The sequence below is a fragment of the Ammospiza caudacuta genome, chromosome 2, assembly GCF_027887145.1.
Source record: "Ammospiza caudacuta isolate bAmmCau1 chromosome 2, bAmmCau1.pri, whole genome shotgun sequence".
Taxonomy (NCBI): Eukaryota; Metazoa; Chordata; class Aves; order Passeriformes; family Passerellidae; genus Ammospiza; species Ammospiza caudacuta.
This window is the reverse complement of record NC_080594.1, coordinates 84,640,646-84,712,734: the sequence shown is the minus strand read 5'-3', so window position 1 is coordinate 84,712,734 and position 72,089 is coordinate 84,640,646. Positions and strand designations below refer to the sequence as shown.

The following is a 72,089-nucleotide window of genomic DNA, read 5'->3' as shown; positions in this document are numbered from 1 at the left end:
ACAGTATAACTAAATAGTCTGGTTACAATCGTAACCGGCATGTTAAGTGAAACTCTCATTCATCCAAAAATTTGCACTATTTCTTTTATAATTGACAATACAGAAGTGCTTTACTTCAGTAAGGAAAAACTTTGATTTCAAACCTGTTTATATATAAATAGTTATTTATATATATATAGTTATATATATATAGTTATATATTAATGTAATGTTTTACTACATATTTTATTTAATTTAGAATAAGATATCATTATTGAGAAGTCATAATGAAGGTAAATTTTATAGTAAGTGTCATGGTGGGTATAATATCATGAGGAAAATTATGGGTTCAATACTCTCATGGAAGCAAAAATGGCACTGTTCACCTCTGATATCTGAAATATAATAGTTTATAAGCCTTTTTTCTCCATGTTTTGTCTTTTAAAACTCACACTCATTCTTCAAAAGAAGAAATAGGTAGAATTTTCTGCAGAAATAAAGATATCTAGTTTTCTAAATTTTTTTCATATTTTAGACTTCAAATCTTCCTTCTTTACTCTAAAACTAAAAAATAATGAATTCTCCTGACTAATTTTAAATTCAGCCATTTTTTGAAAGTACTGCAGTGAGCAAATGCAGGTAAACTGTAGCTATAGCTTTTTCCTCCCCTTTCCACCATTCCTCAATGTCATTTTCATCACTCTTTGTCTCAGAATGAAATTAGCAGATAGTTTGCAGCTATACAGTGCTAGTGAGAGAACAGGTAATCCTGCTCTGCTGTGTCCCTAAGTGAAAATTCTTTTTGATGACTTTGTAACATGTCATTTAAAAAGGGGCTTGCATCATTAAGAAAATTACAGAAGGGGACTTAGGATCCATTAATGTATACTTTGCTGTTGTTTTTCATGTTTGAATACTTTTTTTTTCTTCGGCAGCAGCCTCTAAGACAATTTTCTTAGTTGGCAGCTGAAAGCTTTATTCCAAGTAATGATTTTACATTATTAGTTTACATATTTGGTTTAATGATTCTATGATTTTGTACAAGAAATTTAAAATAAGATTCATGTATATCCTTACATTAAAAAAGAATTAAATGTCAAATGGCAAAAAAATCCAATACTCTTTAATCACATGGTTAGCATAAAAAAAAGAGTAATATAAACTATTTTTTATTAAGTTTCATATTTTTTCTTTCTTTACAGATTTGAAAAATGACTTCAAATATTTTTCTGATCTTTACTGCAATCTGTTGTCACAACCATAGAGGAGGGTAGAAGTCAATGTTACTTTTTAAATCTAAATACATAATAACTAGGCAAATATAATCCTATTTTGAAATGTATTAATTGTGCAAACATTTGAAATAGCCACATGGTTAGGAGAAAGTTTGTTGCAATATTTTAAAGTCCTAGAGTCTTCCTCATTTTACACCATCTTTTACACATAGTCCCCTTTGTTTGGTTATCTTCTCAATGTCATACAAAACACAAGTGTAATTATATTTATTTACACTCTTCAGGAAGATAAGTGTACTACATGTATTACATGTATTTTAATGTGGTTCAGCCACATAGGTAGTCATGTTTTGAGAAGGAGTTACTGTTCTGAAGAGATCCCAAAGTTTTTCCTTGCTGAGTTATTAATACTGTTCTTTCCTTTAGTTCTTGCCCTCTATCCAAAGGTTAAGAATATAAAAAGTTTCCATTTGCTTGAAATGCCATTTCTTTATTTAAATGCTGCTGGTTATTTGTCTTTAATTCATTCCTTTTGGCTTATTGTGCTTTTCTCTTTCTATGCTTCCGCTCTTCAGCTAAATTACTTCTTTGTGTTTTAATAATTAGTTCTAGTTCTTTAGCTGATATCAATTTTCATTACAAAGCTCTACCTTCTTTGATTCTTTCTCTCATCTTATTTTTGTCACTCATTTCTGAGGTAAGAAGGTGACCATTAAATCCTAATCTCCACAGTAAGTATTTGAGGGCAGACTGAGGCATATATTTGATCAAATATTTTAATATAATTTGCATTTTAGCAAGGGCCATTTCAACTTTTTTCTGTTTCTGTTCGTCTTTGGACCCTTTGCCATCATATAACAGCATTAAAATTATTAATATTCTTTCATTCACAAGGCAAATATTTGATAAGTGATTAAGGAACCTGGGATTTCAGGCTTTTCCACAGAGTGAATATTGTAACATGAATTACATTTCTGGATTGGGTTCTTGCTGTGTTTTGCACAGAATATGCAAAAAAGAATTTATTTTTTTTTTTTAAATAAACTGTCTATAAACTTCCTTTACTTCTCTACTACTGAAAAAAAACCATGCTCCTCCTTCACCTCACAGTTGTAGGATAATTTAGACACACCTCAGAAGAACAAAGCAAGCCAGATGAAAAAGGAATGTGGGCAAAAAATCACTACGGATTTCAACTGATATTTAAGAAAAGATTAATGTATTTCCCTGTTACCTTTTATTTTTAGAACTTCTGTACCTAAGAGCTGATTCTTTAGGATACCCTGTGGGTATAGCCTGATGAGATTAAATATGTCATCCAGCTGCCTCCATCCAAGCCTTGTCCATGGAACTACAGTTTATTGTCAATTTTTAGGTTTCACCTTTTAGCCAATGTAAACTACACCTTAAATTTGTTATCTTGCAGTCTTGGATAACTTTGTCCCATGCACATTTCTATCTTGGGTATTCTTAATACATCCTGAATATTGCCTTCCTGTTACCTCTGAAGAAATTGAAGCATTAGAAATATTTTCTGACAATGTGGGGTTATTCTCTGCTCTTATTTCACAGGTGTTACATTTCCCATCTGTTTTCGAGAGCATGTGGTGCTTCAAGCATTTGCTTTGACCCCTTGTGGCTCTACCTAACCCAAGTTTCACCCTAATGCCTCCTGGGTTGATTGGCACTTTCCTGCACACCACACAGAGGAAGTTGAGCTAGAGTAACAGATCTCACACCTTTTTTATTTTTTAAATAAAAATACTGGCTCTGCAGAAGAAACATTTTGTACTCCTGTGTGACCTGTGATAAGGTCACTCTTAGCAATATTGGTGCATTGAGGACCAAGTGGCATTAAAAGCCATGATGGCCTACAACTTACAGCTGAATTTATTTCAGTATGATTCTTTGTTTCTGCTTACTCTTTACTGGGGAAAAAAAAGAATAAATGTATGTAGATACAAAAATGAATCACAATTGCTTAAAAAACATGAAATTACATCCAAGTACTAGTCATGTTTCAAATAAGCAATGCTTGAAATCAAAAATTCTTAATATGTGTATGTCAATTTGTGTAACCTTTCTAATGACATCATTTAAAGGCTTGCAGTTTTCATTGCTATCTGTCAGAAACAGGAAAATACAAAGAATTTAGTCTTCCTAGGTTTCTTGGAACAATTTTTTTTCACTAGGAGTGCTAACAAAAGAGTGAAAATAGTGTAATTACTGATGTAAAATTAACAGTGTCAGTAAATCACCGAAGAAGCTGAACAATACAACTTCTCCTTTATTTTAATCTCTGGATTTATTCTCTCAGAATGTTTCTTTGGATCCTCTGATTGTATCACCTAGGAAGTGTTTGTCTCTTGATAGCTATAAATAGATTAATTGATTTCACTAGGCCACTCAAACTCAAATGTTCCTGTATCATTATCTTAAATAAATATCTGCACCCATTCCAACAGTTTTGCTGTAACAAGCACACAGCAACAGTGATCATTATAATCATCTTCAAAATCTTCTATTTTTTATTTTAGTGTATCAGTACTTTACTCTTTTATTGGCAAATTATGTCAGATTAATTTTTCTACTTTCTTTTCAACTCCAAAAATGTTTTCATTTTCAGGTTCAACATTTAATCTGAGGAAAACTGCAACAACAAAATATTCAATAAAGTCATCACCTTTCTGCTTTCCAGTACTGCTTTCAAAAATGCTGTAATTTGATCCCACTTAGGCAAGTGCATTTCTTGATGCTTCTCTTCTCACCTTTTCCCAAATATATATTTTTTACTTAAAAAAACCCCAGTGTTGTACTGACTGTAAAGGTTCACATATTCAGGTCAAAGTGAAGCGTTTTCAAGAGAGCAAGAATAATTTTCAATTTTTCCTTGCAATATTTTTTTCTAAAGTTGTTATTTTATTTTTAAATTATTATAAGTTAAAATTAAAAACTGAAAAGAAATATTTTTCATTTTATTTCATTTAAATATATCAGGTAGAACTGAGTGTTGAGTGTTTTTATTCCAAAGGTTGTCAATTGGAAAACAGAACTTGATCATTCAATCAGATAAATATTTTACTGGTATTGGTTTTTCCCAGAGCTGACTGCTTAGGTACTCTATTTAACTGTGCTATTGTTTTTGCTGGGTTTGTTCACAATCTTATCTATTCTGTCCAGCTTCTTCCATTTACTAGTCTGTTCTGCCCAGCTATTCTAGCCTCTATTCTTTGGAGAAGAATCTTATTCTCTTTATATCTCTGATGTGTACAAAATAAGAGACATAACCTAGCTGATTCTAGTATATTGTGTGTGTCAACAATAGTTCTTTCTTCTTTGTCACAGATCTCATTATTTATTGTATCATGTCATTCATACTTGTCCTATATCCCACTGAAAAGAGTTCAAGAGTATTCTTAGTAGTGCAAACAGCTTTCTTCAGTAGAATTTAGGTCTGTGAATTGTCCTTTTTTTAAGGAAAACCTCAGATCTTATTGACAGCCTCCCAATACTTCGAAATGTCGCTCATACCTGCAGCACAATGTTAACAGAAAAAGAATTCAGTGGACTGTGACAGAGATCTATATTTTTTCAGACTGTCTGAATGGGGATTTAATTTTAGCATAACTAAAAAAAAGTACCAGCTCCAAAGATGATGATTTGGGCCACCAAGGCATCACATATAATCTGGAGAACTGAATGAGTGCAATGTGCATGACACCAATGCACATGAGATGGGCTTTGAGAAAAGAGGTGCTGAGCCTGTTGTTGTCAGCTGCTTTAGGAATCAGAGCTGCTGCTTATGCTGAGCTGGGCAGCTCTGCTGAGTTGGGCTGGACATGCTAAGAACCACAACTGAAGTCAGCTGTCCATATTATCCACAACCAACCAAAATATGAACCTTCTTACCTTCCCAGTCATGTCCACTCACATTTCACAAAATGGAAGATTTTTCCAGACTTGTAAACCTCCACTCAGATCTCACATTTTATCAGGCACCCATGTCAATCATCCAGAAAACACATCTACAGAGACCCAAACTCCATTAGTTCTGCCAGTTGTTTTTCCTCCCAAATTTTTAATTTCCTACTCTCTCCAGAACACTACTAAAGGAAGAATGGAGAAAGTACTGCAGCTTAGATTAAATTCTAAGCTTTAAATCTCTTTTTTCCAGTACTTCTTTTTTTTAAAATTATTTTTTAATATTAAATATCAAGAAACATAATCCTTTAAGATATATATTGAATTAGGCATCCTGTCTATAAAGTTCACTAAAATTAATTAAGTTCACATTAGTAAGTTATCAAAAACATTCCTGTAAAGTTCTGAGCCAGAAGTGCATTGGCAGGTGTGGCACAGCGACTGAAAGCTGACAGCTGTAATGTTTTTCTGGTACTGCAGTAACAGATTGCAGAGAAAGGCAGTAGCTCCAGGAACACTGCCATGCCTCTCATCATCTACTGTGGGTTTCTCTGGAAATACTACATGCCATATCAACCTTGCTACATGTCATGTGAATGTTACCCAAATAAAAATTACAGACCAAAGTATTACAATGCCTTATTTATACACCCAGGTAACTAGGGAGATAATTTTCAGCCTTGAAAGAACAAACGAATTCACAGAGTATTTTGTGATGAGTGAGGCAATCGGTCATTAGAAGGAAAACACCAAAAAAGTCCCATTAGAGCTTGGAAATTAGCATGAGTATCAGCTGTCCAAACACAAATAACACTGACAAACAGCTGAAATTATAATAGGAGTAACTTCACATGCACCAATGTCCCATCAATCAATACCATAGAGACTGTAGCATTAATATCACTATATTGTCTTCTTGTGATAATGGCAAAAGCTAGGCAACATGCTGAAAGGATTCCAGAATCATCCCTGCAGTCAGCGGATATAAAACTCTTTGGTCTGAATTTAAAAATGTGATTAACATGAATATTTTCTAACTCAGACTGAATTTGTACATATCTGGAAATAACATTAAAAAAGTTGTTGTCCTTTGTGTTTCAGAAATAAAACCTGGCATAAATTCCTCTTCTTTCAGTCATGGACTTTATTCTGTAAAATTAGGGTAAATTCCATGTCATTTTAACAGCTCTTGAGGCAAGACAAATTTCTGAAGAAAATTGTAAACACGCATTTTTGAGAAAATCTCTGCATCACCTGTTTCCATTCTATATGTTATGACTATTATTATTCCAGTAAGGTATGATAAATTTTCCTGTATAATTCTGTAAATGTGTTAATTCTTACAATATTTAACAGGTAAAGAAATAGCAGAGTGGTTGAGATTTTTATATCTGTCTCACCAAGATATGTCAGATATCACTTCATGTCAAAAGTCAAAATGATAAAGAGAAAAAAATAGGTTTGTCCTGTTTGTTGGCAAAACTCAGTAATATGAAAGTGCAAAGAGTCATTAAGGTTCAAATCTAATTTATTTATACAAAGAAAATTTTGAATATAGTGTATAATGGCTTATAAAGGGAAACTACATAGCAAAGCACCAATTTAAATTTGGCTTTTAATATTCCTGTGTTGTTGTATATTGCTTATTCCCTAAATATCATTAAGGCCCCCGTCCTGCAAACTGTAAAAATTATGAGCACATACAGAGTTACTTTGGAGTTTTATTGACCCCAAAATCTTCTGGTGCCTGAAGTTCTGCTCTAGGTATAGGCAGAAGTTCTTCAGCTTCAGTCAAGCAGAACATTTTGGTGCCTGCAGCCCATTAAAAGCTTTCATTAAACCAAGACAAGAGGTGTCCTGTGCCTATGGCTCATGTCAGCTATAACCTTGCAGTTTCTTGATCAGGTCCTTGGCAATCAACAAAATCAGTATTTTGTCAACTTTTCCTTATAGAAAATAGAGTCCTATGTCAATTAGACTTGATCACTCTAACTCATCTGCACATCTCTAATATATTTAAAAAATAGCTAGTGTAGAGTAAAAAGAAATTGAATGAGTATATGGGAAAAATGAAAAGAAAAATGAGCAATAGTATAAAAATTAGCAGTATTTGTGGAAATATTTTGAACTTATTCCTTTGTTACTAACAAGAGGAACAAAGGAATAAGTTCATAATACATATATATGTAATATAAGGAGGTGTTTCTGATTAATTTTACCCTCAGAGAAAATAAAATGTTGTGAAAAATACTAATTGACCTTTGAAATTTTTCTATGTAATACTTTTCCTGGGTAATTAATGGCAGATATTTGAAAGATTACTGTAGTATAATTAAAATTAAAACTCTGTTTTTTAAAAAAAAACATTAAAAATAACAAAGCAGAATAAAAATTGTTCAATTAATTTGAGTGAATTTAAAAAGGTGCTCTATGAATTTTCTCATAATAAGGAATATAACTTGTATGAATTCTATTTTATCTCCTCATCTAAATTCCTAAAAATTGCTTACCCTAAAAAAGTGAAAAGTTAGAAGTTATTTTGGGCACCACATTGTAGATACAGAAAGTGAAGTTCATCTTTAAAATGTCTGCAAAATTCCTTTTAAGGCTTTTATTTGCTTTCGTATATGATTTTTCTTGAACTTTTATTCTTTTTTAGACCCGACACTGTCACCACTGTGATTATTTTACTTTAATTATAGATATAGAGTCACTTTAAAAAGATATGAGCATGAAAGAAATAGTATAGCTTTAAAACTTTTATTCATCAACTGTATTTGCTCTGTCCTAACCCCACTTAAATTTTTGTGAAGGAAGAAGGAAGCTATGTGGCAACATTTGCCACTACTTTTTTTCAAATTGATTGTTATAAAGTTCCATTAATAACACTGTGGTATCCACTTCAAAAGCAGCATCTCTGCATGAGTAAGCAATTACATGTAAAGTGGATAATATTTAATTATTAGATATTGCTTCTTCTTCTTTGCCTTTTTTTTTTAATAGAGGAAAGACAGAAAAAAGGATTTGATTATAGCTTCTATGACAACTGTTCTTAGATTTCTTCTCTCTAGTCCTTGATAAAATTTTTTGAAACTTTCATTTTGAATCAGTAAGAATTAATAGTCCTCTGAAATTTAATTTTCTTGTGTTTTTCTTCTCCCTGTCATAAAGTCATGGAGATGTTCAAAGTGAATATGTCATTTGACCTCATGGAGTTGACCATTAGCTAAGAGATGAAACATAATTCTCAGATCGGTTTTATTCAAAATTTTAAAGGTTGTTTTTCATTTCTTTTCCTTTGCATTACTAAATTTGATGACAATCAAGGAAAAAAAAGGTGAAAAATTACTGGTTTTCTTTGTTTCTCTGTTATTCTATTGTAATATGCTTTCCAAAATATACTGTTCTAAGCAATAGGAGATTACAAAAAGTTTAAGTGATGTCTTTATTTTCAGGGATATGCAACACAAGACTAAGTAATCCTATCACTCAAACTCCCTTTCCAGTTCTTTACTGCTAATCAAACTTACTTATGGAGAGTTGATTTCATAAAACTAATAAGGAGCCCAACCATGCTATTCATACCAAGTACTAAATTTTCTTTTGATTTCAGGTCCAGTGCTCTAAATGTTGATTAATGAAAGCATGCAAGTTTTTGTGAAAGGTAGGTAATTCCAAAGCATGGGAAAACTTTGATCCATCTGGTAGTGTAATTCTCTATTTTATTACATTTTCTGTGGACTTCTGAATGCCCTACCACTCAATAGTAGTCATAACATGCCAGAGAATAGTCTGGCTTATGTAGCTACAACTGAAGTTGAATTTGAGAGTTCAGTTTCCTATTTCTTTTTGACATTTTTAATGTGAACACATCCTTTACTTTTCTAAAGTATTTTTTAAATGTTGAACACTCGTCGTTTCACTGTAGTGAGGTGTTTTCATTATTTTCTTTAACATTTGAAGTCACCTTGCCTAATCCTAAGGTTGTCTTGCTAGGCAGATGTCTTGATTAGTCCTCTGAAATTTAAAAAAATAAAAGATCTTTAAGCACATGCACCTGGGAGATGACATATGTTGATTTAGATACATCAGGAATACACTTGGCAGAACATCCTTCCCACTGTAAGTTAAAGTAATTCTGAAACAGGATAACTCAGATTCTGCTAGTGCTTTAGCAGATGTTAAATTATATAGGGGAAAATTTGAACATTATAAGGAAAGATTGATAGGACTATATCCCAGATACCATACAGCTTAGTTGAGAGCCAGCACATTGAATAATTGGAACAAGAGTGGTATTTCCAGTGTCAGCAAAGACATCCAAGTGCCATTGCCATAGTTACCACTGCAACCCAGAACGAGCGCTCTTTGTCCACCGCATTGCCTAGAGGAACCATTCAGCCACTTTAAGGAGCAGTGAGAAAGGTGAATGACAGATGCCAGCAAGATTCACTGCAGCTCTGGATAGAACATGGGTATGAGGTGGCAGATTTGAGTTCTCATCTTTTGTATTTGACTAGGGAAATTATGTCCAAGGTGAATATCCTGGCTACAGTGGAGACTGAAGGTGGATCTGACAATTTTTCTTTTCAATAAATGCATAATTCATTCTCCCTTCCCTTTTTTAACTCAGGTAGAGAGAATTAAAAAGCTGAAATTATGGATTCATCCCAGATAAGTGTAGGCACTTAACTGAGGATCCTATGTTAAGATCCTAATCATTCTAGGCTTGTGTTAAAGTTAATGGAAAGAAAGTTGCCTCCTGAGAGCAATTAAGACCTTAGTTGACTGGAATAACCAGATGTAAAAGCCCTTCACTCTTCATAATACATCTCTAAAGCTTTTGGGATAATTCCGGACCAAATATTTAACTTAAGGTTTAACAAGTCTGTCATATTGAATGGATCACTTTACTAAGGAATAAAAAGAACCAAGAAGAAATATTTCAAGCCACATATTTTTGGGTTAAAAAAAGAACATTTCTCCTTAAAAAATTACTTAAGCAGTACTATAAATAGTCACCTTACTATATATAATAACTCTTGTATTTATATTAGTCCTAAAAAATTATTTTTAATTGTCTAAGTTCCTCCTAGTTTATTTAAAGTAAGGATACCTTTGATCCCAAGTGTTAAATTGTTGTGTACTTTTTACTTCAAATTGAGAAATGAGCCAATGGAAGTTATGTAGGATAAAATGTGATATTGCATCAAAAGCAAGCCTTTTGTCTTTTGTTTAAATGCCTAATTTCTTCTCACTTTTTCAAAAGGATTTTCAGAAAGGATTTAAAACAAAATTGTTTTGTTAAACTGCCAGTAATTTTCCATGTTTCTGTTAGCATCTGGTATTTTCAGATTCCTTCTTTTCATGTCATTAATTTATATCCACCTGAATACCAGCAAAAAACATGTCTGTTTTTTTCTCCAAAGCGTAGACAAGATCTATCACATTAAGTTGTAGGCCTGCTATTTATAAGAATCAATGTTATTGTTAATTAATTAACACAACAAGGCCGTTCTAAATTAAGAAAATAAAAAAATATTTTTGCTCTGTGTTAATGTTAATTTATATACCAGATATTAAGCATAAAATCTCCTAGTAAAGGTGTATAAAAACTGCATAATTTCCATATTTGAAAAATACTTCCATAAAATATCTAATATTTTATTTTCCATAAACATGGCTTTCTCACACTGATTTTCACTTCTAATATTAATACAATGCAATATATGTAATATAAATAGTGGAAAAATCTCACAAAATGCTTACAGATTCTGTTCCTTCAAAACTTGATTACCACTTAAACTACATTGTTTTTGAATTATAAACTTTGTGAAGCATTTCAGAAGTGTGGCAGTGCCTTGAAGATAAAGGCACTGCTGCTTAAAGAAGAATTATGGGCTATCACATTAAAGTGAAACAAAGTGTTAAAATAAAATTAAAATGTTTAAGACAAATTCTATCCACAGTAAGATAAATTTTAATATTTAAATTTTAATTTTTTTGCATTTTAACAGTTAAATTTTAAATTTTTAATTTTTAATTTGTTTAAAACAGTAAGGTAAAATGTTTAAAATAACTTTCTATCAACATTTACTACTGTTTCATTAATTTGTTTTGTGACCTTGGGTTGTTCCTCCCCTACTGCTCTCATTTACAATATACACTCTTCTCCTACCAACTCAATCCAGTGCTTAGTTCTTCCAAGAACCTACAAGCATCTCATATCCAGGTTTTTTCTGACTTCCAAAGACTACTCCCTGCAATATCAGTTCATCACCATGTTTTCTACCCTTCCAGGTTTTCCATGATGTTCCTTATGTCCTTGCATCATCACACTCTCAGCTTTTTCCATGTCTTTCATAAGTGCTATTTTGCCTGGAAGTTAAAGTAGATGTATCAAATGTTGCAATTGTTCTGCAGCTATACTTTTACCCATGCTTATGCTCATTGGCTTTCTAGGTGCTATCACTCAGTTGATGTTTGACTAAATGAATTTCTCATTGGAATGCTCGTGAGTGCTCTCTTTTATCAATTTATATTCTTTCAAATACTTATTTTAGAAATATCGCTGGCTGGTGATACCCTTGAAAAATTCCTTCTTCAAATCTGATTGAAGGTGAATATTGCAGTCAGGAGTTACCTTCATGAAAAAGAGGAGCTCCAGAAAAACAGGGTTAGACATGCATTAGCATCAGATAATCTGGATATTCAGATAACGGTAGATAATTTGCCTTACAGCACATACAACTTGTGCATTATGTTATCTGTGATTGAAACATAATTCTTCAAAGCTGGACTTAATAAAATTGGGTTTTAACAAGACACTTCTGTTGCCAGAAGAAAATGTGAGGACCCATTGTGAAAAATCCTTTTAGTTCTTTTAAGAGGCCACAGAAGATTCTAATTTACGTAGAAAAACACTTCCCACTTACTAAAGGATGTATTTATATTTTAAAACCTAATTCCAGTGGAGCTCTATAAGAGCACTCAGAACTCATTGTAGACTAAAAGATCAATTTCACTAGCATCACTTACACTCAATGCCATGGTAAAATATTACAGTTTTTAAAAACTTCAATAGTATTTATAAGGTTTAATATGCAGCTCAAGATTGAAGGCAATGCCATATTTTGAAAAATTATTTTAAAAGCATTTTGTTTATTGGCTAACAGAAATAGTCTGTTTTGTTTCAGTTTTGATGGAAAGCTTCTGTGCAGAAAAATAAGATGATGGTTGCTCTAGCATCTTATCAAAAAAACACCCAAAACCAAGTTCTGTCTACAAGAGATAAGCTGCACCTGAAGCTTTAAAAATAAAAACCAAACCAGAAAACCCCAATGCAATTTCGATGACAGACTGTCCATCAAACATTAAACTGCAAAGCCAAGGCATCACGGGAGAGACAGACCTCAGTTCGCAACTTTCTAGAGGAGGTTGCAGACAGCTGTAGATTTGGTTATCTAGAATGATTGCTATAATCTCAAAGTTTTCCAGCATCACTTTCCATCACTGTATTTTTCAAAGAACATATATGAATACCTTGGGCCAACCAGAACCTAGGTTGTATCAAGCTTTCTGTCAGCCTCTGTCTGTGGTGGAAATGGCTCATATTCTTCCACTGTTTGTTTTCTATCCTTTTATTTCTAAGTCTTGTGGGCATTTCAAGCACTTGTGAGTCTCTGTGTGAAAAAGGTTTTGAAAAACCATGTATGCTTAAAAAATTACTTTTTTAGTTACTTTTATAGTAAATTTCTCTTCCTGATGAGTTACAATTTTGTAATAGGTTTCATGTGTTCAAAAAGTCCCTACAAATTTTTTGTGTCATATTAATTTACAGTTACATGTAACTTGTCATGTTTTATATACTCTTTTAATTTTCTTAATTTGTTAACCTCTTCCACTTGAAGATTTAAATGTATGTCAAGATCACTTATTCATCTGTTTAAGTTGACTTTCAACCACAGTGACTTTTTCCTTTTTCCAGAATTCCTTTGATCAGTAACATGAAGTAACTAGAGCATCTCTCCTATGAGGACAGACATAGGATTTTAGGATTTGGGTTTGGGTGGTTTGTTTAAGGTTTTTTTTTTTGTTGTTGTTTTTTTTTTGGTGTTTTTTTTTTTTTTTTTTTTTTGTTGTTGTTTGTTTGTTTGGGGTTTTTTTGTTATGGTTAGGGTTGTTGATTGGTTATTTAGTTTTTAATATTGATTTGGGGGAGGGGGTGTTTGTTTGCTGGGAAAACAATGATTTAGACTGTATTGTGATCAGAGATACAGATTTTTGGGGTGTTAGCTATATCTTGAACCAAAATATCAAGATTGAGAACTGAAAACCAAGAATGATGCTGAACAAAATATCTGTGGAGTATTTAATTACTTTATCCAAGAGACAATCTTGAATAATCTTTAAACTTTGTATAAAATTAATTGCACCATGGAGATACATTTATCTGTTCATAGACTGGTAATTGGATTTTTTTATTCATAATTTATATTTTCACAGCTTCTCTAATCCTGTTTAAGTATGACATATTTATGAAAGGAATTACATCACATGGCACATGTCATATTAGAGACTTGAGTGAAGCCTCTAAGACCTTTTCAAATCATATGTGCTCATAATTTTGTGAAATCAAATTTTTTGACTTAAGATAGATAATTTGCACTATCAGGGTATACATTATATATGAGTAACCTTTAAGAGCTACTTGAAACATTTAATTATGACAACTATATAACTGCATATATATATATATGTGATCTTGATATTATTACACTAAATTACATAATCTAAATTTTGAAGATATTTAGGGGATTGGTGAGAAAAAAATGATCAGAGACAGAAAAAATAACTAATATTTTTAAAAAAAATTAAAATATAATTTTATGCATAAATACTGTTTATGGGTGGAAAACCACTGTGCATCAAAGAAAAAAGTTAAATTATTGCCACTGACTTTGTATGGACTCCTATCAAATATGGAAGTATAGAAAAAAGACCCTTCCTTTCCTAGCTTTTTTTATGTGTCTGGCAAATGGGAAGCTTACCATAGCATTTTTTAAGAAGGTGCAAATATTTGATATTACAGCTTGTTATAAAAATAGTATTTATCAATATTTATAAATTTGAAATAGGATTTTTAATAGAAAAACGTTTTAAAAAAAAGTAAAAAGTCTAAGTTAAAAACACTTCAAGTTCTTTACAGTGGAAACCATGAATGCAAGAGAATTTTTCGTTCTTACCATGTGGAATCTTCTGCCATGAGGAAAGAAATATTTTTCCTAATTATATAAATTATATCAGTATGATACTGTTCACTTTACTTTGGCAAGAAAAACCTGGAATTTCATAATAACTTCTGTATTTGTGCATTACTCCTTCCTGTCCCCCAACAAGTGTTCCTCTGACAGTGAGTAGCTACAAGAGTTTCAGAAATGTTGAGCTTAGTAATTTACCTGACACTGAAGGATATTTTAAAGTCAGCCACTGAAAAAAAGAACATGAACTTCAAACAATATCTGGTTTACACATTTAGGATCAGGAAAGTGTTATCATTTGTTATTGCTATGTGATGAACTGTGATTCTGAATTCACAATCTGTGAAGGTATTTCTGAATCCCAGGGCATGGCTGTCGTTTGTCTCACTTTGAATTAATCCACTCACTTTTGTCAGAGTCTGGACTAGCTCTGATTCCCAAAACAAATGCAATTCACTCTTAGCAAGCATTTTTAATTAAAAACCCCATCCCTTATAAATAGCATCCATTCCAATGGTTGCTCTAACAGAGTCAGGCTCAAGATACTTATTTACATCTTAAACACCTCCGTGAAAGATTTTTCTTCAGATACTGTGGGACCTAAGATGACTCTGGACACATGTTCTGTTGTCAGTGTTAAGAGATGTAGAGATCTTTCCTAGGACTGATACTGGTGTCATGAATACAGTCCTGGCTCCCCAAAGATACAGATGTTTCAATATGTTTTGAGCAGATAAGATTAACTCCCTACAACATCTCCTTGATGAATGGTGCTGCCACTGCTTGGACAGCCCCCCCCACTCTTCACAGTATTCAATATATTCTAATGCTTAAAGCTATTTTCTCAACCAATTTATAGTTTCTCAAGGAGAGAAGTTTATCCTTTATATAGGGTTTTAAAAGCTCATACCTACTCCAGCACTTTTATTAGCTATTTAACTGCAAATAGCAAACAAGACTTTTTTATAATCTGCTTATCCTATCACTAACTCAAAGACATTTATTAATTGCTAATTGCATTAAAATATATTCAGATTTTGTTGATCAAAAGTCCTTCATACTTTCAACACTTGCAAATGACTTCTGTTTATCTTGACATTTGCTCACTAGCAAAAAAATAGAACTACTGTCAACATGAAACAGCCAAGGGCAGGTTGATTCTTGCAGGAAGTTAAGGGAAAAATGGTACAGATACTAATGTGGTACAGATGCCATTTATATCTAGGTTTCTTTATAGCATTGCCCCTCTTAGAACAGTATGCTGTGTATCATCTGTGTTGGTCAGAATTGCTTGGTGATGATGGAAGATTGATGTCAACACCTCTTTGGATGTCAGCCTTTCTTAACTACTTAGCATTTGGCAGCCATTTGAAATGTTTCTCACAATGCCTACTCTAACAAGGGAAAGAATCCTTCAGGAGGCTCTAGAAAGCCACACACCAAGTGGGTAATAATATTTGGTTCCCTCCCAACCAGAGCCTTACACTTTACAAAAGTTTTGTTCTCAATTGCTGGATGTCCAGCCATTGCTCAGATAAAAAAAAATACTCGGGGAAGAAATCTTTTTGCAGCATATGCCTTTCGCTGGGAACCAGTTACAAGACTCACAAAAAATGGATCTCATCAGACTCTAATTCTGCCACGGTCTGACTCCGGGTGGCAACAGCCTCACAAAGCCTCTCACTGACTCTCACATCACACTCCTCCCAGGTGTGATGGGGAGAGAACCAGGAGAGTAAAAGTGAGAGAACTTGTGGGTTGAGATAAAGATAATTTCAGAGGGAAAGCTAAGGCTATGAATGAGAGCAAAGGAAAACAAGGAGTTAGTTTGTCCCTTTCCATGGCCAGGCAGGTGTCCAGCCATTCTTGGGAAAGCTGGGCTCCATCCAGTCTAACGGTAACTTGAAAAGACAAATGGCATCACTCTGAATATCCCACTCTTCCTCTTTTTTCCCCTGTGGTCAGTTGGAGTCAGCTGTCCTGGCTGTGCCCCCTCCCAGCTCCTCCTGCACCCTCAGCCTGTATGCTGAGTTAAAGCCTGAGCCCTAGTTTGACATTCCACCTTGAATACTGCCTGTGAATGGATATTCTTTTAAAGCCCCTGGTTCAGGATTGACCTAAAGGCATTTTATGTGATTACAGTGTATTTCCCTTAAGTATAGTTTCTGAGGAGTATGCCATTTGAAGTAATGGGGAGCAGTGCCTATTTGCTTTAGGAGAGGTAGGTAGATCATATTCTTAATACACTTGCTAGCTTACATGCTCACAACTTGTCAAACCAGTTCTCATATTTAGTGTTGTTAAAGGTAATTTACCTGGGAGAAGTGCAATGCAAAAAATGACTCATTCCTGGAGCAGGCTTCATTGTTCAAATGTGTCATTTTCTATACGTATTCTGAATACAAAAGAGCAAAAAAACCCTGATGTATTTCATTTGAAATAAAATAAAGCATAAAAGCTACAAGTTGTTGTACTGGTTACTTTTTCTCTTATTTCAACTTGAAATCAAAGATATGCATTAGCTAGAATCATAGTATAAAAGAATTATTTTTGATTGTAATTGCATTGCAATTGGAAACCTGAGAACCTCAGCTCTCTAACTGGAATTTTTTTGAAAATTATATTTGAGATGTGCTGCATCAGACTGTAAATGAAAAGTAGTCTTTTTGAGTTTTCATTATATTGATTTCATTTTTTGATGAACGTTCATTTTCTGTAACATCTGAAGATCAGTCTCCATCACCCTAGTATTCAAGAATTACTCCAGAACCAATTCTCAGGTTTAAAGATCCTACACATCTTCCACTCCACATCTAAATCACAAGGCACCTCCCTGTAGTGTTAGAATGTTCTTCCATTCTCCTGGACAGCATCTAACTGCATACACTGCATAAAGCATTGAAAAAGCCTCAGGGATCAGGCCAACCACTGACTCCTCTGTATTGGCTGGATAATCCCTTCTTTTATGCACCTAAGTACCAAAACAAAGTAAACACAAGTAAAAATAATAAAAATGAACCAAACAATAAAAATAGGTATAAAAATATCATTATTTAAAACCAAAGAAGTGTTTAGGAGAATAATCTGCTGATGGCACCAACAAAAGTTCATATCACTTAGATGTTGCAAGGACCTTCCAATTCAGGAAGAACTAATTAAAGAGGTCCCAAGTTGAAGGTTCTGTTCTTAGCAGCTCAGGCAGAGTCTAGAAATACATGCATTCTATCTGTTATACAAACATAACTGGGTGAAAATCCAATGATATCTTTTGATCCTGAAACAAAATCCAGAAGCTAGTGAAAAAAAGTAGCAAAACATTCTCACAGAGTATTTTTTTCTTCAATTTGCATCTGAGTTACCTCAATAAAATGAATGCTTAAGTAATTTTGATCTTTATTTAGCAAATTCTGAAGATTATGAAAGTACTTTGCCAACTACTTAAGTATGAGCTTTAACTTCTAGATCACCCTTATAATAGAATTCAATAGGACTCCTTGCTATCTGTTGTTCTTTGTTGAACTCATGATCAGTCAGGTTCTTTGAGGTTATTTTAAACGAAACATTTCTGAGAGCAAAGTCTGAAAAAGTAGAGTAGTAGCAAATTTGTAACAAAAATTAAAAAGGGCCACAAAAAATATAAAAGAATTTTCAGTTTTGTTAGAAAGATATACAGGTACTCACTGCAAAACAGACCAAATTTATTCAATTATTTTGACATTTTATGCAGAAGTGGATGACATTTAGAACAAGTTTGAGCAAGTGGACTGGAAGAAAGCACATATTATATATTCCCTACCTTGCAGTGTAGTTTTTACCTCTTGAAATTTAGAAATACATGTAAAACTGTAGAAGATTAGAATTTTTTTTCTGATATAATCTTAATCAACTTTTGTAGAATACTTTTGTAAAAGTGATTTTTAAAAATTAAATGCACTTCTACAAAGTTATCAAATTTGAATTGAAAAGTGCTTTCTCAATGAGCTTACAGTTTCTACCTGAAAATATTCTAGCGATGAGCAAACATACAGATAATTATTTCATCTTGGCTGTTGGCTTGTAACTCACTCAGCTTCAACTCAAGCAGTGTGCCTGCATCCTTGTCTTTGCTGAGAGAGTCTCATTTATCATCGTGCAAACTATCACATTGTCGGATTCACTTATTTCAAGTCTTTCTGCACATAACTCCCAGTTGCACCCTTCTAATCTTGGCAGACTCCCCAAGTCCTTATCCAAAGGCAGGCTCTCTTCCCTCTCTAACTACCTCACCATTTTCTTCACCATTTCCCTCTTAGATTTGAATTCCCAGACTCCCCCTCCCTCATTCCCAGGCACCATCTCTGCTTCCACCCTGATTCCTTATCCTTATCTCTGTTTCTTCTCCCATTCCAGTCTGGCTCCCATCCCACTGTACTCAAGTCAGACATCTTTCCCTTCCTAATACCCTGGGAAAGAGCAAAGAATTGAAGGTTGAGTTAACAAAATGCAAGAAAGGTTTTAATTTTCTTCTCTGAATTCCAGTTCTCAATCTCTCCTTCCCACTCACAACAAGAGGAACTGTAATTGCAAGATAGGAAATGTCTAAGAGCATAATCTATAAATAAAATTTTGAATAAAAATGACATGAAATGTATTCTGAATTCTGTTTTTGCCAACTTACATATCTTTCAGCTAAATCCACAGAGCAGTATTTGAAATGCCCCAAATGTACTTCCAAGATAAATGAATGATCTACAAGTTCATATTCACATTGCAAAGTGCTTTTACTTTTTTATTTTTATATTAAATTTTTAATTCCATTTAGGAGGAGAATTACATGCTTGCATTTGTATGTCAGAAATGAACAGGAAGCAGTGTAGGTACATTTGACATTAACATAAGGTTAGGATAGTTTTGCAGTTGACTTTGAAAGTAAAGAAATTCTTTATGTGCCTGTTCATTTCCTGGACAATATTCTTATTCTCCTTTGCAACTAAATGACTTTGTATAATAAAGAGTGCTTCCAGATACACTTTTTATATACACATGAATAAAACACTGGCATTTTAAGCTTTTTGTTCATGAATGAAAATATACAATGATTCATTTTAGAAAATATATTTGCACGCAATATCTGTTCAGTAGGGAGACTTTAATAAAATATAATTTATTTCATTATGCCTTAGCAATTTCTACTCTTTCCTGTGTGTGCCTCCATGGAAATTTCATTATTCATATTAGCATTTAGACCTTTGTTTTATTCAGTGACTGCATCTGCTAAGAATTTGATGTATTTCCATTAAGCAGCACACCAATAAAAGAAAGTAACTGCTGAGGAGAGAAAAAAAAAAAAGAAGAGAAAAGAAAAACAACAAAAAGCAAAACACATTAGCTCTACAGAAATGAGGGAGAACACATCTAAGAATCCAATTTGGGAATGAAAGCTTGATTAAGGTAAGAATGCCAGTGATTCCTAACCCTCACATTCCTATATCCTTGGTCTGACAAAATCACAATTTTCTCTTCAACCATAAATTTAACTTGATGAGGAGAAAAATAGATCTTATTAGAACACCCTTGTTTAACTCTACAGAGTTACTGATATATAAAGTGATTTTAACAGCCAGAGAGAATTTGTTTCAGCAAGAGTATCTGGATCATACAGTGAGGTAAAGATCAGTTTGTATGGGGCGAGTTGAGGAGCTAAGGGAGCCCAACACTCTTCTCACACACCTTCCAAGCTTGCTCTTAGCCTACTGATAGCACTAGAATCCAGAGCAAGGAGTGGGAACTGTGTGGCATTGCAGTATATTGGCAGCCTCCCATCAGCTGACACATGGGGGAGCAATTCAAAGGAGTGGCTGAACTTGGAAAACGTTGATTGTATTTTAATATCAGGCTCCCGAGATTCCTACCTTTCTCCTTTTTTACTGCAATAACTTCACTCTTCTTCCATTTGCCTCTTGTGTATCCTCCATATGATATCTCTATGCTGTAGAGTTTTGTCAGACAAGTCCCTTTGAGGCATTCTGCCAAGTTTGTGGAAGATTCAGCAGCTCTAAGTAGCTACTGTCCTCGCAACCAGCACAAGCTCAAGCCAAGCAAATTGCTCTATGGGTGCCCTGAAGTGCAGCAAGCCAAAGAAATGGCTTAATTTGCCATAAGATGTGCAGCCCAGAAGGCAAGGGTTTATTAGTCTTTGCACATCATGCTACCAATCAGCATATATTACTCATATTTTATCAGCTTTGTATGGTTTTTTATGTTCAGGGTTTTTTTATTAGATGTTTTTGTTTTGTTTTGGTTTGGGGGGGACTTTTTGCAGGGATTGGTTTTTTGAGATTTTTTGAAAGGAACTAATTCAACAACAGTGTTTTCTGACATCTCAGGAAACATTGAATTCATGATACATGGGTTATTGACAGGTCGATGTCTTATGTGAGTTCAGCAAACAAGACAATATTGAAATACTGAATTACTATATAAACAGGACCAATATTGCAAACATTTGGGTTCCCTTCCTGTTTAAAATTCTCGTTTCTGAGTGAAGAGCAATTTCTTGCTTCCTATTCTGCTGTGTGCTGACCATTGATGATTTTGAGATACAAATTCAGCACATGACAGAAAAATGAAAAGACAAAATATATGAAAGCCATCAATATGTTATGCATCCATATGCCTCAGAGATTTTAAATTGCCACTGGGGGATGTCAAGGAATTTCTGAAATTAATTGTAGAAATGAATTCCCTCCTAAGAATTGAGTGGTGGTGTAAGAGCACTAGCAGCTATGTGGAAGGACCAAACGTCTCACGTCATGAAAAAAATGTCTTTTTAGAAAAAATTGTCTTGTTTAATGTAAAGATGCGTAAACACAAAAGTAAACAAGTGAACAAACACCAATACCAGGATATTTCATCCATCTAGAATGGCAACTCAAGTGAAAAAAAAAGAAAAGAAAAAATTTGAGATACTTGCTGCTTTCTCAAGTTGCGCCTGGTCAATGTACACATTTCTGCTCTTTTTTAAAAAAAATTGTCTCCATATAAATATTTTCAGTTCTGGGTTAGCGATTCCTTCTGTTTATTTGCTGGAGGATTTGCTGCAGTCCTTAGAATTTGACATTCCCAGAAAAGGGACTTAAGTATAATAGATAATCAAACTAAATTATTCCTGGTGTTTGTTTGTGTTCATTTTAATAAATGAATTAATGAAACCCAATACAAATCCAGTAAGAATAATATATTATTACTGAATTAAATTTAATATTAGGCATTTTTTAATGACTTGTACTTTGGGGTTGGGCATATGGGATTCTCAGAGAAGATGATAGCTTGCATAATTCTTTTTTTTTTATCTGCATCACTTATTTGAGCCTCAGTATTAGTTGTGTCAATCCCTGTGTTAGCAGTCTTTCATCTGTCAATCTCTATTCTACTTGAATTAGGTTTTATCTGCAAAAAGTTTATTTTATCTGAAGAAGAGTCCACCTTTATTTTTGCAAATGTGATAACTATGCAGTTTGGCTTTGGAGAAAATAAATGCAAACTGTAGATCTGTACACAAGTTCCATAGTTGTTACTGGCTTTAAATTGCCTTTTGTTCTGCAGTAAAAGAATAATAAGATAAAAGGTAATGCAGAATCATGTGCAATGTCTAACAGTTTCAGTCACTTCACTGTTGAATTTTCTTTATATTTGTTTTATTTTGGCTGCAATCACTGGAATATATTGGCTACAATACTTGCAGATGGAAACTAAGCACAGATGTGCCAACATAGACTCCAGGTTTGTGAGCATACAAATTTTTATTGCAAGTAGAGCAAATAGCTTTCCTTGGATTATCCAAGCTGAAGCTGAAAAAGTGCCATATATAAAAGATTTCATTTTGGGAACAGTTGAAACTACATGTACAACTGCACTTTGAATGGGAGATTATTTTTTTATGCTGTTTTGGGCCAAATCTGTTTACTTTAGTATTGTATCCATTACTGTGGTTTTCTTGAGAAGATGTGCATTGCCTACATGAGTTGCCTTGGACACAGCAGCAGTGGAGAGAGCAGAAGCATATTTATTTAACTGAAAAACAACAGTAACCATTTGAACTCTTGCTGAGCACATCTCCACTGCATCATTTTACACATCTTGAAAGCTTTTGGGAATCATGATAATTGATGGTTTTATATTTTACAATATTAGAATTTTTAATTGATTCTCTCATTCCAATTCATGACCAAAATTAGGTGCTTTAAACAGTTTTACTTCTGTTTTTGGAAGATTTGTGGCCTGTTTCATACTTTTTTCCCCAGTGACTCCATAAAAACTTGATTGTAAGGGTGATTTGGTCTCAGACTTCCAGTCTTCTGCCTTTTTTTGGTGTTTCCATCTAATTTCTCTAAGATTACATAACAGAAACAACCCTTGAGAAAGAAATGTTTTCTAGGAAAAAAATTAACATCTGATTTAATATGTAAAAAAAAATTAAGGGGCAAAAGATGACAAATTACAAGCTATTTAATATCAATCATTTTGGTTTGGTTTTCTAGCTTCACAACCTAATACTTGAAACACTATATGTTCTTAACTGATATTCAATGTTTTCTCTTTGCTACATTAATATTTAAAGAAGCCTAAAGAGTTTTTGCTTTTAAAATATTCATGACTGCTGCTCTTTTATGTGAAACAAATTTCAAAGGGAGGATCCCTAATTCACTTATTAACCAATTCACATGTCTTCTCACTTGTCTAAGCAATTTTTAGTGGTTTTATCCATTAATCTGAGTCAAAGTGCAAATCTGATAATTGCACTGAAGTAACAAATATTGGGTAGATTTACATTTGGGAGACTGGCAGATTGTTTTTTCCAGCTTTCTTATTGACTCTGGAATTACATGACTTGGAAAAGCAGGCATGTTTTAAGGGGAAAAAATATTGCAAAGAGTTAATATTTATCTGAAACATATTTTCTAAGCTTGCTTCTACTCTCCAAAAACTTGCTTGCTAATAACAGGTATTAGAACACTATTCTAGAGGGTGAAGGACTCTCAAGAAATGTACAGGCAAAAACTGCAAAGTGTAACCATAGAGCCCCTTCTTTCTGCTGAGACTGTCCCAGGGCATGGTTGTGTAGCAGAATTCACATGTTCATTCAACTCTGCTGTGGGATGGAAAGGGCACCACCCTCTTTAATCTGAGTACAAGAAGTAGATGGGGACTCAGAGGCTGCCACATCACTTCACATGGAGAGCAGGTGACAGCTGCTGGTCCTCTTTGGTCTCTGCTGCTCTGCTCTGAATTTACCTTGGCAGCACGAGCACGACAAAGTCATGCCACATTATTAGCAAAATGTTCAGACAGGGCTTCCCTTACTCTTGTTTTCATTTTCAAATGTAGCTTGTGAAATTTACTCTGTTTTTCAGATGAGCATCACAAGAGACCGATGCCAATCTGCAGAAGATTTTCCTCCAGCAATCTGTATTTGAGCCCATGGCAGAGACTGCAGGCAGTTTTTTGGCAGCATCTGATATACTTCTGTGTTTGCCACTTAATTAACTGTTGATGGACCATCTGGGCAGCTTATTGTTTATGCATGTAATTTTTCTTTGATTCACCTTGGAATCTGTATAAGCAATGCCCATACTTCTATTAAAAAAAATAATTGGGTAAGTATCCTTTGTGATCAATGTATATGCATATTTTGAAGGCTATATTGTACCAAAAAGTTGTTAGATTAGCTGATTTACATACTTAGGCTTCAAGAGAGGAGGGTGAAAATGGTTAAATGATTTCTATGCCTAAAATACCTAAACAATCGTTTACCTTATTTCTCAGGGAGAAATTTGCACTACATTATTCAATTAATATCTTTAATTTTTTGTCAGAAGAAGGTGAAAGCCCAAGAGGTGTAGGGGGATACAGTATGGGTAAATGAAGGTGGCATAGAATGTAATCTTATCCCCTAAAGAGTTGCAGCTGAATCAATTACTAAAGATTAGGAGCAGGCCGGATGTTAACAGGCCACGCCTGTAGCCAATAAGAAGAGTGTTATAAAAGAGGGGATTGGTGGGAATTTGAGTCAGTTGGCTGCTGTGAGGACAAGGAAGAGTCGGTGCCTGGAGGAGCTGCCTACGAGAAATATCAAGGAGGTACGAAGCTCTGGCAATATGGGATGGTTGCAATGTAATGGCAATAGACTCTTGCACTATAATGACAACAAAAAGGTGGTTTTAAAGAGGAAGAATGGGAAATTTTGGAATAGTTGTTTTTCACTACCTAAAAGAGATGGTTGTGCGAAATCTCTGCTTTAACAAATGTGCAATAGAAGCAATCCTAGCCTTATTTTCAAAAATTCTAACCTCTAAATCAGGATCTAATTAATTAGTCCCTGTTTTGAAGCTATTCAAAATAAGTGCCTGATTTCAGACAAAGCAAAATGAATTTAACTCATGTGAGAAAAGAAAGACCTGAAAAGACAACAAATAATAATGTTAATAAATAAAGGCATGTCCACATTTACCTCACTTTCTATTTTCTGGATAAATCTATTTTCATGTTTTAACTTGGTTTTTTGGGTGTTTTTTGTTTTGTTCTGTTTTGTTGGTTGGTTTTTTTGAATGTTTCTTTCTATTGATTGGTGCTTTGTTTTGTTTTGTTTTTTCTATTGGCTTGGATTGTTTGCTTGCCTGTTTCTTTTGGGATTTTTGCTCACTATAGAGCAGAAATTATTCAAAGGCTTCGAACCCTGCCAGTGTTGTCTCATATCTTCAGGCAGTTTTTTTTTTTTTTTTTTGTAATACTAGCAGTCATTCCAAATCCTTTTTTGGACATATTGAAACCTGAATGCCACATTTCACTTAGTACACTTGGAGTATTTAAAAATATTTTCCATTACAGTAAAAACATACTTCCTGGCTTCAGCACTGCAGTATCTGGAAACATTGAATGGTTTGCACACTTACTGCTGCAATAAAGTAAGTTTCTGAGTTAATATAAAAATAATCTTGTCATTGTCAAGTGCTAAGAAGCAATCATACTTCATATGTATCATGATAACTAAAATGGTCAAGATGGATGGTAGGATGTATATATAAAAATACATGGTTCAAGACCCATAAACAAGAGTTTAACTTAGGAACAAAAGCTTTAAAGTAAACTTCCTGGACATAAAACTTCTATGCTTTTTAATTTCTGAATAGTACATTTTAAAAAATTCCTTTGCATTGTCAAATTTTTCTTTCTTTTTCTGAATCAGGCTCATTGAGATTAGGAAAACTGTTAGAAATATATGGAACACAACAAAAAAAAAAACCCAATCTAAATTATAATTTAAGACAAAAGTTTAGTATCATAAATTAAGTTTAAATTATATCTGAAATTACACAAATTCTTGTTGATCTTTCAACTTAAGTTTTCCTACGTTTCATACAAGTTCCTAAATCCAAAATAAAACTGGCAAAGGGAAACTTCCACTTTCAGAATTTTGGACAAAGGACAGTTTATCAGAAATATTCTGGTGTTCTAATGTCTTTGTGACATTTGCAGTATATTTTAAATTGGAATTGGTGTCAATTTTTGATGACTTTCCCCTTTCTTCATTGATATGTTTGAACTTAGTTTGAATTTATTTAGAGTATTTGTAGATTCCAGTCAAGTCAATGGAACTTGCAATACTGACCATATTTTCTCAAGGGACTCAAAATCACCAGGAAAATCAGTGAAATTTAGTTTTAGTCTGCAGATAATCTGACAAGACGTCTTCATCTTGCTCCAGGACTGTGTTCCAGAAGTTACTGGAAGTGCCCTCCTCTGACATATAGAGTTGCTATTTGAATTAACTGTGGTAATAATTTAATTTGAAATCAATGAAGAATATTTAATGTTGTTTAATTTTGTTAACCTCATGCCAGTTGTAACATTCTAACTTGCAGTTGCACTTCATAAATAAATAAATAACAGTTTTTATACTTTGCCTTTGTACTTTGTAGAGATTTTTTAATAATCTCTAATCTGTTTAGGTGATGTCACTGTATTTCACTCTCTTATTTTTGCCTTAAGAGACCCTACAGTGATTCTGAGCCGTTTACCAGCGATCAACAGTGTGCACCTTCTTGTCTTCACAATGTCACAAAGCCAGACAGATTAATTTTAAAACTCTTCAGCCTAAATAAGCTTTGCTGCCTTTCTGTATTGTTATTTATTATTTGTGTTAGTACAGGGCCTGGAAACAGCTTAAGACAGCTGGCAGATTTTATAGCTAGTATCCTTGCAGAGAAAATATTCAGCTCACAGCTGGAAAAACACATTATAAACAACTGGTTCAGGGGTCAGGCACAAGGGTTACAGTGAATGGTGTGACACCAGACTGTCGACCTGTGACTTTTTGGGTTCTACAGGACTCCATCCTCAGCTCTGTGCTCTTCAACATCTTCATTAATGACTTGGACACGGGTCTAGAAGGGATGCTAAGCAAGTTTCCAGATGACACAAAACTGGGAGGAGCTGTTGATGCCCTTGAAGTCTGGAAGAGCCTGCAGAGAGACCTTGATAAATTACAGGCCTGGGCAATCGCCAGCCACGTGAAGTTCGACAAGGGAATGTGCTGGATTCTGCCACTGGGCTGGGGCAACCATGCACGTACAGTACAGACTGAGAATGAGAGGCTGGAAAGCAGTGCCATGGAAAGGGATCTGGGGCTCCTGGTTGACAGAAAGCTGAATCTGAGCCAGCAGTGCCCTGGCAGCCAGGAGGGACTAGAGTGTTCTGGGGGACATCAGGCACAGCAGCACCAGCTGGGCAGCAGAGGGGATTGTCCTGCTCTGCACTGGAGCAGGCTCACCTTGAGTACTGGGAGTACCACAACATAATAGAGATATAAAGCCATGATAGAGTGCCCAAAGAAGGGCTTTGAATATGGTGAAGGTCTTTGAAGAGAAGCTGAATGAGGAGGGGCTAGGGTCACTTGGTCAGTTTAGCCTGGAGAAGAGGAGACTGAGGGGAGAACTCATTGCAGTCTACAGTCTCCTTATGAGAGTAAGACGAGGGGTGGGCACTGGTCTCTGTGGTGAGCAGTGACAGGACCCACAGAAATGTCCTGGAGCTGAGTCAGGAGAGGTTTAGGTTGGATATTAGGAAAACGTTCCTCACCCAGAGAGAGGGTGGCTGGGCAGTGGTCACAGCACCAGACTGAATGAGGTCAAGAAGCATTTGGGCAATGTTCTTGGGTAATGGTGAGACTTTTGGGGGTAGTGCTGTGCAAAGCCAGGTGTTAAACTCAATGATCCTTGTAGGTAGCTTCCAAGCCAGCATATTCCATGATTCTGGTATAGCTCACACCTTATCTAATCATACAGGCTGCAACTGAGATAGGAGAAAAGACAACTTAGTATTTTTGAAATAGAAGTAGTCAATGAGCCATAAAAATATTATAATTCATATATATATATATAGTATCAATATCCAACACTATCTGAATCTATTAAGGATGCAAATTTAACCCTGGATTCTGAAAAGGCATCTTCACAAACAAATTCCATGTACGTATCTTTTGGGAGTTTCTATGAATGAAGTGTTACTCCTCAGAACATTAGTCTATGCCTTTGTGAAGATTAGACTTCAAAATGAGGATAGTTCATTAGGAGCTTTCAGAGGCATGTAGAGCAATTTCATATCCTACTGAAACATAAAAAGCACATATACATGCACTCCCACAATCCCAACACCTCCTTCCCCAGGTGAAGAAGAAACAACAGAGTAAAAATAAGTTTATTTTGGTTATTTGAATGTTGTGTAATTTTACTGGAATTTGTTTGCATTTCATTGGAATGCCATGAGTATTAGACACGAAGTCACATTATTTAGGTCTAAAAAAATGATGTAGTGTCTGTATTGTAATTTCTCATACAATCAATGCCCTTGGTTCTCATAAGCAGTTCTAAAAGTGTCTTCTATCCCCTGTACAGCTGGAACTGAAACCTGTTCCCTCTTCCTTATTAATAGTCATTGAAGAGTTCAGTTGCTATTGAGCAGAATTATGAAAGCTTATTTTTTGGTCTAGGTGCTTATTGTTGTGACAAGATTTTTTTCCCTTAATATCCATGAGGAGGGAGAAGAAAAGAAGACAATTTCCTGAAAAGCTATTTCATTGGGCACTGCTTTGTCTTTACAGTTCTTCCGAGGTTGTGAACGTTAAGAGCCATAAACTGGTATTGGCAAGTAATTACTCCTTTATGGCTGCCATTTGCATTTGATGCATGCTGGTAGACAGGTAATGATTGTCCCAGAAACTTCCCTTACAGCTGCATTCTCCTAATGTTTGTTATAAAGCATGGCTAAAGTTTTTATTATATTTTCAATAAAAACATAAACACAGGGACACAAGTATTTCCGTAGGGGTGATATATGTCTGTTTGGTGAAGGTACAGGACAGAATCTCTGGGGTGAATAGACTCAGAAGTGACACCCTAATGAAATGTGCATAGACTAGGTAAGAGTAGTCAGAACCTCTGAAAGCAATCTTTAAAAGCAAAACCTGGCTTTTTCTACTCTTCCATTACTAATTCATAAATTAATCTTATTTTCATATTTTTGTTTTTTCTTTTAATTAAAAAATACAAATACTTCTATACATATTAAACCCCAGTTTTAACTATATCTCTATTGTGTTTTTCCTTTCATGCAGCACTTATTATTTTGTATCAGTCATCTTTAAAGCATGTGATGAAAAGTTCAGACTTCTAAAAGAGATTCAGTATCAGTTGCACCGTTTGAAAACTAGACAGGTAACAAGAAATAATTGAAAACCATGGATTTTGTCTTGTTTTGATTGGGGTTTTCTGCCATTGAGTTCTCTAAATAAATTTGATGTTGGCCTTACAAAATTACTGGCTGGTTTTCAGATGTTTTATTGTAATGGAGGGTTAACTCAGTGAAAAATAAAAGGCTCAACTCAGCAGAAAATTCTAGTTGAATGAACAAATTCATTTTCCATGCATACTATATTAGCTTACTATAGACTTTATAAACTAAATTCTTCCAAAAATATAAATGAACTAGCGGCTATGCAATTCAAATTGAGACAAGGATTTAAACCTTTGTCACAATGGTAGATTTAAAACATGCATCTAAATAAGGGCATAATTATAGTCTGATGCACAAAAATTATCACAATAATAAAAGTATAAAAATAGGAGTGTATTATGCATTTATATGATGTATTTGCACAGCAAATGAGAGGAATTTCAAAATGATGTTGCTAAGAGTTATGAGCATCTTTTTACATAATTCATCAATGTGCAATACCTTCTGTTTTTAAACAGGGAGACAAGCACAACACTTCAGTGTGAGGCTGTAAATTGAAGTTTAAGACATAGCATAATATTTGATTTCTTAGTAGCCTGCTGGGGTTCTATTGTGTGATTATGACAGTTATTCATCAAGTAAAAAAAATTCTTAGCTGAATTTAATCTGTCGAGTTTTTTTCTTTTTTTTTTCCCTTTTTTTTTTTTTTTTTTTTTTTTTTTTTAGTTAAGACATAGTGTGATACTACCAGGATGTGTCAAACTGTGCATTGTCTGCTTCACTTGGAGTAAAACCCCATTACATACATGTAGAACCAAATATGATTTAATAGGAAAAGTCTCTATGTCAACTTTCTGCAAAAGTGAGTACAGGTAAGGCCAAGCCAACAGGACTCAGCAGCATGGGCTACTAGCAGTAATGGAAACTAGATGCTTATGCAATAATTTTTCTCAGTTGTAAGAAGTATTTTGTTTTGGATTTTCTCCTTGATGAATTACAGAAACACGTGAACACTAATTTCAGTGTAGTATCCTAATCTTCTCATTTTTACATCATATTTAGTTCCATGCTTGCCTACAGAAATTATTTTTGCTGATTTCCCTTTCCAGAAAGAAAAAATACCTACATGTACAAACAGACATATTAGAACTAAGAGATTCACAACTCAGAACTCATCTAGTAGTTGTTTTCCATAGACAGAAGATAAACTAGTTTGTTTTTTTCCAAACAAACCATGTACTCTTATTTTCCACTCCCTTTCCAATTGTTTAATGTAGTACTTTAAGCTTGCAAAAATTAGAAGCTTTATTTAAGATACATAGTACTAGATATCACTGATGCATTTGGATATATGAATTAAAAAGAATTAAAAATAGTACATCATATAAGCAACTTGATTGAGTTGTGTTTGAATGGTTTGAGCCAAGGCTCTTCAGGATCTCTCTGCACAGCTATATTGTTGTGTAGGGAAAAGGCACAATTGCAAGAAAAATAGGAATAATTAGAATAAAAAATCTTTTGCACTGTACATGTAAATATTTGAGATATATTCATACTCAATATTGTGGTATGAATAATGCCCAATATTGGGCATTATTTTCCAGTTAATAGGGTTTATCTTAAACAAATCCAGAATTTTAATTTTGCAAACAAAATGTATATATCAGTTCTACTTTAACATAACATAAAAAATAAGTTAAAAATTGTAAACCTATTTTGAATCCTAATATTAACACTTCTTTATATAATACCTTTAGAAAGGAAGAAAAACTATAATTTATGTGTGATTTAAGTTACAATTTTTGCAATTTTTAAGCAGATTTACTTGACTTCACAAAATCTGAAAAGCAGGCTAAGGAATGACAGATACAAGTCTCAGTCTCTTAGAGATACCAATAAATAACAGATTTAGCACAGCACAAAATATTTGGATTGTCATTGCAATGTAGGATATCATTGAAATTTATTTTTAATACCCCACCATGGAAATCTTTTTCCATCACCTCCTTAAACCTGGAAATGTCAAAAATTGTGCCATGTTTTATATCCAGCTCTCAATGCCCATGTTTGCCTGAGACAGTTTAGAGCATTCACAGTCTTACAATGGCAGAGCTATCTAATGGTTAACATGTGTTCTCACAGGGCACCAAAAATTAACGTTCTCCTGCTAAAAGTGGTCCAGTTTGGTGGGTATTTTGATAGCATATCTGAGAAGTTGAGGTCTTCAGTGAAGATGGCTAAATATAGTTTCTTTTAATGTACGTCAGTTGAAAAACGTAGCACCCTCCAAAATACAACAGCAACAAAACACCTGGACTGGATATTGCAAGCCATGAGTAAATATGTTGTGTTATTCTGACTTAATTTAAGGGTTGACTCGTTTTTCAATGTATAAATTGGGATAATAAGAAGCTTTAATGGCTTACACTCTTAAATCTCGATCTGCTAATCTGTAGATGAGCTGTCGTAAACACCACTTGGAAACTTGATTTCTCAGAAATACAGCTGCGAACAGAGCTGGAAGACAACATTATTTCTTTCTTAAATTTGTTTTCCATTAAAAATTTTAACACAAAAAATAACTTTTGTTTTTTAAACAGATTTTTTTATTAAGTCCTCCACATCTAAAGATCTCTTTTATCATCTTTAAGGGAGTTTCCCTTGGCATATTTGCAGTGTTGATATTTTTCATTCTGGTTTTATGTTGATCATAGGCTGAAATTATCTAAGACTTTCCTAAAAATAGAATTAAATTTCATTTCTAAATAATGAAAAAATAACTGGCAGGTTATTAATAAAACCCTGTAATGTTTATGGGCACCTAGAATATTGATAATTTTATATGGGAAGGTATCATGCATATTATATGAGAAGCAAGCAATCAAATATTTAAAATGGATTGAATGATTCAGCATATTAATAATGGATTGTGTCACAAGGACTCTCATCACAAGAGTTATTTCTCTGCAGGTCAGTAGGAAACAGACATTATTGCCATGTTAGAACTGCTGGGTTTTTTCCTGATCTGGACTTTTGGAATTTAGTTGGAAACTAACATCACTAACATCAGAGTTTCAGGACATGGGTTGCATTCTAGTTTTTACCATGATTTGAGGGCAGAAATCAGCTTCACAAAATGGAATATGTTTAAGGAGAGGTTGTAGTGGATCTCTTAAAGGTGAAATCCTCACTCTTATCAGATGGCAAGATAACAAGAATTTCTCTGTGATGCAGCTTTCATTTTATCTGATGATCAGATTTATAGTTTTAGACAACCTGCTGAGTGACACAGAAAGTTAACTAATTGCCTCATATTCAGTTTTGTTTCAGAGAAAAGGAAATAATTCATCAACTTGCAACAAAGCAATCTTTTAATGGAGTCCTGTGAGAAACCATAATTTTAAGGTTTGTTTTTTTTTTTAATTTAAGTTTTGAACACCAGAGAACATCTGGGTTTTCTCCTCAATTAAAAAGCAGGCCAAAAAAATGACCAAAAAAATCATGCAGCTTCTTTGCATTAGTTTCTTTTCAAAGAAGAAAGTAATTGTTTTCTCCAATTTCATCTCCCAGTAATGATGAAGTGTTTACTATAGTAAATTCAAATTTATCTCAAAATTATCCTTACAAAAAAAAAAATTCTACTCCCTTCTTTTCTCTTCTAATCCTTCCTTACACCAGCAAATTCCTTAGAAAATTTAGTAGTATTTATTAGGGAATATTCAAGTTCTCAGAACCTTTCCAGAGTTACAGACAATACTTTCAGACTGATGGCTTGAATGTAGAAGAAAACTCCTCCATTACATCAACAGCTTTTGTTTGAAATATTATTCAGTTGCTCACATACACAGCAGGAAATAAAGAAAGGAAAACTGGCCTTCAAAACCAAGTATTAAAACTAAATGTCTGTAGTCTTACAGCAGATAACAAACAAGCAAAAAATATTAATGACCTTTGCTATAATTTGCTAAACTACAACACAGCTGGAAACACTGAAGGAGGAACCCATAAACAAACCTTTCAGTAAATACAAATTCTGTGTAGCAGGGAAAGAAAAAGGAATTCTCTGAAAACCCATTAAAACTCACAGTATGAAGTGGTATAAAGAATTAAAAGGGACAACATAATACAGTTGTCTAAAATCAGCATGTTATATGGGAAATTAATAGGGATTACTTCATCTGAATTTCTTTTATAATGGGAAATTATGTTCCAAAAGTATTATCCCAAAAAATTATTGTACATAAATATTTTTGTGTTAAGGTAAAAATCTCACCAAAATGCAGGTTGAGTTGGGAGACTTTTTGAGCTCTTATCTAAATTTCACAGAATTGAATCAAATATTTGACTGAATTGGACAAGTTATTGGATGACATATTCAAATTATGACAGTGCCTTAAAGAAAATTAGCGTTTATTCTGGAAAATAGTTGCAGGAAGTGAAAAGAAGATAAGGAATTTAATCCAAGATTGGTGTTGAAATAAGGAAGCTTGTGACTACTTTTATTTTTAATGATTTATATTTTACTTTGGACTTAGGCTTTTAAATATTTCCTATCTAATTCTAAATCTTTCAATGTGTGTACTCATATATGTCTAGAGAGCTTTGGGGGAAAAGAATACAAGTACAACAGTAATCTGTTTCTGCATTTTCTGTCTCTCAGTGGATTCATAATGTAACAAAAGTCTTTAAACTTAAATTGTGTTTCTGCAGCTTACCATATGCAGAATACATCTATCCCACCACAGAGACTAGCATAGAGTTAGTCAAGTAATTTTAAATATCAGAAGTACTTTTAATTCTGGGATTAATCTGCTTCCTTTATTTGTGAAGTGAGGTAACTCTGCAATGCCATCTCTCGTGTCGTAGAACCTTTGGTTATCATTTTCAGGGTCCGCTACTTAGGCCAGAACTGGGCTTCTGCCTGGAGAAGGAACAAAATGCAGCCTGAAAAATACATCCCAAACTTTGAAATTAAGGTGGTTTCTTGAGCAGAGCTGTATTTCCATGCAACATGAGCATAGCAAATTCAGCTCCAGGACACACCGGAGTAGCTGCCCAGCATACCTTGCTGTCAGTATCTACATCCACTAATAGCCATTAGTCCAAGATACTTGGACATTCAGAAGCTTGCTGTTACTAACTTGAAAACATATCCAGATATCCTGCAGAAATGCCTAAAAGTATTGTTTATCTTTTGAGTATTAGACAGCACATTCACTCACCAGCTGAGCTGGTGATAAATAATACTTTAAACATGAAATACTGAAAAGACAAGATTAAAATAAGGAAAGCTGTAAAATAATTGGTATATAATTGCCAGGGATTTTTCTTGTCTTTGCCATGGACTTTATACTGAGCAAAGTGTAAAAGAAGAGTTTTCCTAAAATTCTCTCTGAAGTAAGAAATGGTAAATGGATGGATAAATTAAACAAAATTTCCCCTTCTGTACCCAGCAACCCTGTTGAGCTGTGCCACTAAAAAAATGATTGCTTGCAAAAGAAGGCCTCCTCACAAGCATGAGTTTCTCTTGTCAAATGGGAGAATAATTCAAAGGCACATCTGAAAGACACAGAGGAGGAATATAAATGCTGGATTCAGTAAGGTGTTTAGACACCGAAAGATAACACAGTGCAGCGTCTGACTTTAGTCACTGTCATAGGAGAACATGAGTTACAAGCTTCCTACTTAGGATCTAATAAAAGTCATAATGCCAGACCTTCAAAAACAAGCCTAAATATACTTGTTCTGGTTGGTCATAGGTTTCTGTCATGACATAAATATCAACCCACTGCTATTTACTTCAGACTGGTGACTACTTGTGAGTAACCTTCTTTGACATAGTAACTATAATTTTGTATAAAGATCGTGATTGGAATTCATCCTCCAAAACAACATTGCAGGACAATGAATGTTTAAAATGAGTAATAAATGCAATCTTGGATGCGGGTTGAAAACCATAGCACACACTTATGTATATGGAAAATACATTCTGAAATAGAAAACTAAAATGTTTTTAGGGAAAGTTGATTTTTTTATAGATAATTTTGTATAAAACTTCAAATAAAACTCTTGCTCACCACACTACTTGTGTCACTGCAATAGTTTAGACCCCAGACAAGGCTGGGTTGTAAGACCCCAGATAAGCCTTGATGTCCCCCTTTCAGTGGGTCTCAGTGGGAACAGTCCGTCACTCATTGGAACCCTAGTGGAATAAGACAGCATAAATCTTAGGAATACAGCACTGAAGGCTTTCTCTCAAATTTCTGTTTTGCAATATATTCTGCTCCTGTTTACCATCGTTCAATCAATTTCTGTTCCAAGCAAGTTTGAATTATTGCTGGTTGAATTATGAATGATAAATTAAGAATATTTGATTCAAATCAGTGAATCATCCTACATGGACAAGTTGTTTCCATATTCTGTGAACAGTGTGGATAGAATAAAATTAATTTAATTCCTTTGAGAGACATCAGGATTGAGAAACAATTTAGTGAAAATTCAGGCAAAATACATTTCGTAAATATGCTCTTATAAAATGTGTTTAACTCTGTAACAGAATCCATATACATCTCATTCTGTGAGGCTCATCTGCTTCTTCTCCTCTCAATATGTCAAACTATTTCCATTAGTTCTGCAGATGACTTCCTTGCTTATTTCATATCAAATTATGATTTGTCCATCAAGATTGATTCTTCCTCTTAATTTTAATCCTATTATTTTATAATAATAAATATCTTCCTGCTTCCTTTCCTCTGATATTGCACAAAATTAAAGGAAAAGTTTACTCTTTAGAGTTGGTGTGGCATTTTTGGTATTTATTTAACTTCATTTTTCTTCCCCAATCAAGAAATTTTACCTTGAAAAGTTATGCCCCTGTTAAACCAAAAAAAACCTGAAACCAAGAAGACTAATCAAAAGACAAAGAAAAGTCCTGGAAAATGCCATAGCCCCATACTTTTTTTCCCCCCCATGTTGCTTTAACTCCTTACATTTTAATTCCACTGATATTATTATCCTGGTCTTTCTACATCAGTTCCTTTAGACAACACTTTCTAGGCTGTCTTTCAATAGCTACAGGTAACTTCCCTGCTATTTATTAAGTACCACTCAGTCTACTCAGTGCTTTTCCACTTAGATAAGTCAAAATGTCTAGATATGTGTCTGACTTTTAAAAAAAAATTCTTAGTCCTGAAAAAACCATAATTTTCATTATGTCTGTTATTTAAAAAAATAGAATGGAATGAAGAAAATATTTCGATTGATTAAGGCTGCTACATATATCTAACCCCATCTACAGAATTACCACTATAATGCAGAGAATTTTTATCATAATTTTCTACTGGTATAAATATTTCTGATAGTTTTTTCCTCTTTTCTATTCTCTCCCCAGAGATTTTTAAAGTCTGCTTCAATTAGTCATGTATCAGGGTCTTACAATCCATGGCAATTTTATACCAATTCTTTCTTCTTATATTTCCTGTTGCAATAACTTCCTACTGTAATAATAAAGAAAATAAAAATTTAAAAGAAATATTTTTATCTTGAAAATCATGTAAGATAGTACAGAGAGTTCTTGCTACTTGTTTTGTTTTAGTGGTAAGAAAGGTAAAGGAACAATCTGCATTAAATTTTTTTGTTACTTAATAATAAAATGAAGAGGGAAAATTGCTCAAGCCAAATAAGAAATTAAGTTATTTTTTAAAAAAAAGGTGGTTTCCTAGTAAGATTCTAAAATTGTATCTCGTTTGTAAGTGCTCCTCATGAAAATAAATTGAAAGCGTAAGAGATTATTCTTATGGAGAAGCAATGACACAAATAACATCCTCAGCCCCCAATATTCAAACCAGCCTATTAAATAATTGTTGACCCAAAGTGCAGATCATGCAGGCAGCAAAAGAGATGAAACAGTATTTGGCTATATATCCAAATGTTAATTCCTCAGAAATGTCTTCCTGAGGAGGATTAGTTTTATTTTTATGGGGGGTTTTTCTAAGGTTTTGAACTTGCACGTGTGAAATAGTATTATTTTCTAGAAGTGTCTCTAAGCTAAACTTGACTCATTCCTTGGTCAAATGAGGGCAAAGCCTGACTATTACTTGCTGTATATTGTGATATCCCAATTTAATGCAGTACTTGAGAAGAGTTACAGAGTCTGAGTCAAGGGCTTTATAGGCTAATAAGAATTCATGAAAGAAGAAAAATTAAAAAGGGAGCTCATGAAGCACCTTGACTCAAGTAGCATGTATTTTTCCTGTGTGGATAACAAAGGAAAAAAAAAGCCATTTTAGCAATATTCCTGTTGTTAATGGTAATGCATACACTTCTGTGGGATTCAACAGAACTGTACTCACTTGCATCAGCTAATCAGAACCTAATTTCTTCCATTGCCACAAGCTTTGTACTTTAGAGTAGACCTGTTTGATTTATGAGTTTCTTGTTCTAAAGCATAAGTATTTAGATTCAAAAGTGAATTTGTAGAGGGAGTGGGGGCATTACTTGCTCCTTTCAGCCCCTCTATTTACTATCATGTAGATAAATATTCTAGACCTAGAAAAAAATAAATGGTCAGCAAAGGTTGTCAAAAGAACAATGAAGAGGTTAAGAGATTGCCTTTTTTTTTTTTTTAGGAGGGATTTTTTGTAGGGGGGGGAATGTTTTTATTTATTCATCTATTTATTTATGTAATTTTAACATATGGATTTTTCTTTCCAATTCTGAGATGAAACAATCTGAATTCAATGAAATTTATATACACTGCTATATATGATAGTATATATCTTTATAATACCCTCTTTTACAGGGTATAATTTTGAGTGCATACATAATGTTCTGTTTTATTTTAAAGATGATTTTCAGTGTGTACCTTTGACCTCTGTTGTCCAATATGGTGCTGGTTTGGGCTGGGGTAAAGCTGATTTTCCTCACAGTGGCTGATGTGGGGCTGTGTTTTGGTTTTGTGCTGAACACAGGGTTGATAACAAAGAGATGTTGATGTTTTTGTTATTGCTGAACAGGCTTTAAACAGAGGCTTTTTCAGCTTTTCCTACGGCTGTGCTGGTGAGGAAGTTGGGGGTGCAGGGGAGGTTGGGAGGAGACACAGCCAGGAGAGGTGACCCCAGCTGACCCAAGGGACATTCCAGACCGGGTGGCATCGTGCTCAGTGCATAAAGAAGTGGGGATAAGAAGGATGGGGGGGGGGGTCATGTTTGGAGCCATGGCATTTGTCTTCCCAAGTCACCATTACGTGTGATGAGGCCCAGCTCTGCTGGAGATGGCTGAACTCCTGCCTGCCCAAGGGAAACAGAGAATTAATTTCTTGTTTTGTTTTGCTTGCACGTGCAGATTTTGCTTTCCTCATTAAATTGTTTGTCTCATCCCTAGGGTTTTCTGTCTTTTATTCTTCTGACTGTCTCCCCAAAGCTGCTGGTGGGAGTGCAAGCAGCTTTGGGGGGCTTGGTTGCTGACTGGGGCTAAACAACAACTTAAGCCCTCTAAGAAAAAAAAAGAGCTGTAGAGGCTAAACCAAATGAACTGACTGATTTAATGTACCTGTCTACAGGTACATGGAGCAGATAAGTAATGATTGGGCACAGAATATCCATTACAGAGAAGAGAAGGTTTGTCAAGTAGAATCATTAAAGGGAGATGAAAAGGGCATTAAAATTAGATTTTGCTGAGGAATGTGACTTTGAAATGCAGAACACCCACATTTTATTTCTTTGTCCCTGGTGATAACCTGCTCCAGATGCCATACAGCAAGTGTCTGGAAGTGGCTGTCATTCACAAGAATTGCTGCAGTTATTTGCTTCAGCTCAGGAGATTAACATCTTCCTCTACTACAAACCTCTTTTGGAAGCCTCTTAATGGAAATAAGGGTGGCAAAGGCTAATCCTAAAACTAGGTTTAAGCCCAGCTCACTTTACCTGTTTGTGGTATATCTCCATCTCTTCCATATGGAGGATATTCTGGTTATCTGAACCTGTCTCTATGAAAAGAGGGAAAAATATAATTAAAATTGTCTTCTGGAAATCCCTTTGAGCTCCTGGACTAAATTATGCTGAAATGTAAGAATGAAGAATACCTGAACCAGTAGAAAAAGCAAAAGTTGATTAAAAACAACAAAAAAAGAGGTTAAAAATATTAACTATGCCAAACTTTCAGTGGGATCTGTCAGGAATCAGAAAGTATTTGCACAAATGCAAACACTTACAAGTCTCTTGGGCAATATGGGGATAAGAAACACTCAGTGACAGAGGTCACTGAACAGTCATCATCTTTATTAAACAGGGCAAGTCAAGCTGGAGATTTTCAGCCAGAGTTCTTTGTATGATCTTTTGAGCATGAACTCTCCTGTGCAGGTAAGAGTGATATTTTCCAGCAAGTGCTCACTTAAGAGCTGTTCTCATTTGTGTGAAGAACTGAGAAATTTTGAGTGTTTTATGCCTGAGCCTGTCTCTTGTGCCTTTCTCCTTAGAATGCTTCTGTTCACACTGAAATTTCACCTTGCTTTAGAAAGGAAATTTCTTGGCAGGTTTGCTTGGAAAGGTCAGGCACAACAGAAATAGAAATTTTATTTCTTTTAAAAAATTCTTATTACAAATGAAGGAAAAACAACTCAGTGCAAATTGTTGCTTTAACTATCATTTTCTACTTCCTTCTTATAGATATGCTCTCCTTCAGGCTTCTTCAAATTTTGAGTGACCAAAAAATTGTTACATGCGTGAACGCGTAAGCGGCTCAAAGTCCGCCTAGCTAGAGGGGTATCGGCCGACGCCCCCGCTGCATCTGAGATCAGCCCCCCTTGGCGTCGTGGCCTCGGGCTGGGCTGGATCGCGGACTGGATTATATGCGCTGCACGAAACGAGGAAAGGGAGTGACCACTCGCTGGGGGTTAAAGTTGGTTTATTGAAGGAAGGCAGGTACCAACTGAGGGAGGGCACCAACCAGCAAATGGCCTCGAGCAAGGGGGAGAGGCAAGGTTTTAAAGGCAAGGGGCGGAGAAAGGAGGGAAACCCCGCTAGCAAATAGGAAAACATATAGGGAGATGCACAACATAACTGACATGCAAACATATCCAATAAACACAAGGTTAGAGAAGAGCCCCGGGACCCCAGCCAATTACATCCCCCAAAGAGAAGAAGGTTCTCGAAAGCTGGGAGGAGTGGGGGGTGATTGACTGAGCCCAGGGAGGAGGAAAAGCTTACTTATATGGTAAAATAAGGGAGGGGAAGTTACATAACTTGAGCGATTGACAACTGAAGGGGGCAGGGGTAACCATAGTAACATAACTGTCAGGAGAGCTGTGGCGGGAAAACTGGGGAGGGAAGAACCATTTTACAAGGACAAAAGGGGAATGATACATAAAATGGGGGAACACAAGAGAAACTTAAAAACGCACTACAACAGTTACATTTAAGATTAAATAAGATTTGTGTTAAATTTAGAAAAACAAGATTAGGAGAAATCATCTAATCAAGGTCTTCAACTACCCAATTAGTGGTCATAGAGGAGTGAAGGCCAGACTCCCCTAAGTGCACACTGGAAGGAGGAAAGACACGGGACACAAGCTGCAGCAAAGGCATTTCCTTTTAGATGTGTGGAAAAAACTCTGCAGTGACTGTGGTCAAGCAATGGAATAAGTTGAATACAGCTTGATGAGAATGTCTCTTTGAGGAAATTACATATTTTCCCAGACAAAACCCTGAATAACATCACTACACTCTAAAATATGATTTTCCTTCAGCCAATACTACACCACTGATGTCCAGAGGGCACTAGCAACCTAGATTATTCTCTAATTCTCAAACTAACAAACTGCATCTATTGAAGAGAACTGTTGAACTTTTCAATATGAATAACTGATACTCAACCATGATTCAATATTTCCTTTTATAAAATTGCAAAAGGGGATGAAAAGGACATACTGAGAATGAGAACATGAAAAACCTAAGACAAGGTCTGTTATACTGGAAATAAAAACAAACTACACTGTTTAAAGTTTAATTTCATCTTTTATTTCCTTTTTACTCTCTGTCCCCTTGATAATAGTATTCTGGAATTATCTTCACCAGTTTATCTGTCCCAGCTGTTTAGTTTGCGTTAGAATGTACTTTTAAACCTTCACTAGAAATTTGCCCCTAAAAAATCTTCCTTGGGAGATTGATTATTGCAGTAGGCCGTACACATAACCTGCCTCCCTTATTGACTGAACTTCCTCTGTCCTTATATATTTTCCAAAACCAACATTGTGTTTAAGACCTAATTTTTTTTGCCTCACTGCTCAGAAGGGTGTTGGTCTAGCAAATGGCCATTACAGCGTAGTAGTATCAGATGTTTTCTGCAGACTGCTGCCTCCATCAAACATGTGTTTTAAATAAAAGTTGCCATAGGTCCCACACCATACCTATTTTCTTTTACTTAATTCTGTTGTAATAGTTATTCTATCCAAATTTTATCTCCCAGCAATAAATGTAAAACTTAATTTAAGCTATACCAATTAGATCTGGGTTTGTGATTTTATCTCCTAGTTATACATTTAATAGTTGATTTAAGCTTCACAAATTGCTTTAGATCCTGGAGAAGGAGGGGTGTGATCCTGATAAATCATACTGAGTTTCAGATGAAGTGCAAATGTGCTTGGTTAGGAGTTGCTGTTACTCTGGTTCCCTATGGTTTTCTTTACACTAGTAATTGAGCAAATTATAGGTCCAGTCCCATAAACCCTCAGCAGATGGAACTTCTGTTTCCAATAGGAGCTCCGGTTGCGAGGGGCTTGCTCCTAATCCTGGGACCAGCCAAAACTGAGGGGTTGGAAGAGGGGAGGAGAGGCAGCACACAGCACTCTGTCCCAGAAGCAGAGTGAAGAGGATGACCAACCTTTCACAGCTTTCCTTTTTTTCTGCCCCTTTTCTCCTTGCCTTGGCAAAGAAGCAGAAGAGAGTGGATAATTGTACTTCTCCTTACTTCTCATTTTGCCCTTTGTTTTGCTTCTCCACCTAATATGTGAATGACATAGACTTGATCTGGCTTCTGTGTCAGGGGATTCACAGCATTCCCACTTCTGACTGAAATTACAACAGGGAAATTCCAGGGGTTTGAAGAAATGCACCTCTTAATAGAGCTGAGTGTCATGCTGAAACAGCTCTGAAGAAATCCACTTTGGAAGTGAATGTCTAGGTGGCAGGACAAGCAGGATGGTACCTCAGGTTGTCTGAATAACCCACTCTGTTCATGCTACCTTATCATCTGCTGATAAACCTATTCCTTACACCAAGGAATCAATTCAGCTCAAGTGCATGAGCTATCTTTCTAGACTAGCTGGTAGCTTATCCCTTCCTTCACGTATATTTTGGTAGTAACACGTCATTCCACAATGGAATAAACTTGAACACAGATAGTACAGAGGATTCCAGCCGTTCTCAGCTTTACCAGTTTGGGATTGTTGTTACACAGAGGAGTCCTAATAATGTAATTTTAACAGGGACTCTGGAAGTGCATGCAAAAAGGAACTTGTAACCCAGCTATCAAAATGTGATTAAACAGTTTTAAGATGTCGGTCATATTACGTTTTCGTCTCAGATAATTTCATAGTGCAGAATGAAAGGAAGAGCTTGTGTTCTGAGAATGTAGCAGCTCACAGGTATCAGTCACCTACTAAGAGGGCAGGTGTAGGGAAAAGAAAGAGTTTTTACAGGGAGTATTCTAAAATGGAGGTCAACAAACCTCACTTCAAGGAAAACTCTGCTGAGAAAGCTTTCCCAGAAGTGGTTCTGTAATGTCTAAGGAGTTCTTTATGGAGGTAATAGGAAAACACCCTGGAGAACTAGCTGACAAACACAAGTTTCTATTGAAAAAGAAATGGTGTTTGGAAAGAAAGTCTCATAAAAAACCAAGATATAGACACTGAGCCAATTCAGAAAAAAATATATTATAAGAGCATAAAAATTACCAGACATTCTCTCTGCTCAGCTTTTATCTCAAACTGAAAATCAAACAACTTAATATCTAGCCCCCCAATAAAGCTGAAAAAGAATATTCTACAGCCAAATGCAATCAAGAAAACTGCAAGCTGTGTTCACACTCACAAACTTTAACCTGCACGCTCATTTTTAGATACATATGGTATCTCCCTATTTTTGTATTTATCCCTTGAAGTTATGCTGGTTAAGATGGCTTCAATTTATGTAAAGCAACCCATAGAGCATGGTCCTTCTATAACACACATTGATCTTCAAATTTAATGATACTGTGCAGGGTAGAGATGGCTGTTCTCATATGCTGCAGATGTCTACAAGTGTTGGCAACCACTATTTCATAGATAACTGATAGTTAATTGCCTCCCTGTGAAACTTGCAGATGTCAATGAATTTTCTTCAGTGAAATTTGTATTTAATAGTGTAGTCTCATTGAATGGCATGCCAACCAATATTTTTAAAATAATACATGGTTTTAACAACCTGTTAATAATACATTTCAAGAAATTGCACAGTTGGGTATAAACCTTTTCAGCACATACTCTCATCTGCTTTCCCTTCTTCCTACACTGAATCCATGATACTTAGGAACACTGCATATATTATCATCTTTGTCACTCCTTACAGAGTTACTATTCCTCTGGACTTCTTTTTTGTTTTTTTTCTCTGAGGCAGTATGACATTGCAAAAATGACCCACTCTGCTGTTACTCAGAAATTCCTTGCAAGTTCTAGTGCCAAATATGTGAAGAAAAATGACAGTGTGAGCAGAGATCTGCAGAGCATGGTATACATTCAGATCATGCAGTTAATTCTGGAACTATTTATCCTTTCTCTCTATAGTTTGCATATGACTGCAAATAAATAGACCAGAGTTTGCCAGAGTGGTTATGCTAATGTATTTATTTTGCTTTGAAAATATTTCCCCTGAACTTTTCTGGTAAAATGTAGAAGATAGTGGGAGAAGAATAAGTTTTGTCTATTTTGAGATGTGAAGTTTTGTCTCGTGTCACAAATAAATGTTAAAACAGATGGCTAATTTGTCACAGGGGTGTACATATTTTTTATAGACACACACATCCCTCAAGCACACGAGATTACTAACAAAGTATTTATAATTTTAAATATTAAACCTGTGAATTCCAAGGAAGCTTAAACTTTTTACAGTAACCAAACACCCTCAGCTTCCTTTTATTTTGGAAAAGCATGGGATGAAAACACTGGAGAGAGATATGTTGGACAAAAATGTACCAGGGCACATCAGCAGTGACCAGTTACATCTTACAGTTGCTTTTGTGAAGAGTGTACCCAACAATTTTTAAATACAGAATGTTTTCCTGTTTAATTTAATTATACATAAGGTCTGTTCTTGAATCCCTGAAAACAATAGAATTTTCCCATTACCTTTACAAAAAATATATATCAAGCCAAAGGGAATATGCATCTGGATATTTACTGATCTGAACACAGTAGCAGCATATAATGTGCAAAACATCACATTATCCTATTTCTGGAAGTGTTATTACATACAGTAATAGCCTCCCTGAAATAGGTGCAAACTGGGCAGAAAAAAAATTACTTCACAAAGTTAATTTCCTATATTTTTCCTGGAATATTGAAGACTTAAGAATCCAGCACTAAGCAGTTTCTTATTTTGGCTGCTATTCTATAAATAGAAATAGAAAATGAAAATTCAATTCACCGGTTTACTTGGGTATTTCTTTCTGTGTGATGCTGAACAGCCTGAAGTATGGATGGGCCATGGAGGAGATTAGGTACATGACCTACAGATCTTGCAGAAGCAGCCAAGGGAATGAAGCAAATGAGGCAGAGATGAGAAAGGCCAAGGAAGCTAAAAGATTATGTTGGGATATCAGAGTGACTTAATGAGACAATCTCTAATAAAAGCAAAATAACTGAAAGTTATTATTAGGCTGTGAAAATGTTCCTATACAGCTTCCCATTTGGTGAAAAAAAAAAAAACCAAAACAAAAACAAACCAAAAAACCCCATGAACATATTGGAATGCATTTAATTATTTCACTTAAGAAACTATTTAAGAAATTCAATTATTTTGCTCAATAAAATAGTCCACAACAACCTAAACTAAAGCAGGAAATGCAGGGTCACTTATGTATGAATTGCTGAAAAAGCTTCCTTGTGGCACTTATGGTCTATGACAACTCATGATTTATGACATAATTTATAAAATCCCATATTTCAGTATGAGACAGTATCCTTTACTAGATGGTAATGAACTAAATAAGGAATTAAATTCTGTCATATTATGTTGAGCTTCCTCTAAAAACTTCTTGTAATGAAGCAAGAGGTTGATATGATAGCAATAATGTATATCCTTGCAAGGGAGTGGAGATAAGAACAAATATCTTGGTTTGGCTCTAAGAAGAATACAGTAATTTCAGATAAATACAGAAGCTCCAGACTTAATACCTATTTTTATCCCTAGATTTCTTTTCTTCCCATTAATTAATTTTCATTTACAGAATCAAGGAATTTTTGGAAGTGCCTTTGTACAACAGCCTATTTCAGAAAATTGGCACACCATCAAAGCTGCCAGAAGCCATTGCTTTTGTAAATATTTGCTTGAAAAATTAGAATGAATTGATTACTTACTGAGCTTTCAATTTTATTAATATATCCAGCTGATAAATCAGTTTTGGGGAACTTATTATTTTTTAAATATTCTGAAATTCCAGAAGAAAACAAAACTAAAAGGTATTGATAAATTCTTGAGCATAGATTTTTGTCATTATAGTCCTTTCATGGATATACGTTTTTAAAGACAGAACGTTTATGTACTTGTATACTGGCATGGAATACAGATTATCAAAGAGCCCCACATTTAGTGGTGGTTTTTTGGTTTTTTTTTTGTTTTTGTTTTGTTTTTTTTTTTTTTTTTTTTTTTTTTTTAATTTAGAATGCAGCAAATCAGCCTTCAACAGACTCATCCTGAACTAACTTAATTCTCAGATTTTACCCTGCAGGACTGTGAAAGGTTGAAGAGTCCAGATTTACATGTTTGACTTTTAGCAGAGGTGTACCCTAATTTTCTCTTTTTTGTTTCCTTTCTTTTTATTTGGTCTTCTAAATGCAGATGTGTGAGAGATATTTATCTTTTTCTATTTATCCATTATTAGTAAAAGTTTTTATACAGTCAGTTTCAGAGCCTGGGAGATAGGCAGTGAATCTTGGAGAGCCCAGTAATCAGGTTTATTGAATATTCAAGGATCTGAAAGATGGAATTCATGACTAAAAATATTTTCATAAGGCAGCCATATTCAACCCTAACCCTATAACTATTTGCTCACTAATGTATATATTACTTATACTGTTTTATCAAACAAGCCAAATTGAGATAGATCTCTGACCACTTTTATTGACAATGGCTTTTTCTGAGTATCTTCAGAACTCAGAGGAATTTGCATGTTTTTCAGCTGTGGGAGGTGAGTAGACAGAAAATATGAATGTATTCCAAAATCACAAATTCGTGCAAGGTTCATCTCCTTCTACAATTTTAAAGGCTTTAGTTTGTAAAGAAAGCATCTATAACACTTTTTAGCACCTCTCATTTGGCGACCCACGATCAAAATTAGAAATAGATCAGCAAGGTACAAACCATTCCAGACAAACATGAATACTTTGTTTTGATAAAGTGATGAAACCAGTTGATGAGGGGAACGAAGTAGATGTGATATATCTAGCTTGTATTAAAGCATTTGATATAGTGTCAAACGAAATCCTGCTCACAAAATTAATTCAAATTGGCATGGATATGAACACTGTCACACAGAATGAAAACTTGCTGAAGGACTGCAAACAGTGCACTGATAAACGGCAATATATTCAGCTGAATTTACAGCATGTAAATGAAATTCAGAGATAATACTAAATTCATTTGGGAGGTGTTTTGAAAACCTCCAAGGGAAGAGATTAGTAATACGCACATAAAATACCAAAATGTTTCACAGTTCCATAAATTTTAAGATCAGCAGGAACTATAATGATCATCTAGTCTGACCTCCTGCATAACACAGACTACAGAATTTTAACAAGTGATGTCTATATAACTTCAGTATGAATAAGGCTCTGTATTTGAAAAGTGAATCTATTCTCAATTTTAAAACTTTACATTTTAGAGAATTCATCATGACCCTACATTGTTTCAATGGCTAATTATCTTTACCAGTACTAAAAATAATTGTACCTTATGTAATGTCAGAACAGAAATGATGCACTGGGTAAGGTTAAGAATAGATAACCTACAGTGAGGATATCAAATAGGAAAAGGCCTTGCAAAACACAGTATGAAAAAGCCTTTGGGATACTGAATTGTAACTTCAATTGTAATTTGGCCTTTCCACTGGCTACAATGCATCATGACAAGAATTTTGAGCTGCAGAGATGAATCATAGACCAAACATATGATCTCATTTGTGATGTATAGCTTTGTGGCAGTCACTGAATGAAGATGTAGGTACTTTGGAACTAGCCACATCTACAAGGCAGTTCTAGATTAGACAGGAGTATACTTTGGAAGAAATATTTGTCTGATCCTCACTCTCTGATTTGCATAGCAGAGCGATATTAGTACACAAAAAGGGGTTACTTTCACATCACTTTGGAAAAGAAGATAGATGCAGTCCCAAGAGATTTGAGTCTGCATAACAGTGATTCTGGAGTTATGCTTTAGAACAAATCCAGTGTGAGCATCAGGTCCTTAACATCAGCATTTTTGCTGTACGTGTTAATGCCTCTTGTTTCACTCCACCAGCTAATGCAGACATTCCTATGGAAATATTGACTCTGGGCCCCAGTTCCAAGAAAAATTAAGTTTAGGAATTAAGCAGTGACTCATTCACTTGAGTATTATAAAAATAATTAGCTTTTCAGCTTGCAAAATAGTGATATTGCCATATGCAGCTAGGTACACCAACAACAGAGCAAGTATTCTTTCAAATGATCAGTAATATAAGATCATAGGAATTAAAGTTAAGAAGTGATGTTTCATTTGAACGTCTGTATAAACTTTCTGGCAATGAAGTGTGATTACTTTGTTGAAATGATGGCTAAGGAAAGTGTGGCAGCCAAATAATATAAGACACTTAAAGCTCATCTGGACAAGAGACAGTGTAGGAAGTAATATTTCAATGTCACGGAAGCAGAGTGAAGTACTTGTTGGAAGGGTTCTTTCCCTATCTGTGATTTCCTTGAGCACGTATGTTCATAATTAAATATTAATCTATTTCAGCAGTGGGTGATAGGAAGCTGTAATGCAGCAACGTAAGCCAGCAACCCAGCACCACACAGCTGCTCACCCAGTCCCACAGCAGCAGGATCAGGATCAGGGAGAGAACTGGAAAGGTAAAAAACAAGAGAACGTGTAGGTTGGGATAAACACAGTTTAAAAGAGAAAGCAAAAGCTGCTCAGGCAAGTAAAGCAAAACAAGGAATTAAATCACTGCTTCCCGTGGACAGGCAGGTGTTCAGCCATCTCCAGGAGAGCAGGGCCCCATCACATGGAACGATTATTTTGGAAGACAAAAGCCATCACTGCAATTGTGGCCCCCTTTCTCCTTCTTCCCCCCAGTTTACATGCTGAGCATGATGCCTCATGGTCTGGAAAATCCCTTTGGTCAGTTGGGGTCACCTGTCCTGAATGTGTCTCCTCCATCCACCCATGTCCCCTCAGCTTCCTTTTCAGGGTGTCAGTACAACAAGCAAAAAGGCCCTGTGTAAGCCCTGCTCAGGAATAAAAAATTCCTCTATATTTTCAGCACTATTTCCAGGAAAAATCCAAAACACAGCTCTAATAGCAGGCACTGGGAAGGAAATATCTCAGCAAAAACCAATAAAATGGATCCTTTTGTTTAGACAATATATGAAAAGGTATTTCAGTGCTTAAACATAGGAGAAACTAAACATATTTAAGCTCATTTTCTACTTCAGTTCTTTTCCTGCTGCTCAGCTATTACTTAAGCTCAATAAATACCTGGATATGTATTACACCTCATATCTACTAAAATATTTTTTCTGAGATGGGACAGAAGTTTTCTGTGACATGTCTATAAATATATATCATAGGTTCCAATACAAGATAATAGAACATGGCAAATCAATGCAGGCATTTTTAGTCTTTGTCAGTATAAACCATTTTCTTCTAAATTCTCCCTCTTCTTCCCTGGGGCTGACTGGAAGTCACCTATCAAATATTAGTCAAAAGAACAATAAAATGAAGTGAAATACTGAGGAGATGTGGGAATGGAGCAATATGCAGTGCACTAGTGAGAGTAGAAGCAAATAGGCCAGAACTGAATTGACAAGTAAAATATACCATTCTTTCTAAAGAAAGAAAAAAAAAAAAAAAAGAAAGAAAAAATCTGATATTTTTCATGATCTGATAAATCAATTTCAAGCAAAAGAAGTCTGTGTCATTTTACCTCATAAATAAATATCTGGACAACTTAGACTTCTTTTCCAGACACCTGAAAGAATCACACATTTTCAAGCCACAGTTCACCTAACATTGAAGCAGAAGTCCAAAATCTGAAATGAACTGCTACTTAAAAATGCCTATTTACAGACTGCAAAAAAATTCAGCTTCTTTAGAGAGATTTACATTTTGCTGAATGATGTTTCTCTTTTGTAGCAGCTAGATGAATGCAAGAAAAGCAACAAATAAGGAATTCTTTTTATTTCTGATGATTTTCAAGAAGTAAATAACTGAAATATTACAATTCAAAAATCTGTGAATTTCTGTTGCTTCATGGGTTCAAATTTTGCAACAGTTGTGGGAATTCCTACAGTTTTAAGCCAAGAAATTAAGATCAAAGAATGGGAACCCTGATGACATTTCTTTGGATAAAACTACTTCTGTTTTCATTTGATCTGGTAAGTATTTTTATTCTTGTTGAAGCAAGCTACTATCCTTTAAAATGTTGATAAAGCATGTAAACAAACATGAACAATTAAGAGAAAATTACCTAAAATACTTAATTTTATACCATGATCTCTAATAGCTCTTTTCATCTTCTACCATAATCAGAAATACTAGTATTAATGTGAAAACTTTTACTGCATCTGTAATTTATTAATATTTGAAATACTAATGTATTTTCCTGTATTTTTGAAATATCAGTTGCTAGAGTCTGTTATATGCTTGACTTGATCAAAAAGTTACTAAAGATAAATATCATCTAAGAACATCTTTAACTAAGATGTTTAATGAAAATAAGTTCCTGCTTTTTACTGTGGAGTTCATTTTGTGAACAAATATTTTATTTCAATGTGATATTTTAAAGGTGACATTTTATGCATGAGGCATCTTACAGACTTATTTCTGAAATTCACAGTTAGAAGTTTTGTAAACTTCAATGATTCATCTGAGATGACATTAATATGAACTGCTACCACTCTTGGTAGAGTGTACTGAAGGTGGTACAGTTGTTCTTAAAATAAAAAAAAAAACAAACCTGTGGTGTGCCATCCATTCCTTTTCTTATAAGACAGTGTTTCAGCATATTTTTCTATCACATTCTTTAAGAAAATTAAATATGCCTTGGTGATACTCTGTTAGCTTCTTCAACTCATGTCTTACATACAAGGCACTCTTAATAAGACGTTAGCTGCAGTAGAGATAGCTACAGTATGCATTTTTTTTTTCTTTTTTTATCCAAGAGAAGATATTTTTAGGATTTTAATCCATTTTTAACTTCATGGTTTTGAAACAATACCTTTCAGAAAGGGGAATGGGAACAGACATAATTGAAAATAATTTGTTAAAATAACTCAAGATGTATACATTCATTGAGCGGTAAGCCACATATATCTTATTTTTACCTTCTAATTTGCAGATACCTATAAAGCTACTTTTAAGAGTTTTGATGAAGCTGTAGATTTCTTTGTAATGAACATTAAATTGGTGCCTTGCTAATAATAGTACCTTGCTCACAGTAAAGGTAATAAACCAGAAAGCTACAGTAAGAAAGGAGTTTTGTAGTAGTGTCTTCACTTTTTTTCCTCAGCTTTGCTGTCTTTCATATTTGTATAATGATGTCAAAAATACAATTAGAGATTACTCATTTAAAACATCAACCATTTAATACCTTTCATATTATAAAGACAGTAATCTTTAACAAGAAATTAAGCAGGAATTTTTGAGAGAAATGTGAATCTACTGTGTTTGTTTATACATTTTGCTTCTCATGGAATAAATAAGTTATGAATAATGGGTTTTTTCCTCTCAGACGAGTCCCCATATAAGCAAGTTTCTATTATGTCACATTTTCCTTTTCTGTAGTTCACATTTGTCGTGACTTCAAATGCAGAAGACCTTCCCTCAAAGGGATGGGTGTCCTAAGGGAAAAATTCAATTTACCATTAACTGACATGTCAAAAATTAGATTAAAATGTATAAAAACCTTTCTGTACACTTCATAGCTATAAGACAAACCAAAGCATGTCTTGGGCAAGCCCTGCTTTGTTCTGTCCCAGAATTCCTCCCTCATGTCTCTTGGAAAGTCATGCTTGAGTGTGATTCAAATTACAACTGCTGCTTCCTTTGAAAAAATCAGGGACATAAAGTTGTTCAGTGGAGTAAAGAATATCATCTAAAGAGTTATAAAAGTTCACATAATCCTACTTCTGCTGCTATGCTACATGCTTTCACATTCACCTATTGTTCCTTTTGTGCAGCCAAATTTATTAACTCAGTAAGGTGAGGTGGAAAGAGTCCCAGAGGCTGAGGGGGTAGAATACAGTCAGCAGTCATATTTAAACTCTGGTCTGTGGTTGGGCAATCACAAATGTGCAGCACTTGTGAAAAGATTCATCATGACCCAGACCACAATGAAGGTGAATTAATCAAAATTAAAATACTGATGTGAGCACACAGGAGATCCATGAGGCTCAGATGATACATAGTTGTTAAAATACAGTAATGTGACCATGACTCTGGCCTTATGCTCCTGTCAGTCAAATGTCATGACTCTCTTGACAATAAAAAATTATTAGTGTCATAATTTTAACATTTTGAAACAATCATAGAAGAAAAAGGAAGAAATTAAATCTTATTTTTGTGCATTCTGTACGTGTGGATATTTGGTCCTTATAATAAACCAAATTAAATGTTCAGATTCGAAATGAAGCTGTTTGTGTTTCCTTGGGGAAGACTGTTATGTATATAATGAAGTAAAAATAATAAGTGTGAGTTTTTCACACCTAATGCTCCAAAGAGGATATTTTTTAATGTAACAAAATCATGTATACTTCAATATTCATAGTATGTACACTTATTCTGTGCTGCAAACAGCTAGAGGAGGAGCAATCCAAAGATTCCAAATTTTGACCACTTGGCTAATTCACTTAAGACAAGAAAACAAAGCATTTTTGTGCTTAACTGGGAATTCAAATTTCAGGTTCTGACACATGTAAAATTGCTCAGAAGAGCAATAACAACATGTGGGTGGGATACATTAACTTAGCAAAAGCACAAAATAAACTGACATTTTTAAATTCCCGTTTCTTTTCTGGTGATTAACTACAGATTGCAATTTTGTGTGAAATGATTCTGTGAGACTACCTATCTAGCTAGGGTCACAGCTATAAAGCAAGCAATTATTTTGGGTATAGACTTCAGCTTATTAATTCTTTTCAAAGCTAATGTTTCCAGCTATATCTAACAAAACACCACTTTGGGAGGAGTGGGATGAAACTGATGTCACATGGATATCAGAGGGGAATAAATTAGGCAAAGTTGCAGTGACCTAGGAGAAGTACCAGTATAAAAAAATAACTGGGATTCATGGGTAAAAGAGGGAGCAGTCAGATGCCTGTTTCCACAAGTGATTGTCACATATTCCCAGTGTGAAAATAAAATGGTGTAAAACACAGAAACTTTATTATGAAGGAGAACTGGAAAGCAGACCTTCCATCATGCTCCATCATGCTCGCTACTTTTTGTAACCCCCCCAATTCCTGGATTCCTTCTAGTAGAGTGTGACACATATCCCAAAGATGAAATAACAGATGCCAAATGATGGGTGTGGTGGTGAATGATGATCTCCACCTTCCATGTCCATTGATGTCAGTGCAGTGGGAGGTGAGAATGCTCTGGTGCCATAACATTTAAAGAAAGAAATTGTTAGATTATTAAAAAAAACCCTACCTGCTCTTTTGCAAATACACTGTACTCTGAAATGCAGTCTAATATCTTGTATATGCCCTGCCCTGGGTGTAATTATACTTGCCATCTGCCATCATGGACTTAAAACTAATTTTGAAAATTTGTTTTATTCACAGGTTCTGAATGGCAGGTCTTTACCAACAATAGCCATTTGGAGAATTATATGAGGTTGCTAAATTAAACCATTTCTTTGCAGCTTTAATTGAAGTAATTTTTATTTTCATATTCTCTTTAATTTAATTGTATATGAATTATCATTGTAATGAAAAAAAAATTCCCACTTATTATTTTTTCTGTGTTCTTCAGCTCACTTTAATACATCAGCCCAAACAGAATACTTCTAGTTATTTTAATGAATATTCTGAAAGGAAATTATTTATCTACATGAACCACACACATAGCTAAAACTCCTCCTGTGACAGACTTTGAGCTTACATTGTCTTTGTTTTGTTCTTTAGGAACACAAGCACATACACACACACACATACACACACACACACACACTCAAATATTTCACACAATAAAAGAAAAGTTGTAATGGAAACAGGGAGCTCCTTAGAGAGTCGGTCATTGTAAGATCTAGTGGATTAAGAATACTCAATTCCCAGTTCTTTAAAGAACTATTTCTCAGCCTAGGAGTGTTGCCTCCTAGAGAGGAGTGCAAGTAAATCCCTTAAAAAAAATTTTTTTTCTTCTTTTGTTTTCAGTTGAAACTCAGCAAAGGCTAAGTCATAAAGGCTCATCACGTGAAGAAAATGAGGAGGTAAGCAAGTTAAAGAGTAAACCCAGGCAATATGACAGAGAGAGCTGGCTATTTTGTGTTTTATAATTTGTAATATCAAACACTGTTTTGATTTTTTTTCCTCCTATGACTCTCTATTTAAACTCATGGACTGATTGCTGATTTGCTCTGCTTAGAATAGAAGTTAACAAGCTTAATGTGTCCTACCTTAAAATCAAATAGGTGTGTATCTTTAGATTATTTACTATATATTCATACATAAAGCATATTCATTTTTCCCAAATAAATATAACATTAGAAAAACATAGAATTAAGCACTGCTATTTAATCTGATAGTTTGTGTTGATATTAAAAATTCCATTTGAACAAATTCCTTCAATTTTCTGTAGCCTATGAGTGAGTTCATGCCTAAAAGAGTAAATTTTAATGCAGCAAAAGATGGCACTATGGAGGTCTTCATAAATATAGCTTAATAAATTTCTGACTGATACACTGTGATATGGAATTTTGCTGCACACTGCTTTCCCTCATGGAATAACACAGCTTTCCACACAAACCATACATTGTTTTATCTTGTTCATGACAACATGCATGCTGGTAACCCAGAAAGATAGAAGTAGAAAAATATAACCTGCAGTAACCAATGGTTAATAATCAAAAATATGAAGATATCTTACATGTTAGAATAATACCCCTGGTGTGAGGATGGCATGTGCTCAGACTGGTGAATGAACAGGTCAACAGTAACCCTAAAAAGACATGTTTGGTACCAGACATACAGATACTTAAAAAAATAATTTAGTATTCACACAAGCACCTGAAATTCCATTTATTTACTTAACATGTATGTCTTTAACTCCACTCTGCTTTACACTGCAGTTTGGATTCCTGTCTGAAAATCCTAAAGGAAGGACCACATAATCAGTAAAGAATCTTCTCACATTCTATCTATCACAGCTATACTGTCTGTAACAGGCTTCTAGTTTATCAGAGTAGCTTTGGAAGGACTAGGTTTCAAAGACATTTTCAAAGAAATGCTTGAGATATTTTTTATGTAAATATTTATTATTTTCTTTTCATGTCTTTATCACATTTCCATTAAAGGGGTTGAGAACCGCTACAAAGGCAACCCATCCACAGGTGCAAACCTGTGTTGATGGAAATACATTTTAAAATCTGCAAAGTTCAGTCAAATAAAAGATATAACTAGCTTTGATTACTGCTTGTGCTGAACCACTTTCTTTTTCTTCCTGAAGAGTCCTTGTATTTATAGGAACTTATTCATAGTTTGACTAGTGAAAAAGCATCTAAAAATAACAAACCTCAGAAATTTTGATTATTTCCTTAACAATTTTGTGCATTTCTATTCATATACACACTTATTCTGAATTCATGATCTTGGAAACAAAAGTTTCATGACCTAAGGGAGAGAAAAGTTTATTTGTGACACTTCCTCTGATTGTATTTCAGTTGGTGCCAACACTGCTCTAAGTTTTCCTTTCACAAGCATTGTTGTAGTCACATTTGTATCCAAACACACCAGGATATGCTGAACCTTTGATTCCCCTTAGAATTACTATCCTAAAGATAACCATGAAGGTTGTTTTTTTTTTAACTAAGTGTAATAAGTTGTTCCTGTCTCCTCTTCCTTTTGAAAAAAAGCTTCTCACATGTGGGGGAATATATGATCAGAAAAAAAAATTGGTTTTTGGTGACCTACTGTAGGAAGATGTATTGTCTCACAAAAAACATTACACAATCCGAAAGATTAATACTCAGGTTTTCAGATGGGTAAGGGAGAGACTAGCGAGGGAACCTAAGAGAAAGCTGTTTGCAAACAAGGAGGGAGGGGAAAAATAACAATTTTTTCTAACTTGAGACTGGGAAACTTTTTTTATATAAAAATATCAGAAGAATATACTAAAACTAAAAAAAATGCAAGGGAAATGAAATTTCCATTAAAACCTGAAAGGGTTTCCAGCCCTTCCCTGAGCAGAAATCAGCTCCTCCAAGTTTCTGTACTGGGCATGATATTCTGTATGGAATATGCCCTTGGTCAGTCCAGGTCATCTGTCCTGTATATGTTCCTTCCTGGCATTTTGTGCACCTGTTCACTGTCTGAGCATGGGAAACTGAACAGTCCTTGACTAAAGATAAGCACTACTGAGAAACATCCTTGTGTTTTCAACATTATTCTCATACTAAATCCAAACCACAACACTGTACCAGCTCCTAGGAAGAAAATTAACTCTATCCTAGCCAAAATCAGGACACATCTACTGAAACTTTCCTTGAGGAAAACAAAGACATTAATGCATTTAATGATATTAAGCTGTGATAGAATGTAGCTATAGAAAACAAAATGTATTTTGTGTTTTCATTTATCATGTGTTTTCAATTCAACAGGAAAATAATACTTCTATTTATTAATAATGTCTCATAGGGAAGAATGTGTGAAGCTAATCATGCATATAAAGACAAGACCTACACCATCTTTTACAGATAAAGTCATGTAAGGAGCATGATCTGCAGAGCAACTATAATGAAAATCTGCCAAGTAATGTACACTTTAGGCAGAACTGTATAATGAAAAGAAATCTTTAGGAAATAATTTGTTGAACTCTTTTCAGGATCTTGGAGTATTAAAGAGCTTTTGTAATGGATTAAATTTTTAGATCAGTAATGCAGTCACAGTAAATATCCTTGCATAGGTGTATATATATACACCTATATATATATACCTTTCATGAATAACACAGTGTACCAATCCAATGTGTGTTTCAGGGAGGATGGAAGCAAGGTTCTGTTTAAGCTAAAAGCAAATTTGCCTACAGATTGTAACACCAAGTTGCCATTCATCTGAACCATTTTTGACCGTGGCATGAAGCTGAGTCGGGGAAGGTTTAGGCTGGAAATCCAGAAAAGGTTTTTCATCCAGATGGTGGTTGAGCTCTGGAACAGGCTCCCCAGGAAAGTGGCTGCATCACCAAGCCTGGCAGACTGCAAGAAGTATTTGAGCAACACCCTCAGGCACATTGTGACACTCTTGGGAATTGTCCTGTGCAGGGCTGGGAGCTGGAATTGATGATCCTTGTGGGTCCTTTTCAACTCAGCATATCCTATGGTTCTAAGATTTAGGTATCTGTATAAAATATGTTTTGGCAGACAAGATTGCTTTTATTCCTATTATTTTCAGCTATTGTTTTAATAATTTTTCTTTGCCTTCCACCCTTACTGACTGGTTAATATTTTTCTGTACTCTTCATACTTTTATGAATAGAATAAATATATCCTGTTTCTTTTGTGTCACTGTATGCCACTTTCTATTTGGACTTCTCTTTCAGGTCCTCTTTTTAATTTTTTTTTCATATTTCTGCCTGTATTTTATCCACATTTTGTCTGTATTTCCTCATTCTGAAACTGTTTATCTTCATTATTATTTTTGCCAGCTTGATAGCAGTTCAGCTTCTATGATTGCCTTCCCTGTACTACAGATCTCATGGAAAGTGAATTGTATTTCAATTGCAAGAATACTTGTATTTTCCCATAGTTTCCACACCAGGCAAGTACCCAAATTTGTACTTGCAGAGATGCATGCACTTAAAAATAAGCAAACAAATGTCTTCTACTGGATATATGACAGCTCAATTAACAGACAATTATTCAGATCATACTTTATTTTTGTTCTAAGAAGAATCAGTGTCACAACGAAATTATACATCACTCTTCAAGTAAACACAGACTGTCTGCCAAATCTGCCTTGCATAAAGATAATGCCTAGAACTTCATCTATCATTTTTCAACTTCCAATGGTTTTAGAATTTACATTGATAATAGCAGCTGGTTTTTGTGAGAGATGTTTCAATTTTGCTTTTTTTTCCCCACTCTCTTCTTCAAACACTTAAACTAGACTCAAGATTCTTTCTGAAAAAAAAACAAGTAACTTTCTATGACCAGGAACAAGCTTCTGCCATAGGCAATCTATGACTCCCAGTGATTTTGATTTATTTTGCTGATTTTTTTGCAGGTTTTTTTGGGTTTTTTTGGTTTTTTTTTTTTTTTGGCAGGGGGGGGAGGAGGGCTGTTTTTTTGGTTTTGGTTTTTTATTTACACAAAAAAAGAAAATCTTCCTTGACTGGGTGAGTTCTCAAGTCTTTCCATAAAATTCATTGACAAATAAATAAAATACTCCAACAAACTACTTCAGAAATGCAGCGTCTTCTCACAAGGAAATTAGGAGTAACAAAAAACCAGATCTTACATGTGATTACCACTTTGGACACAGATTCAGAAAACATGAATGTTCACCTCCTGCCACACAAAGGTCCCATAAGTGAACAAAAATGGGAAAACAGTATTTAGAGGCTGCTTATAAATGATAGTGCAAATGGAAGAGGGGTTTTGTGCAAACAGTGAAGAAAACAGATTCTGTATCTGAAAGTCTATGATCAGTACCTGTTGCTTGTTTGGAAATGTCCTCTCTAAGCCCCATGAGGAGCAGCTGAGGGAGCTGGGGTAGGTCAGCCTGGAGAAAAGGAGGCTCAGGGAGACCTTATCACTCTCTAGAACCACCTAAAAGGAGGCTGTAGCCAGGTGAGGGTTGGCCTTGTCTCCCAGGCAGCCAGCAACAGGACAAGAGGAGATGGCCTCAAATGGCGAGGTTCAGGATGGACATCAGGAAAGCTTTTCCATGGGAAGGGTGGTGAGGCATTGGAATGTGCTGCCCTAGGAGGTGGTAAAGTTACCATCCCTGGAATTGCTCAAGAAATGATTGCATGTGGTGATCAGTCAGAAACTGGACTCAATGATCTTGGAGGTATTTTCCAACCTTAATGATTCCGTGATTCTGTATCATGTTTTCTGGCACAAATGGAGTCTATTGTATTTCAATGTGGTCTTGAAATATGTTAGATGGAAATATAATCTTTAGAGGAATTTTGTTCGTAAATGCACACACTGATTTCTTTCTGACCTGCAGTTACAGAGCAAGGGATTTATTCAACTACATGCCTTCCTACTTCTAGTATTGTGATAGATTTTTTAACTTCCCGAGAAAAAATACGTGCTGAAGTCCACAAATGAATGCATCCTGTCTTGTTTACAGCCCTTAAATGACTTGGAAAATGTTTTATAACATTAAGACTATCATTTTTCTATTTTATTAGTGGGCATTGTAAGATTTTTGTGACTTTCACCTTAGCTGACAGATTGCAGGCAGTCTCTGAGAATTTTAATGCCTACTTATTTATTTAATTTATTTATATTGCTACTAAAAAATAGTTATTCTAAAGACTTATTTATTTGTTTGATCTTGCACTTTTCAGGCTATTCACTGAAACACTTTTATGTTATGTGTCTCTGTGTATATTTAAAACTGAAGATGTGGATAATTTTAAGTACATAGACAAAATTAATAGTCAGAGTTTTCCTGTGTCTTAAAAGACAAAGCTTTTTTTTTTAACACTATCAGCATTTTTGGGTGCAAACATGAAACAACCAGAAAACACTTGATTGTTAGAAGCTGGACATTGAGCATGCTCAAGGGGAGACCCTGTACAGTGTTAGGGTTAGAGTTATCTCTTCTAAAATATTATTCTGCAGTGTTGAAAAAAAATTATTTATTGCATTATTCAGCTGAAAAGGTGTAAGAAAATCCCAAATATAGTTTGGCACATTGTGAGGAAATAATCGTCTAAGTTACTAACTTATCGAAAGTTCATAAAGATGAGTTGGTTTTGACCCCCCACTAACACCACCAAAAGTGGTGAAGTGGCCTCTGGCTGGCAATGAAAATTCTCAATTACCTCAGTGTCTCTGAGCTGCTTTGAGGAAGAACACAGTTTGTTCTAACACACTGTATTACTTTCCAGTATGCAGCCTAGTTCTGTATTATGTGAGTTTATTGAGCAATAGCTCAGGGCCCTGATATAAAATATAAGGTCCACAACTATATGATGTTAACCTCAGAAATCTTTCTATGTGCATTTTAAGAATGAAAAAAATAATAGTAGAAACTTTTGAAAGGTTCATATAAAAGACAGATTAGTAAGTCTTTCACACAGTGTTTTTTCATTAGAAGATAAGCTGTGGTGGAGGTTAATTTTGCTGTCATAAAGGTGCAAGCTGAATGTAAAAATCTCACAGGAGGACCTATATTTTGCATAGAATTTCAATATATTTTGCTCTTACACTGCCATAACCATCAGTCTGCTGCCAGTATGTTTCAAATTATCTGGCATTTCAGCTATATGTTCATAAACTTATGGCTCTAAATGCTCTTTTAGGTAGTTTCCAGGGAGGTTATAGCCTCCAAGGTGTTAAGAAAATTGGCAGCTTGGGAGACAACAAAGATAGACATAGAAGAAATGAAAAGTTGTGTGTAAGTGTGAGGCAACCATGGGAATATAAAAAAATGCAAAATAAGAAAAAACTTGTGGAAAGGAGGAAAGAAGAACCATGCAGACATGCACAAAAAACAAAATACTGCTTAGATTATACGGGAACAGAAAAACATACAGTAAGCTGATGGTTAGAATGAAGTGAGAACAAGGGCAACACAAAAAAAATCTAAAAGGGAGGAATGTGACAGAAAATTGGCACAAGACTAAGTGGTAAGCAGCAGGAGAGAAACAGGTTAAAGGTAAAAACTTGGAATACCAGAAGAGGACACAGAGACTAAAAACAAATTTAGAAGTCTTCTGGTAATTATTCCAAATTTCCAGAGAAGTTTTTAATCATTTCTCCTCAGATCTTTTTAAACATTTTTGAAAATCACCTTTGTGTTGTTTCATTCATATTTTTACTAACTGAAACTTTCTCATATTTAATTGGTAAGTGGTTTCTAATGCTAACTACAGCATTTTAATTTCCTCTCAAATATTTTATTAGCCTCCAGCAGGTTATGTTTATCACACTGACACTGTACAAGAAAAGCAAAGCTGTTGATGGTAGAACTATTCAAATAACTTCCTTCAATTCCTTAAATCCTGATATTTTAATAATAATTAGAGGGGAGGGGTGGGCACAGGAGGCAAGGAAGGACAAGTGTAGTTCATCACAGATCAAGTTACTTTGCAAGAAATAGAGTGGACAGGAGCACTTCAAACAGAAAATGGTTGCGTGACTCTATCAACAAATATACTGTTATTTAATTGACACAGCCTGTGTAAGCCTTGCCTGAGGATTTTTTGGAAGTGAGTTCTGTTTAATTTATGATTTTGAAAAAAGAAGATGAAGACTGCTGTTTTGACAGGGCTTTGTGACCCCTTTACAACAGCTGTCCATATAATGCTCAGACACCGCTGAGTTGCTAACTCAAAAATAATGTCCTGAGACCACTTTGTGAGGGCTGAGCTCATTAGCTTGCCACAAAAGGAATCAGTATCGAATGTCTGAAAGCATTTCTCCTTAATCCATTTGCAACTGAGGGCAGAATCTCCTTACCATTGGTTGGAAACTGTAGAGATAAGTATTATTTGCTAAACCTCAGTCCAGTGCATGATAAATCCCCTTGACATCAGTGGGATTCAATTAAATTCATGAAAGTGCCAAGACTCTTTTTACTTGAGTAACTTACACATCAGTAAGAGAATGATAACTTTAAATCCATTGCAATCAGATATTATTTTTCTTCATACAAAGCAGATGGTCAGAGGGAGCACAACGAAAAGTCCTGAACTTGTTACTTTTTGCCACCAAGCACTTAGATAGATGGTGGTAAGCTGCCTCAGTCTTTCACTGTATAATGTAAATGCACATGTCATCTAATTATTCTCCAGCCTAGTGATTAAGGAATTACCTTAAGCTCCTGCAGATGTGAGTTTGAATCTCCTCAGGCTCAAGAGAACACTGAACACTGGCCTCCCACTTTTCTGGTAAGCACACTTTTCACACCATTTGCATCCCTCCCTACATACTCTCTTTCATCGCTTCCCCAGTCTTTATTTCTCATAAATGTCTAGCTTTACAGGAAATCTCCCTCTCAAAACTGAAATGGCATCTAAACAAATCCTCAGATCTTTGGAAAAATAATGATTTAGAATACACTTTCACTTCCATTTTCTAGGCAGCCCTCCTTCCTTGAATCCTCATTTGCCAGCACCTCCTTCTCTAAGTACACCGTAATTCTAGATGGAATTAATCTAAGTATCTCTGCATCCCATTTTTAAAGAGCTTCATGCTTTTGCCCAAAATGAGAACCCAACCCCTTGCATACAGTCTTTTTGTTACTCAGTCTCCCTTTTTAGTAGCTGTTCTGATTCCGGAGTCAGAAGCCTGATTCTTGCCCTTTCCAATGAATCAGAAACTGTCTCAGCAAAAAACACTTCACTGCCAGAGACTGACCCCTAACAATTAGGTGGTACAGCTGAATTTCAGAGGGCAAAATTCCTTATGCAAAGCTGTGATTCATGGCTGAAAAGATTCAGGATCAGAAATTATACTTCCTGCAAACATACAAACATTTCCCACAATAAATGTAATTGCTTTCAACTACCATACTTAGAGCTTTATGAAATTGGCCAAAATCCACGTTTCTTTTGAGGTCATAATTTTGCTCTATGTATTGGTTTCACTAGCTTCTAAATGCTTTTTAGTTAAATTCTGCCTCTTTTACTCTCCAGCACTTAAAATATTATCTTTCTCCATTACCCATTCAGTCCTGCCCATCTTCAGTATCTCTTACTCTGTGCCTTTATCCTTAGGCTCTTTTCCCTTTCCCCATTCTGTTTTGGTATTGACACTTCAGTCCCCTTCCAGGAATTTATAACCTTTGGCTACTCTTCTAAGTCTTTGCTCATCTCCCCATGGAGAAAAGGAGTAGGAAGGGGCTTAAACTTAATAGCTGGCAGGAAAAGGAGTATAGATATTGTATATCTTTCTTTTAGCTGATGACTCGGGAGAAAAAGTCAGAGATATCTGCTGAGAGGTGTATAGGCAAAAGAACATCTGCTCAAAAGCTTGACACTAAGCTTCTGAATATATTTTCTTTGCAGACATCCCAGGGTGTGCAAGGAAACAAGGGAATCAGTTAAAAGGCAAACTTCTGTCTCTCTCACATCATATGGATGGGCACAGGAAATCAACTGCCAGTTATTAGCACTTTCTCAGCAGCTCTAGAAAGTTTTAAGGAAGATGATGGTTGATGGGATTAGACTTCGACTTTGCTTCTTGGAGAACATTTAAATCAGACAACTCTAAGTGAAAGCAATTAGTCTAAATGTTTCTAAGAACATATTTAACAGGGTATACACACCATCTTCTCTGAACGTAAATCACTGACATGTCCTACCACTTTTGCATCACAACACAAAGGATATCTCTTAACTTGAGCAAAGTCACATCGCCAGTTTTGTCTGAGAAATGAAATACCTTTTATTTCAGGACTTTATATATTTCAACAGATCCAAAGGCATTACAGTCATAATTCCAACTTAGGACAATTTTAGTCTTTTCTGATCAATATGTCAACTATTATTCACTGAAGATTTTTATAAGGTATTCTACAACTATTGACTCAAAACCTGACATAATATGTAAATACATAACAATGTATTGGGTTTGCATGGCAAGCCTTAGGCTTCAGGGGGGGCTATGGGGTGGCTTCCATGAGAAGCTGCAAGAGGCTTCTTCTGTGTCTGATGGAGGCAATGCCAGCTGGCTGGCTCCAAGACCTGCTGCTGCCCAAAATAGGCCTATCAGCAATGCTGGAACTGCCCTTGAGACAACAGATTTAACAAGGGGCTAAAACATGTGTACAATGGCAGCCAGATAGTGGAGTCAGGATATGTGAAACAGTCTTGTAGAATAAGGTCAGTGGAGGAGGAGGTGCTTCAAGTCCCAAAGCAGATTCCCCTGCAGCCTGTGGTGAGGGCTGTGATGAGTCAGGCTGTTCCCCTGCAGCCCATGGAGGCACATGGTGGAGCAGGGATCCCCCTGCAGCCCATGGAGGCACATGGTGGAGCAGGGATCCCCCTGCAGCCCATGGGGGACCCCATGCTGGAGCCCAAAGGAGGCTGTGAGCCATGGGAAACCCACACCGGTGCAGGCTCCTGGCAGCACCTATGGACTATGGAGAAAGAAGCCCACGTTAGAGCAGGCTTGCTGGCAGGACTTGTGACCCTCCAGGAGACCCACACAGGAGCAGTCCTTCCTGAGGGATTGCACCCTGTGAAAAGGATCCGTACTGGAGTAGTTTGAGAAGAAGTGCATCCCATGAGAAGTATATTGGGGAAGTTTATAGAGGACTGTGATTGCATATTACTGACATCCTGTAGGAGCAAAATTTCTCAGTTGCCCTAGCCACAAGCTCATTGGGATCATATGTTGGAAACAGTATCAGCTTGCTCAGCCCACAGCATTCCAGGATTAGACAAGAGGAACAGGGAGGAACAGAATGCAAACAGGGAAAAAAACTTTACTAGCTCAGAGGGAAATGTGATGGATGAAAGGTAACTATCCATACCGCACAAAGGGACCATGCTTCAGAATGAAGTTGGGTTATTCTGAGATTTTAGGCAAGATAAGCAGTTGAGGGAATTGTGTTTGTAGCTATTATGGTATCAGGTATGCTGGTGGATGAGGTTATTTCAGTGAGAAGACACAACATTGTGAAAAACAGTAAGGTGATAGTGGAAGTGAGTTTTGTGCACTAAAATTTCATCAACCTGCTTGGTAAGCAAAACTTGTCTCATATGGACTTCAAAGTCTTGACTAAGTCTGATACATTCTTATCAAAACTAAAGCAGAAAAAACCTATAAAAAATGAAAATAGGGAAAATAAAAAAAATGCAAATCTGATTAAATTTTTTGTCTTGATTTAGAAAGATGCTTAGCTTGAAGAGATAGAGAAAAACATATTAAAAAGGATTTACAAGTAATTAAAAATACTAATTTTCTTTTCTGTGTATAAAAGCAGCAGGCTATAAATATTAGGGGATTAATAAAATCAGAAATATATTTCTAGTCCTGGCTGTGTCTGAGAGACACAAGCAATACTTGTCCTACGGCACTTTTAGAAAATATCATTAAATCATGCAAAAGTGCTGCTGATGAAAAAGTCACGAAGAAATAAAACATTCTTTTTCTTTCCAGGTCTGCTGAAATGAGCCATAATTTTGAGTGGCTTTTGACAAGCATTAGTGCATGTTTTTGTTTGCTATCATTTACAGGCTTCCTTTCGGCCACCTCACACAGTGATTTCTGCTAGGATCACAGAAGTGCAAAGGGCTGAATCCAACCACAGTTTTTCTCCACAGTTTGCAGAACTCTGACACCAACCCACACTCATTCACATCAACATGGAAACCTGAGTGACTTGATTAGGAGATGATGCCAATGATCTCCTAGCGTCCAGTAACAGTGCCAATTCATTGCATACGCCTTCAGGCTTTGTTTGGAGTGCCCTCAATATAGCTCCAAGAAGTGATGAAAACTGTAAATAATTATCCAGAATGGCTTAAAGTTATTAGCTTATGCAGTCCAGTGATGTGTCTCCTTTCACAGCACCAGTTATTTAACATTTATAGCATCTGTTTAGGTGTTCAGAGAAGAGTGAGAAGCACTTGCCATTATTTTCTGACAACCTGCTCATAATATCAACATATTACAGAGAAGGTGGAACAATATATCCTATTTTCCTGTCCGTCAACACTTTGGAAATTTAATGGGAAGTTAACAAAGACCTGTGAATGTAAAAGGGTAGTAACTCAGTGTATCAATAGAACATCTTGTCACATCATGGCCTTAAAGTCAAGTAGTTTAGTAGACTCAAACATAATTGAATTTTTGTAAGAAGAGTAAGGGTGTAAGTCTTGTACTGTTGAAAGTTTCCAAAAGAGAAACCTGACACCACATGTCATGGACAGTTGTCATTTTAATTAGTAAGACCTCCATTTGCATCTGTGAAGAGCAGAAGGATATTGGGATGTGTATCCATCTATTATGGAATTTTTGCATTTTCTCCAATGTTAGTACTGAAGAAGTTGAAGTATGCAATAAAATGGACTGTGCATTGGGATCAAATGTGGAGATTTATTCCATCACAGGAATATACATGGCAGCAATATTCTTGCTGTAGGGAAGAAAGTAGGAAAAAAATGCATTAGGCTTTGTCACAGCAATATTTATTCTTTTTAAGAAGAAGAATTGTGAGTATTCAAATTTTTACTACCCAAGTTCTATTTAGGATTTTTCTATATTTTAATTATAAGCTGTTATATATGTGCTATCTCTAAAATGCTCTGGCATTTTGTTCAATTTACAGTGCTGAGCTGTCTTTAATCTTCTTTTTACTGTGCAAGACTATTTCCTTTGGCAGCTTCTGGCAATAAAGACAACAAGAACCCACTCAACCCAGTAACAAACATAGAGTTATTGAAGAGTTTTTTAGGGATCCATGCAATTAATTTTCCTCAAAGACTTGCTCAAACTACTTTTGCAGGTCATGAAAAGAAGAATGACCAAGCAGAAAGTGATTCTAGGGGCAGCAGGAATAAAAGACATCCTAGAATCTGACAGCATACGCTAAGCTGAAAAATCCCCAGCTCTGAAACCCAGGACAACTGTTAGCAGTGATAACAGTTGTCAGTATTTTTAAACACGTGGAAACAGTTATTGGCTAGGCACATTTAAAAAGAGGTGAATAAATGGAAAACTTTTGGGAGAGGAAGAGTAAATTCCCTCCATCTAAATCTATGGTAAGTTACCACTAGCTTTTCCCTGAGGTGCTGAAAATAAGGTAGAAAAATATATCTGTGGAATTTTTGATTCTGCTAAACAGATAGGTTAAATGGGATTTTGAATACAGTTATTCTAGTGTTCAATCATAAGCAATATTTGCACATCAATTTATCCTATTGATTACATTAGAATCATAAATTATCTCACATTGTGGATGGCCTGGGGCATCTATAATACTGATTAAAATTAAGTTCTAGTTCATTAATGATCTCTAAAATGAAACAAAGTGACATGACAGGCATAGCTGTCTGAGATTAATCAGTCAGTATTCTTTAAACTATGAACTACTTTTCATCAATTGTTCTGTGGGAACATGTATTTAACACTATTTACTAAAAAGATTTTTTATGTTCCGTTAACCAACCTAATTGTTTTACATCTTCCTTCACATATTTTGGAGCCATTCATTACATGAAATTCCAAAATTAAAGTCATTAAGCACACCAAACTACAAAATGTGTGCCTGTGTGCTAGCAATAATGACCAAACATTAACCCCTTTTTCATGTGTATTACCAAAGGGACGAGGAAAGATATATTCAGTGCTGGTCTCTTTTCTCTGTCTTTTAGCAAAGACAGGCACAGCTACTGGCAGATTCTGTATACCAGAACTGCAGCTGGGCACTACTAACAGAATGGGAAATTTTGTTTATTAGTAAAAACCTTTGCTGTAAATATTCTGATGAACACCTGTAATAACACATTTTCTGCAAGGGAAAAAAAAATACAGCAAAAAGAAATCAGAATGTTTAAAAAAGCAGAGGGCCTATGCTTTGTTAAAGAAAGAACTCTCCACATCATCATTGTTTCCTAGTCTAGTCCATTGCACCAAATGAACATGACAGATGAAAGAATATCTTTGTACCTTTGCAATTATTCCATAAGACTCCATAGTCTGAGGGAAGGGTATGTTCTCTTTCAATACCTCATATGAAGATCATATTTATAGAATCATAAAATTTCCGTTCTCCTAAGGAGGCAATAAGCAATAAGCTTTTTCCAGTGCTGTGTGTCTTTGAGAAATATCATTATCATTACCTATTTCTCAGGAATTATCTTTTTAAAATAAGGAATGACTAGGAGTTTTGCTTTTTTAATTGCCTCCTGTACTCCCTGAAACAATGCATGTGACATATCCATTCAGGTCAAGCCTGAATAATATCAACAGTCAAAAATAATCCTTCAAGTTACAACTGTGAGCTAGCTGTATTTTATTATGTTATTCCAGCCTTAAATTGTTTAATGCACAAAATATTTATGTATTTTCTAATAATTTTATGGGTACATCAAAATCAAAACTGTTTACTGTTGTTTAATATTCAGCAGCTTATCCCTTCAATATCATAGACAAACTCTGCTGGTAAAACAACCAACACAAAAATAAGGGTTTCTCCTCCATCTTTCCATCTGCGTCCATGGTTAACAGGATATACCAGTGATAGACAATGAAGATTTCATTATATACTGCCTCAGATATGATTAACACTTTCCAGTATGATATTCATAATATATGGGCATAGGTTTTAAAGTAGAGTAAGGAAACTCTAAAATTTAATACTGATTTTCAAGGCATAGACAAAGTTAGGAACTCACTGCATAAAATTCAGGCACACAGAAACTTTGCTATCATATGATTTTCAGAAACTAATATATGGGAACATGTAATGAGCAGTGCCTTTCCTAGGAATAAAGGAAGCATGGTTGAACTCAGTGTCTACAGTGACATTTGCAAGAAAGAACAGAGATGAATAATTACAGGAAGATGATAGTTATGGATAGTTTTTATAATTGGAAATTAAGGCACTTTTTATTAAAAAAATTACGAAAAAAATGTTAAAGAACCAACAAACATGAATGTAAAATACCCCTCCATTAGCTTTTATTGGTATTTTTCACTTTCTGTGTAAGTCTTCAGTTTCTTTTCCTTACAGACATAGTGAACATTGTGATGTATTACTTCATAAAAATAAGTAAAGAATACCTTTGGTATCTGGATTTCTTGAAATACAGAATTATTTTCTAAAGCTTTTCTGTTGTGAATTATGTTAACACAGTGAAGGATTTGGAGGACTACTGCAATGAATAAAGAGCCAGAGAATAACCACAAGCCTGAAATTCTTTCCTCACACCAGTTAGCTGTTCCTTTGCTCCATGACTGATTTGGATTGCTAACAGCATGCTCTCCAAGAAAATATCTGGGCATTGATGGGTTCACTTCAGATCTGTTCACAATGTGATAAAAGCAAGGGCTTTTTCCCCTTTTCCAAGTCCACCAACACTTATCCCAGCAATCTGTGCATCTCCAGAATCCTCCTTATATCTTGATGCCAGACCCTTGTTTCATCCATTACAAAACAATGATCTGTAATACAATCTCCATGTTATGCTACATTCCTTGAACTGAAAAAAGCCTGCACCAAATAACAGTCATGGTTCAGGGATACTATATAAGAGTCAGAGCAGTGGTTTAGAGCATGGATGCAAAAAATCTGATCCAAGAGAGCTTATTCCTGAGCGCTGTGAACGAGCCCCTCCACGCTGTGTGGCCCAAAAGACGCGATTACCTGAAAATCCACGCAGAGCCAGATAACTCAGTCATGCATAGTGAATATTATTCTTAAAACGCTTTCCAGGAAGAAACAAATAAATGACAGGTTTTTAAAAACACATTAGTAATGGCTAAAGTAAAACATGAAAAATTAGTGACTCAGTATGGCAGGATAGCATAAAGCCTCATTGATGGCTTCAGTTTCTTTTGGAGCCCTTTCTGTGCAGCAAAGCCAGAAAGGCTGTTATAATCTACTCACTGTTACCAAAATTACCAGTCTTTTCTAAAGTAACAATAGCAACACGATAATAACTCTCATTGTAGAGATACCAGAAAGACATTGGGGAATAGATTAATTTTCAGCATCTGCCACTTGGAATTTACTACACATTTATAAGAGAAGATTCCTGAACTTCAATTAAGAGAATAATGTTAAGCAAATCATATAGCATAATGTGCTCTTTTGAGCTTTGTTTTTATTACTTATTTCAAACTTGTCTACATGTTTCACAGCACCATATTTGAAATGGACTCCTGGACAGTAATCCTGTCATTCTTGCTTTGGATATGTTATAGGCTCTTTTCACTTTAAGCTATAGTTTGATATTTAAGCTCTACATCTGGTGCATTTGCACAGCACTTAGGAGAAGTATAACAATACGTAATATTTTTTCTTTATATCCTTTGTTTAGGAAGCAGTCCACAAGAAAACATGGTATCATAACTTTTACCCTGTGCCATAAAATCCTCCACAAAACCCTGGATTCTGGGGTAGGCCAGAATTGGTTTGGTCAATCAATCTATGTCAAAATACTATAATTATAATGATAATTCCAAGCCAGGGGTCAGAGGGGTCATTCACCCATTTGTCTCCTCAAGACCACAGTTTCAGTAACCATGTCTATTGGATTATCTTTGAATGCAGACAATAGAACTTCAGTGGTGCTTAATTTGTTTTAACACACAGACTGGTTGAAAAATGTGGAACATTCTACTGTTGACAACAGGATCCATTACCTACAGAAAGTTCTGACATTTGATAAAGAATTCATAATCAATAGAAAAGGCCCCCATGCTAGATTGAAACAATTTTCTTCTGTCAGTCTCTAAAAGACACTTTCTACTTACTGTAGAACTTAATTTATTTAGGGGGACCATGCACTAGGCACATGAAATCAGAAAAAAAATTAGATGTCTAGATGAACTAGACTAGGTCCTAACTTTGTCTTAAGAAAGCAGTTCTGGAAAATACTTGATCCAAATAATGGATGAATGTCTACACATATTTATTAATTCACCAAGGAAGTATTGTTTTTCTATTTAAGTTGCTTTTCAGAAGACAACAGTTCTATATTGCATATATACATCTAGAATTCCCACATCTCTGTCATTTTAAACAGTAAACTAATGATGCAAATTAAATCTTGGTAGTGAGGAGAACATCACTATTAAAAAAATACAGAAAATGCTTTTAAATTTATGCTTTGAAAACTGGTAAAAACAAGTTTCATTGCATTTGCTGTCTCTTGGGAAATTTGAATATAATTTTTCCAAAAATGTCAGCTATTAGATTTTATTATTCAGACTAAGATTTATTCTTTATTTGTCCTAAAGGGGCATATTCACACACTTTGCACAAATGAATCTAATATACATATATAAAAGGAAATAATTGCTTATTTTAAAGTTGTGACTGTCACTGCTGCTCTTCTAAAATAGTTGACTGTACACTCTGTGCTTTTTTGTTATGGTAATAGCTAATAGCTTGTGAGATTTACAGCACACTTCCCAATTCCAGATATCACCTCTACAGTATGATTCTTACAAGGTGCACTTCATGGTTACAGCTCCTAAAGAAGTAATGGGCTAAAGATTTCTCTGCAAAGCCCTCAGATGTGTTTTCATCATGGTGCTGAGGCATAGTGATCTCCAAGGAGTACTCTGACCGACAGAAAGATTAAGGGTCAAAATAGGACAAGTATGGTCCACAAAATAAAATGGCAATTCCTCAACATCAGGTAACGTATGAGCTTTGATGTTTATTGTATTTATTTACTATTTAAAGCATATTACCAAATGTTATGGGGTTTTTTAGGTGGAATGGCTTAAAAAGTGAGAGGAAACTTGAATATTTGTATTTTCCTGGCTGTTACAAACACATTTGGTATAACTTTATGAATGGAGAGATGAGTGGCATATTCTCTATCACAGCACATGTGTATGATTCTTTGGTGAAGAATGAGGCATGCGATGGGGCAGAAGTGTCAGCACACACAGTGACAAGACTGCAGCTAAACTAGAGAACTGATTCTTGAAAACAGCAAGTAGCAGGTAGACAACAATTCATCTTAAGTGAGAGAAATAAAGAAGCTTTCCTACAGATGGAGACAGAATTAGGCAGAGCTTGTTACAACTCTGGACGTGGTAAAAAATCCCAAGAGTGATACAGTTTCAGACCTTAGTTTCAATCTTCCTCACATAGTTTATTCCGAACGGTTTTCTGCTCTTGTTCTATTTAAGTATCAAAGGTGAGTTTCATTTTCCTATTTTTTGTTTGTTTATTTTGTTTTGTTTGTTTTATTTTTCTTTGCAGTAGTAGTTGGTTGAGAATTTCTTTTCTTTTGTTTTTGTATGTGTAAAATTAAAACTAATTTAATTTTTAGGAAAATGGGATATCAGGAAAACGACAAAACTTAACAAAGCATGTTTTCAAGACAATGCTTCC

The 72,089-nt window shown here is 35.1% G+C and overlaps 1 long non-coding RNA gene across 1 annotated transcript; it reads left to right on the top strand.

Moving 5' to 3' along the window:
• Positions 1–24,464: 24,464 nt before the first annotated feature.
• LOC131554864 (uncharacterized) lies at positions 24,465–29,979 on the top strand. Its single transcript, XR_009274456.1, has 5 exons — positions 24,465–24,513; positions 25,262–25,338; positions 28,533–28,631; positions 29,046–29,145; positions 29,891–29,979. It is a non-coding gene; the product is annotated as an uncharacterized LOC131554864 (long non-coding RNA).
• The last annotated feature ends 42,110 nt before the right edge of the window (positions 29,980–72,089 follow it).